The 72089-nt window shown below is 37.3% G+C and overlaps 6 protein-coding genes across 6 annotated transcripts; 4 read left to right on the top strand and 2 right to left on the bottom strand.

Annotated features, from left to right (window-relative positions):
• Positions 1-8599: 8599 nt before the first annotated feature.
• Positions 8600-10989, bottom strand: LOC113352770 (leucine zipper protein 1-like). Its single transcript, XM_026596547.1, has 7 exons — positions 10978-10989; positions 10816-10890; positions 10401-10550; positions 10120-10290; positions 9398-10042; positions 9137-9227; positions 8600-9057 (listed from the first exon to the last, which is right to left on the bottom strand). Exons 1-7 carry the CDS (start codon positions 10987-10989, stop codon positions 8600-8602), a joined length of 1602 nt encoding a protein of 533 aa, XP_026452332.1.
• A 2627-nt stretch (positions 10990-13616) lies between these two features.
• LOC113352772 (trans-resveratrol di-O-methyltransferase-like) lies at positions 13617-14788 on the top strand. The gene is made up of 2 exons (XM_026596548.1): positions 13617-14387; positions 14471-14788. Exons 1-2 carry the CDS (start codon positions 13617-13619, stop codon positions 14786-14788), a joined length of 1089 nt encoding a protein of 362 aa, XP_026452333.1.
• Positions 14789-18183: 3395 nt separating this feature from the next.
• On the top strand, positions 18184-20591 carry LOC113350441. Its single transcript, XM_026594576.1, has 2 exons — positions 18184-18344; positions 19537-20591. The coding sequence occupies exons 1-2, from the start codon at positions 18309-18311 to the stop codon at positions 20101-20103; spliced, it is 603 nt and encodes a 200-aa protein (XP_026450361.1). The 5' UTR covers positions 18184-18308; the 3' UTR covers positions 20104-20591.
• Positions 20103-22379, top strand: LOC113352773 (protein CROWDED NUCLEI 2-like). Its single transcript, XM_026596549.1, has 4 exons — positions 20103-20547; positions 20588-21369; positions 21472-21641; positions 21935-22379. Exons 1-3 carry the CDS (start codon positions 20103-20105, stop codon positions 21514-21516), a joined length of 1272 nt encoding a protein of 423 aa, XP_026452334.1. The 3' UTR covers positions 21517-21641; positions 21935-22379.
• An 8493-nt stretch (positions 22380-30872) lies between these two features.
• Positions 30873-32250, bottom strand: LOC113354506. The gene is made up of 2 exons (XM_026597820.1): positions 31945-32250; positions 30873-31323 (listed from the first exon to the last, which is right to left on the bottom strand). The coding sequence occupies exons 1-2, from the start codon at positions 32192-32194 to the stop codon at positions 30974-30976; spliced, it is 600 nt and encodes a 199-aa protein (XP_026453605.1). The 5' UTR covers positions 32195-32250; the 3' UTR covers positions 30873-30973.
• A 4349-nt stretch (positions 32251-36599) lies between these two features.
• Positions 36600-40284, top strand: LOC113354507 (L-ascorbate oxidase homolog). Its single transcript, XM_026597821.1, has 6 exons — positions 36600-36924; positions 37646-37916; positions 38121-38232; positions 38335-38689; positions 38789-39154; positions 39299-40284. The coding sequence occupies exons 1-6, from the start codon at positions 36680-36682 to the stop codon at positions 39987-39989; spliced, it is 2040 nt and encodes a 679-aa protein (XP_026453606.1). The 5' UTR covers positions 36600-36679; the 3' UTR covers positions 39990-40284.
• Positions 40285-72089: the final 31805 nt, after the last annotated feature.

Below are 72089 nucleotides of genomic sequence, written 5' to 3' on the forward strand. Positions count from 1 at the left end.
GGTTTTGATGAGTATGCATCTTACGCATTATCTGTTTTTGAGGATGAGCCGTTTACCTTTGAGGAGGAAATGAGTAATACTCATGCGATTGGATGGAAAACATCCATGGATGAGGAGATGAAGTCTCTTCACAAGAATCACACTTGGGAACTTGTTAAGTTTCCTAAAGGTCGAAAGAAGGTTGGGTGCAAGTGGGTCTATACGGTTAAAGATGGAATTCCAGATTCCAAGGGTATTTTTAGTGGTGTACGATACAAAGTAAGGTTAGTGGCTAAGGGATATGCACAAAGGGAAGGTGTGGATTATAATGAAGTTTTCTCTCCGGTTGTTAAACATACTTCTATCCGAGTCCTTTTAGCATTTGTGGCGCAGTTTGACTTAGAGCTCGAGCAATTAGATGTCAAAACAACATTCTTGCATGGGAATCTGGAGGAATACATTTGTATGTCACAGCCCATTGGTTATGAAGTTGTTGGTAAGGAAGATTATGTGTGTCGACTTGAGAAATCATTTTGTGGTTTGAAGCAATCGTCAAGACAATGGTACAAGAGGTTTGATACATTTATGTTGCAGCAAAAGTATACTCGTAGTAAATACGATCAGTGTGTGTACTTTAAGAAATTTCCGGATGGAAGTTTTGTTTATCTTTTACTCTACGTGGATGACATTCTCATAGCTGCAAAGAGAAAGTCAGAAATTGATGTTTTAAAGAAACAATTGAGTTTAAAGTTTGAGATGAAGGATTTGGGTCCAGCTAAGAAGATTTTGGGTATGGAGATTACTCGAGATAGATCTAAGGGGAAGTTATCTCTTACTCAGAAATCCTATCTTGAGAAGGTTCTTCGTCGCTTTGGAATGCATAACTCCAAAGCTATTAGTGTTCCAATACCGCATACAGTTAAGTTATCAAAACAGTTGTGTCCTACTACAACTAAGGAGAAGGAGTTTATGTCAAAGGTTCCATATGCTAATGCGGTAGGTTCTTTAATGTATGCTATGGTTTTTCCTCGTCCGGATATTGCACAAGATGTTGGTTTAGTTAGTCGTTATATGGCTAATCCTAGGAGAACACATTGGTATGCTGTGAAGGGAATTTTGGGATATCTTAATGGGACCTTGGATATTGGTTTAGTGTTTGAAAAAGAGCATAATTTGAAGGTCTGTGGATTTGTTGATTCTGATTATGCAGGTGATAGAGATAAGTGTCGTTCTACTTCGGGGTATTATTTTACATTGAGTGGGGGACCTACCAGTGGAGGTCTATGTTACAATCAATCGTAGCTTTGTCTACTACGGAGGCAGAGTATATTGCTGTGACATAGGATGTTAAGGAAGCATTATGGCTTCGTAGTTTAGTTAAAGACTTGGGGATTATACAACGTAGTTTTGTTGTGAACTGTGATAGTCAAATTGTTATTCATTTAGCTAAGAACCAAGTTTATCATGCACGCACCAAGCATATTGATGTTCGTTATCATAAGGTTCGAGAAGTGGTTGATAACGGATTAATACAACTATTGATGGTTGATACTGAAGATAATCCAGCATATATGTTGACGAAAGTCGTTCCGAAGGTCAAGTTTGAGAAGTTCCTCAGCTTGATCAATGTTGCTCATTGTTAAGGCCCTAGGGGCATTGGACGCTACGGTTAACTTGTGAAGATCAAGCTCAGTTTGGTGGAAACATCAGCAAGGTGGAGAATTGTTATGTTTTCGATGTTTTAGGAAGGTTCCAGAATTTTCTAGAATCGTCTAGGTGTTTCCTTATTTGGGTATAACTAGTGGTTTCCTGTTTTAGTTAAACTCAAGGTTTCCTTTCTTAGTTATGTTTAGGTTTCCTAGTATAACTCATATACTTGGAAGACAAGTTTGTAACCTCTATATAAATAGGTGTACAGGTCTTAAGGAAAATACACAACACAATTTAGAGAAGAATTCTCATAACTAGAGAATTTTAGGGTTTAGAGCGTTTTGTTCTAGAGAATCATTTTGGTGTTTGTGAACAACAATATGCTGCTCATAGTTTGGGATTTAATTTTCTGTAATTCATTCTAATAATAAGAGTTGATCGTAGCTTTTTGTGGACGTAGGCATATTTCCGAACCAAGTTAAATCTTATGTCTTTGTTTTCTGTTTTCTGTTTTCTTTAGTTCTACGTGATCCAAAGAACTAGTATCTTGTGAAGAGGTTAATTATAGGTATCAATCCCAATAGATGATAGGAGAAGAGAAGATGAAAGACGGCGCGAATTCAACCACATGGAGGAGGAAGCAAGGAGACATGGTGAAGGAAGGCTCAATGTGATAAGGGGAGGCCGTCGGGGAGAAAGTGAAGGGAAACTGAACCAGGAAGTTTTTGACGAGCCGTGAGATATGAGGGAACTGATCAATAATTCTCGAAGAGACAGCAGAGTGCAGCTGGCAGAAGAAATAGAAGAGGCGATAAATCTCCATTTACCTATGAGATCATGTATGCTGATTGATAGACGCATTTATGTGTCTATTTTGTTCTCAATATTCTGTATTGTTAGACTTGATTAAGTACTTATTGTGTTATTTTGTGTTTTTGTAGATGTTTTTAGAGAAATAAGCCTTTGCGGCGAAATGAGCTCAAAAAAGTGATGATTTACACCCCGGAGAAAAGTACTAAAGGCACCCCAGAAATGCACCGGAAGCGTCCCAGAAATGTACCGGAGGAACCCAGAAAAATTACTATTTCCACCCCAAAATTACTATTTCCACCCCAATTGCTAAAGGGACACCCGTACAGGATTAGGGGGAGGACACTTTTCTTCTCATAATTCAAATTTCATTTTTGGCGGGAAAATATATTCTCTCTCTGGCAGATTTTCAATCAACAAAATGAAGGTGTTGTGGTGCGATTCAATGGCTAAAAATTGGTAGGAAGATGTGATATAGCTTAAGGAATACAGTATGGGTGTCAGAATCGATCGAATTTGGCTAGAATCGGCTAAACAAGTCATCATCAGAGAACATGGCAGTCACGGGTTTGAGAGGATTTTTTGAGGGATTCGGACGTGTTATGATGATGCATGGAGGACTCTAGCACACTTTTGGACCGTGTAGAAGCTAAATAAGGGAGTATCAGAGGCTGTTTACGCGTGGAGAATCATTTCAGGGAAGAAAATATTCGGAAAATATTTTCTTTAAACACCGAGTAATGAAGATTATATGGAGTAATTGAGGGAGATTCAACGAGCTGTAGGTGTATAAATATGTTCCCTGGGAGTACTAGAGAGGCTGTCGAGAGTTGGGAGAAGAGAGGAGAGCCACAGACGCAGAAATCAAGAGTTGATCAAACTCTGCTACTGCTGCTGCTGCTGATGAAGAACACCAAGAACACGAAGAACGGACTCGCAGCAGCAGTCGTTTCTCTACAGTAACAACGACTCAGACTGTGGGTCGTACATAGGGCAGTCTATGCGACAGAGAAGCAGCAGTCTTATTTGGTTACTGTGGGTCGCAGGATCTGTTTTATACTATTTACTTATCTTTCTCTTTATTGTAAACATCAATTGAGCTTAATAAAATATTTTGAGAGGTTTTCCAACATGATGAGTTAATTCCCTCGTAACCAAGGCAATGGAGGAAGCTATTCACGCAACATAAATGGGTAACTATTTCATTTAATTATATAATTCACCTAATTGCTGCTTTTGCAGAGTTTTAAATTGTTTGAATGATTGTCTTAATTATTTGTTATTCAGTTTGATAGGTTATGCTTGGTTTAATCTCTTGATAATCTATGCTTAAGGTTTACAAATAATGTTTGAGAATTTGTATGATTGATAGTGAATTAAAGATAAAAGAGGACTTAAGAATTGAATAGAGTTTTGAAATATTTATCATTCAATCTTGCGTAGTAGTGGAATCTAGTGTCTTGGTTACCTCTCGCCCAAAATTGTTAATATTTTGTATATATATTTTTATAAGTCTAAAAAAATCCTTTACCTTCACAAGTCTTAGAGTTCGAACCTTTATTACTACAACCCATGAAAAATCTTTAATCACTGATATCCCAGAGAAATATGTGCTTCCAACGCTCCCGAGCATATTTAGCGGATCTGAAAGTGTTGTGCATCACTTGAAGCAATACACCCTTTCATTGATGCAATGGGGAAGAAATGATGCGGTACTTTGTCGACACTTCCCCGCGAGCTTGGCCGGGGAAGCATTGGCTTGGTTTGACGGGCTACCAGAGAGATCGATTTCGTCCTTCAAAGACTTACAGAGTATATTTCTGACCACTTATATAACCAACAACATGTTAAGAACGGGGATTGAGACTTTATTTAACCTGCGAAGGAGACCTTCGGAAAGCCTGCGAGGATTAATAACGAGATGGATAACGGTATGCAGAGAGCTTGCAGGGAGGGTTGACGAGAAGAATTTCATCTTAGCTTTTGTGAACGCATTGATCCAAACAGACTTGTTGTACACCCAAATATTCATCATCCGAAATTCTTTGACGATGAATGAATTAAGGGAGTACCAAGAGGAGTACATAGCGTTGGAAAAAAAACAAAGGCAAGTCAGCGAAGTAGCAACAATTCCAGCAAAGGAAGGGAATTCAAGATTACTATCAAGCACAATGCATGTCGTGGAAAACGAACCTATATGTGAAAAAAGAAAGCCTTCGACCCCGGTAACGGCAAAGCTTGTAGCTGTGTTAAGTGGAGATCTAGAGTGGATTGATCAACAAAGGTATGAACAATCAAGACGGAGGAATTATGAGACACGAAATTAGAACTCCGGGTACCAACAAAGTAATAACCAAGGGCCCAGATTTGGAGAGCGGAGACGGAAAGCACCAGTGTTTGAAGATTTAAAGATCCCTAGACTTAACACAACTGTGGAGAAGGTATGGGAGGTAATCGTTTTAACAGAAGAGATTCCACCACCATCCAATTTGGGAAGGGATCCACCTCCGGGTACTAGGAGTCATGAGTTTTGCAGGTATCATCGCTTTCACGGGCATCATACGAATGATTGTCGGAACATCCGACAAATTATACTTCGCCTGATAGAGCAGGGAAAACTCGCACATTTCCTAGGGGATTATGTGCCACCGCAACCACCTCGTGACAACCAGCCGATATATCGAATTGAGATAGATCCGGGAGCACAAAGACCGAATTGCAATACGATAATACATGCAACAAAGAGCATCCAAAATTTTCATGATAACATACTTAAGAGGGTGCATAAGAGGGACTTTGAAGGAAATGAAATATTCAGCGTCACCACGAAAGAACCATTAGAAGAATGGCAGAGAAGGGAAATAACATTCTCGGCAAAGGATGCACCTGAAGGAGGAAATTCTCACACAAAACCGTTGGTTGTAACCCTGAATTTTGGGAAATACTCAAGATGGGAAGAAGACCAAGCCGAAAAAAGGAAAATCTGGGCAATTGACAGGATCCTGGTAGATACGGGGATCTCGGTCGATATATTCTTTTACCATACATTTAGAACTATCGGATACAAGGAATCGGATCTCGTGCCGTCAATATACAACATATACGGGTTCAATGGGGTTGCATCAAGGCCAAAGGGAGAACTGGATGTAAATATTTTCGCCGGCGAGCTGTAAATGAAGGTCACAGTATGTGTAATAGACATAAATTCACCCTACAATGCCCTCATATGGAGACCATGGATACATGGGATAAAAGGGTTTGCATCCACATATAACCAGGCCATACGGTTTCCTATGCCAAGTGCAATTGGCGAGATAAGGGGAGATTTCAGGGACGCACAAGAGTGCATTATAAAAGATGTCCACAACTACGAGGAGAAGTTAAGAAGGAAAATCGGTCAAAAGAAGAAATCCTGCAAGGAAAGAAGAGCAGAGAAATTGATGGTATTCACAATTGAGATAGGCGAAGAGCTAGTCGTGACACCGAAATACATAGAAGAGGCAGACAAAACATCGACTGATGAAGAGAAGGAACGTGAAATAACTTTATAAAAGGGAATCCAAGTTGAAATAAAGCAGAGCGGAAAAGCAAAGAGGGGGAGGACGACTGAAAAAGGCGAGGTATCCAGAAGCGAAAAAAAAACTCTTATTATCAAAGAAAAACGAACCCCGCAAAAAGAAGTAAAGACGAACACTTATAAACGTAAAGGTGCGGTGGCAAAAGACCCGGAAGAAGGCATTGAACTGCGTAATTCATGAGCTAAAGGGAAAAGGGCTTGTGAAGAAGAAGAGATGGAACAATTAAAAAAGGAAATTTATCAAGAAAGACAAAAGAAAGAAGACTTGGTGAAAGAGTGCATAAGGTTGGAAAGGCAAAATGAGAAACTGGTAATTAAAAACAATAATTTAAAGAGAAAACAAGCAGAGAACGACGTACGAAGAGAAAAGTATGTTCCAGAAATGACATTAATATCCGAAGAACATCGCAAATTCCGGTGAGAAATCAAGGGACGAGGAGAACAGAATGAACGGGAAGACTTGAAGAGAGCCATAGAGAATAACAGGAGGGAATTCAGAGAAAGAAAGTATCTAATGCAGCAATCTATGATGGTCGACAGGAGGGGAAACAATACCCAAACCACAGAAAATAAAATTGGGCTACGACCCAGACTGCTGAACAAATGTGCGAGAGACGAACCATGCAAGCCAGAAATAACAACATTGTTCTCATTAAGGCAAAGGGAAAATGAAAATATGTCGAAGTCTAGTGGAGATATGGGATGCGATCTGCAGAGAACTAAAGGGAAGGATATCAGAGGAAGATTTAGTACGATCATTCATTTATGCGCTATCAACTGGGCATCCTTATTCATGACGTTGTTCAAGATCAAGAACGAAGTGAAAATGAAGGAATTGAAAATATATCAGTCAGAGAACATTCGTTTGGAAGAAGAACACTGATAATCAAGGAATATTAATAGAAATAAGGAGAATGTAATGAATTCAATCTATCAATTGATAATGTATCAAATCTTAAAAGAACAACAATGCAAATTTGATGAATTTTGATGAATCATATTACAAGTATGAATTTTCAAAACTTACAAAGAATGATGAGACCTCGCATAGAAGGCAGATAAGATTCACGAAATAAACATTTTCTAGAGAAACTTAAAACCTTCTCCTAGAGAGGCTGAGAATCCACGGCATGCACCCTAGTTCGCATGAAAATACAAGAGGCAAGGCCTAACGCATGTCGTGAACAACTCTCAGAGGGATCCGCTGAGGGTCCCTTTTATGATGGCCTTCAGTAAGGGGTGCAGAAATATGACCAAGGTGCTGACGTATTCGGTTGAGCTGCGGGTGCCTGGGACGTCTGGAGCGTTACTGGCCATGTCCGTTTGGAAAGTCTTGGCTATGATGCATCCGATCCCAAAGAAACCTAACTTAGGGTGTGATTTCTTAATCCCATGCCACATCGGCGAAGGAGATAAGAATTCATGAAAACAACTGACTGTCGTAATAACCGGATGGGAGGAGACCAACATGCATGTTAGGGTTAACCTCCTTGAAGGGGCAATCAGGAGGAATATAAAGGGATGGAACCCTCCAGAGTAGGGAGCTGTGTGACCACAAAGACGACAATGTCATGGGGCTAATATTCATGGGAATAATTAGGCCTGTCGCATTGTCTCGGAGGAGAATAAAATAAATGTTAAGACGAGGTTGATGGATTAGTATTTGAAAGGGTAATAAGCGCCTGAGACTTCGTCGAATTAAAATCCTTCAGAAAGGACGAGGCAAAATAAGACCTTAACTAGGAGGCACAATAAAACCTTGTAAATCCACAAACAAATTCTCTCATAATAATTCGCGACCAAACCTGGCAAGGAAGTTAACGAGTACTAAGGAAACAAAGTAGATATAAAATATATCGACTTATGCAACACTGGCTTGATCATCTAATGGTCAACGAGAACAAGAGGCAAAGGAACGAGAAAGAGGCAAAGGCGAAGACACGAGACAAAGGCAAAAAAAAAAGGGTGAACATCGTATAAAGAAGCAGATATGCAACGAAACAATTCGTAGATTTCATAAGAAAAGAAGATATAGGAGACGAGGTGACGAAGATAAGTCTGTAAGAGGAGAATAATATATTTACGTTTTTTTCTTCTTTAGCATAATAATAAGGCTTAGCGTTCCGACTTAACGAAAAAGCAAAGGAAGAGGCAAAAGCCAACAAAATATGAAGATTAAAGATAAAGAAAACGTGAAAGACATGAACGAAATACAAAATAAGATGCGGCGAGATGTTTCGCGAATCAAAGGGAAGTGAAGGATTTGCCAAGGTCAATTCACCCTACAACCAACCTCGAAAACATACAAAAGAACAAGAGGCAAGTATATACTTTAAGTTTCGTTATTATTTTGAGTGTTTCCTCGGTAAGTATATAGTTGGCGAAATAAAAGTCATAATGTTGAGTAAATAATAAAAGATCATTGAATAAATATGTACCAAAGCAAAATAGAAAACTGCTAACCAAAATATTATCCAAGGAAGTTAAGATGTTTGCCCCTCAAGATTGGGAGCGCCCAGAAAGATAAAATGTTTTTAAATTAGCCAAGTTGTACGATCAAAATAGGAAAGAAGAAAACTAAGGCTATTGCTGAGGAGAGGCGTCATCAGTAACGGTTGTTTCAGGGATCTTATCACGCGCTCCACCAAGACCAGCATCAGTACTAGAAGAAGCTTCCTTGGAATCTTCTTCCATGGCCTTCGTGTCAACAACCTTCTGTTCCTCGCCATCTTCAGAAAACCCATCTTCTTCGCCTGGGACGATTTCGTCATCCTTTGGTTGCTCGTCATCAGAGAACACCTCCAAAGGAAAAAAAGGATGAAGAATGCCGTGCTCATCACAGTAAGCGTCGAAAAGAGGAACCAGGTAGTTCTGAGTATTCTTGCGAGATAGCTTGGTTACCTTCGCGGAAGTTTCCATCATCTCGTCCAAATCGGCATTCAAGTCACCCACCTCATTTTGTAGACGGGAAGCCTCTAAGCGAGATTCATCCCTTTCGTTGGAAAGGCGAAGGACTTGGCTCTTGTGGCGCTCTTCGGACTCTGCAAAATAGGACAAAATCTTATCAGAAATTTGTAAATCGGCATAACTAATGATGTATTGCATTACACCTAAAGCTACCTTCCAAATGCAAAAGGGTGGTATTCAAAGTCTCTTGAATATAGGTATACAAATGATCCAGCTCGGAGATTTTTAGATCTGAATCTTGGAGCTGAACACATAACTCGTGATATGCATTGTCCCAGCCTTTACCATGGCCAGACTTTGAAATATCTTTATCAGATTGGATGATGAGGGCACCCTTGTTTTTACGAGAACCCGGGGGCTTGGCTTGAGAGGAAGGATTAACGGGCTTCGGGAAAGAGAAGTTGTCTAGCTGACCGGAAGGAGTTCCATTTTCGTCTTCAAACGGTCAACCTCCTCGTTCAAATCAGTCACTTTATTGCGAGATCTGCGAAGATTAGATACAACCTTGATTTTACTGTTGATGTCACGCTCGTAATCTTCTTCCAACCTCTTGAAAGTAGCTATCGACGAAAGGTGGAGATTACTTGAAGTAAAGAGGGAGTTGTTGACTCGCTCAAGCTCCAACTTCAGGCGCTCATTATCATCATGCGAACAGTCAATTGACAAACAATCTACTTGAGAGAAATGAGTTTCGACCTTCTCATTCAAAATTGTGTTTTCGGACACATAACAATCATTCTGGGTCATGAGGTTCAGGTTCTCAGCACGCATATCTTCTAGCGAGGCAGCTGATTCGGAAGCATTCGCTTGGCGTTGCATGCATCGAGCTTGACGAAATATGACATAAGAAAATAAAAAAAGTAGAGACAAAGGCAAAGAAATAATCTGCGAGGGAAGTGACTTACTCAAAAGCTTTTCCATTTTCTGTCTTTGCTTGCTAGAGTGCTCCTTTTCTTCTTTGAGCTCCTTTGCCAAAGACTTGATCAGAGCCTCGTCATTCTTAGCTTTCTCGCGAACAAGCCTAGTATCCACAAGGTTGGCCATGTGGCGATTGACTTCCTGCGAATTGGAGAGATAAAACTTAGGAGATAAATCTTGGACAGAGAAAGACACAACGAAAAGGAAAAAGGGGTCACCTGAGTCATCAATGCCGCGTACTGCTGGAGACTCAAATCCATAGAAGCACTTAGCATTACAGATGATTCCAGAAAGAGAAAGTCATCCGCACTAAGGGTCACCAACGATTCTAAGGCACGAGACCTCATGGAAGGGTCTTCGCGAGCCTTGACATAGACGTTTTGGAGAAACTTCATGTCAGGGTTAAATTTAAAATAGGGTTGGAAATTTTCGACGAAGTTATCTGCTTCTTCTCCTCGCCAGTAGAAGGATCATTGGCGAGCTTCTCGGGGCGTTTAACCTTGAGATGAACAGGAGGGTCAGGTACTTTGGCAGAGGAGGTTGCACGATATTGGAGAGGTTGAGGCTTGTTAGGAGTGGAAGAACTCCTAAGTATAGTAGCCTTGCGAACTGCAGCTACAACATCCAGGTCTAAGACCTTACGTTGCCTCTTGGGCCACCAGAAGAAGGATCAACAGTCTGTGAGACGATAAGTTCAGCGAGAGAGTTAACCAAAAAGAACGAGGCATGCAAGCTGATAATAATAATGAAATAAATATCTGAGAAGGAGGAGGAGGAATAGGATGTTCACGCCTTTTCCGCCCCTTAGTTGACTCAACAGCGGGCTGATTAACAAAGGAAGTATTACACTAGGAAGAATAGAAGATCAAATTTTTAGAATGTTACGAGAAGACAAAAATGAGCAAGATGGGTACCTGTTTAGGAGCGGGAGACCCAGTGACACCCGTTTCCTTATGATATTTGAGTAGACAAACAACATGCAACTCGTACTAAAGAAAGGAACAACAAAGATATGAGAGCCTATGAAATCAAAAGCGGGACAAAATTTTTTTTAAAAAAAAAAAAAAAGATGATACCTCGTCAGGCATGGACCAGTGAAGCTTCCAAGGGTCGCAGTCAGAAAGATGACGATATTGAGGAAGAGGACCCTTCCTAGGGTTTCCATTCTCGTCAAAACCTCAGACCAAAGGGCCTCTCACCACTAAGGGAAATGTCGCCCAATCTTCATCTTGCTCTATATTAAGAGGGCCCACGCCGGAAGAAACAGTTTTCGGCGAAGTAGTCTTATGGAAAAGTTCAATACCCCATTCTTAGAACTTCTTGGCACTGGTAAACCTCGCCGAATAACTAGCTGCGAAAGTGTCAGCGCTATAATCACGGGGATTGAACTCGTCAGTCGAAGATGGGATCTGTGAAGCATCACCCACCGAGCGAATAACGAACTCGCTAGAGATGCGAATTGTATTACCCGAAAGTTGAAAAACCCCGGCACTGGATCTTATTCAGAATCTCAAAGAAAGTGGGGTTGAAAGGATTGTAGATATGAAAGGTTAATCCGTCCCTTAACTGACCAAGGGAGATAATCATCTTCTCCGAAGACCAGGAGTCCGAGAGAATCCATCTAGAGTTCAACTCCATGTCAGGAGTCGCGCAAACGGCAGGAGACACAGAGAAATCAGTCGCTGGGAAAAAAGATATAGACCCATCTTCTGGAAATCAGATTGAAGATCCTCAAGGGATTTGAGTGAGGAAGTTGTGGAAGTTTTCTTAGAAGCCATAATAATGAAAAGGAAGTCGAGGGTGAAGGAAGGGTACAATAATGGCGAAGAAAAGAGAAAGCACGAAAACCAGAGAGACACAAAAGGGAGGAAGAGGAAAAGAAACCCCAAACTTAAGTCAAGCTGGATGTAAATAACGTAAAGGGATGGCTGGTTTAGAAGGTCGACGACACGTTCGAAGTATAAATAACCGGTAATAAACGGTTACCCCAAAAGCGTGGAGACGTGGAGACAGGAAAGTGGAGAACGTGTCAGCAAGGGATTCTGGAGCGATTCTTATTCCATTCTCGTATGACTCGAATGGAATAAGAAAAGGCAAAATGTAGGTACACGAAATAGGTTTTCCACGTGTCGGACGTAAAGAGGTAGAAAATCTCACTCTAAGATCCCAGTCAGGGACTTGTCAAATCAGATGTCAGAGATTATCTCACTGATATCCAATCACACGAAGACAAAGAGAAGATATGAGAAAAGGCAGGAATACTCACACGAAGATACGAAAGACCAGATTGAAGTGTCCAGAAAGTCACCAAGGACGAAGTCAGGAAAAGCGAAGTAGGATTACTTGGTTGAAAGCCAGGTCACGAAGTAGATAAATTATGGAGCAAGAAAAGAGACAGGTGTCCCGACAAGTCCATGTGAGAATAGTGAAACAAAGGGAAAAACTTTATAGAAAATGATCCGGGCGAAGTAAAAGGCACCTCCGCGAGAATGTAGCGAAGTAAAATGAGTTGTACTCCATTAGGGTTAGTTGGCCTATAAGTAGAGGTCCTTGGGAAAGATATGAGAGATCGGATTGGGGTTGAGTGGGAGAGCTTTGTTGAGAGGAGATTAGAATTTCCTTGTGTTTAAGAACTTGTACTTTGATTTCTTTGTATGATTCATCAATAAAGATTTTGGATTCATATTATTAAACATGTCTTAGATCATGGTTACTTTCCTTTTGGGTGTAGTACTGGATTCCAGTAGTTACACTTGGCTAGCCAGCGCCCTTTGCCATGTAATATCTTTGTTTTGTTAATAAATTCGGATTTAACCAAAAAAAAAAAGACAAACCCTAAAACAGCAAGCGCAAAACCTTGGTTGACCTATAGAATGATGTCCGGGATGATGATGATTAGCGTGGCTTATCATTATGTTTTCAAGACACGCAACACAAAGATACCTTTAAACTCCAAAAGACTATAACCAACTACGGAACTATCATGCTCATTCATTCATTGATATTGTCGTCGGGGTCGAGTCAAACTACACATTCAGCTGGGACTCGAATGAACTGAATATTCTCGTTGTATATGTCAAATAAAAGGAACATTTTGATCCTCTCACTACTATTAACTATCCGGTTACATAATAGGGGTGTGTTTCAGGTTATATCTGTAGATCAATTTTCTATTAGTTGGAGGGAAGTTTCGTTCCAACCATGAAAATCTCTTGGAGTGAATGCACAACCAATTATTATTGTTAACCAGGGCGTTTTTCTAGTGATCTTGCTATAGAGTTTGATTACATCATGCGCGACTGAGTTGCAACGAATTTAGGAGTATATAAAAGCTGCCATTTTAGAACTGGACTTCGTTCAAATCTTATGACAGAAGTATCTTGTTAGTTACTGATTTCAAAACCCGGTCATTGCAAAACAAAAACAAAAAAGACAGAGACGGCAGTCATTGTTTACTATATAACATTAACATGCACCAACAGGTGACATGTAGGGGTGTACTTGTCATGACGCATGCCCAATGTCCATGCATATTGACATATGAGAAATGGTGATTGCACGTAGCAGTGGGCATCCAGATGACATGACTCCTTCGTTACAGTATCTGTTTTTTTCTTATTAATAGAGCTTTTCTTATTAATAGATAGAGCGGCACCAATATGCAAATCGTAGCTCCACACTGAAGGCTTAGTAAACCTAAGAATACTTGAAAAAAATGGATTCAACCAGTCAAGAGCTGAAAACTAATGAATTGATGCAAGCTCAGACTCAACTTTATATGCATGCGTTAAGTTTTGCAAAAAGCATGGCTATCAAGTGTGTTGTTGAATTAGGCATTCCCAACATAATCCACAGCCATGGAAAACCCATGCCTCTCTATAGCCTCGTTGATGCTCTTTCTCTACCACCAACCAAAACGGAATATTTGAATCGCCTAATGCGTTTAATGGTTTATTCGGGAATATTTTCTACAGAAAGCCTTGAAAAAAATCAAGAAGACAAGGGATATATACTGACAGCAACTTCAAAGCTTTTGATAAATACCACCAAGACGACGTCATCTGCTGTTATCTTTTTGATCGATCCTTTCACGATGTCACCTTTTTATTTCTTAAGCGCATGGTTTCGAGGGAGTGGCTCCACACCATTTGAGGCTGCTCATGGTATGACCATATGGAATGCGTTGGAGCAAAACCCTGAGATACGAAAGACGTTCCATGATGCCATGGCTGGTGACTCCGGCTTGTTGATGAGTGTAATTGTCAATGAGGGTAAGAGGGTCTTTGAAAATTTGAAGTCATTGGTTGATGTAGGAGGTGGGACTGGAGCTACAGCTCAAGCCCTTGTTGAAGCTTTCCCAAATCTGGAATGCATGGTTTTGGATCTCCCAAATGTGATTGCAGACTTACCAGGGGCTACCAACATAGTCTTCATCGGCGGCGACATGTTCGATTCCATCCCTCGTGCAGATGCAGTTCTAATGAAGGTACGTAATAACATGGATATACACTAATACTAATTTACATTTGTTTATATACGCTATCTTACTCTCGTGGTTATTCTTGGCAGACTATTCTTCATGACTGGAATGATATGGACTGTGTTAAAATACTTCAGAAATGCAGAGAAGCTATTCCATCAAGACAAGAGGGAGGAAAGGTGATAATAATAGACGCCGTGATGAATGAAGATTACATTGAAAATAAACAAAAACAAGATTCGATTACTGAGACACAACTACTTCTGGACATTGCAGTGATGGGTGGACCTGGTGGTAAAGAGAGAACTGAGAAAGAATGGGAAAAGCTATTTCTTGAGTCAGATTTTTCCGGCTATAAGATAATATGCACTTTAGGATTTAGGTCTCTCATTGAGGTTTATCCCTAATATCTTCTCCAAAGAAGCATGTACGTGATAGACGTTCTTGAGCACAAAACAACACCAGTTTCTTTGGCGAACAAACAAAATAATCCATCAATAACTGATAATAAGTGTTTTGGTATTGTAAATTACTGTGTTGAATAAAGTGTGTAAAAGAGCTGCAGACTACTCTAATTATGTACACTCGTTGTGTCTGGTGGGAGTATGAGAATCCTCCTCCTTTCATATATCATCCAGATTTACAACTCTAGTTTGAACTAAAGAAGTTTACATTCTTAGACTATCCGACTCTAGTTGACGAGGAAGGATAAGCACTTTGGCATACATACAGATCTTGTATGCCAAAACGAATAATATTTTTTCTTAAAGTTTTCTTTGAACGGTCACTTGTCACTTCTAGCTAATGTTCTAGGCATGCATGTCAAACAGTAGTATATGGAAGAATATATATACCATACGGACATGACTGAAGAGAACATGTTTCATCTGAAATACCATCCAGGTGACAGCACTACTCAAAGCTCATTTAGATTCGTTGTACAATAAAGCAAATCAAAGTTACCCTAGCTTGTTGGTAAATACGTGTGTATCAACGTATCATATTGCCATACTGGACACCAGTTTGGCACAAATTGGTAGCCGTTTACAAAGAACTGGGCCTCGCTTTTGCCTTAGGTGATAGATCTGAATTACTAAGATCAAATTTTCGAAGATTAACCTTATAAACACTAGCAAAGATATAGAGATCTTTTTACCACATTTTCAATGTCTTTTTCACCCGTTGTCACCATTTATCGCCACTGGAAACTCTTTATTCATCATCATCTTTGTCCAGATTAATTCCCGGAAAATGGTGTTTTACTTTTATTTTTGGACACCAAATTGCTTTAAGGCCAAACATTATGGTGTGCCATTTCCCTTAGCTATAGCTTGTTTGAAGCTAAGGAAAATGGGTCTCAGGACAACATCATTATAGTGTTGTGCCATCCTTAGCTATACTGCACAAAAATTTTAAATAGTGCAAATCGGAAATTGAGTTTCCGTCCGTGTTTTTTTTTCCTGCTTCTTCTTTTTTTTTTTTTTGCCTTCTTCTTCTTTTCGATAGGAGTATTATGTGGGTTAAAAGATAATTGTTAATATATATATAATCGATAAAAAAGAGTTGTAGTAAAAAAAAGATTGGAAAAAGAAAGTTTTAATTAAAATTTGGGAAACTAGAAATGGATATTTTGTTTCCGTGTAAAAAGTCACGGAAAACGGGAACAGTTTCCGTAAAGTAATTCCATACTCTACTATCCGGATTAGATGTGATCAACTTTAAGCTACACGGAAGGCCATAATGATTGGTTTTCGTTACAATTAAGCTATAATCATTAAAAAAAATTATGGTGTATATATTCTCCCGTCTCTCAAAAAAATAAATCTTTAACTACTCTTTACGGGATGAAACAATAATATTTTCTCACAAAATTCTCCTCTAGCCTCAAAATCAATTGTGTGTGCATACCAATATGAGTAGTAATGTGTATGAAATCTCAAAAATATAAAAAGCAGAAGTAGTTATTTCTAAGGAAAGTTCTAGACAGAAACAGTGGAACTACAGTTTCCTAGATGTTTAAAAGGAAATGAGGTTGCAGATGTGGTGAACTTATTGCAAGTAACTGGTGATCCTAATAGTTCTCGTGTTTTGGAAGGTACGGCAGATGATGACAGACACTGGAACTATGGTATGGGTAAAGGTTTCTCAGTAGCAAATGCTTACTCTTCTATACAAACGGATGGTTTTCTTATCTTTTCTAACAAACAACTTTGGAATCCAAAAATTCCTCTAAAAATTGTTTTTTTTTGTTTGGACCATGTGTTATGATGGTGCTCCAACATTAGATTATCTTCATAATGCTGGTCCAGTACAAGATGTTAATTTCTTATTTTGTGATAATCATATTGAGACGTATTCCCACCTCTTTCTACATTGCAAGATGGCTTACGAGGTATGGTTCTATTTCTTGAATGGTTTTGGCATTGAATGAGTACATTCTTGTGATGTCAAAAGACTTAAAAAGATTTTGGGGTTATTTGCCGTTTGCTATATGGTGGAGTTTGTGGAAAGAACGAAATAACAGGCTTTACAACAATAGGGCACAAGGTGCGAATCAAATTATCATCGATGTAAAATATTTGTTGTTCAAGTGGACTATAAACACAAATGTATTTTATGACTCTAATTTATCCACACTTATTTGTAATTGGGATGTTGTGATTCACACATCCACGTAATCTGTTTTAGTTTTTTTGTCACCATTTTGGTGACTTAGAACATTTTATAAAATTTTGCCCTTTGCCAGTAAAACAAAAATAAATGTTCTAGACAGACCTTTCAGTTGAATTATCTAAAACCATGTAGATAAATGAAAGATGAGCCCGCCGCACCTAGAAAACACGGGATCCCATTTTTGATTTTGGTTGGATATCTACACGATTTTGGTGTGGTCATCCAGACGATTCACCAAGAATTTTCTAAATACAAAAACTTAGGAGGTGGGTCCCACTCCAACGTGAGTGAGACGCTTTGTGTGTTGTTCCGGGGTGTCGTGTGTTTAGCGCAAGCATTATGGTGTACTATTTCACTTAGCTATATATTATTCATAGGAAAAGATAAGTATTATGGGACGTCATTTGGGTCAAAATCTCTTTGTTTCACTAAAAAGCGACGAGACACAAATACTAAGTTATCATTTAAAAAACTGATTTACTAAAATAAGCTTTTGTGACACACAACTAAAACCTCTATTTGGCATGACGGTTTTCATGCTCTCTTCTTTGGAGGAAGTAAGAGTTCAACCCTAAATCTTGTAACTATTAGTAGTATTTAGGGACCACAACTAACCACTGTGCTGACTCGTAAAAATTAAATCGGTAAATAATTGGCCTTAGAATTTTGGTTTAATGAATACTGGAGCAGTGGTTTTCTACCGACAATGAAAATAAATCATGTTAAAATCGTTTCTCACACTTTTTTTTTATTATTTGTGGGACTCATTCCTCGGAAGACGTGCAGTGGGCTGTGTGTGGCGGTTTGTTTTCTTAGTTCTTTTCCCACTCTATTGATACTTTTCATTTCGATATTCGAGTTGCTGTTTCGATATTCGAGTTGCTGGATACCGGAGTTGTGAGGCTGTAGTAATCACTTTACACGTCGGACCACACCAAGAAATTGTCTTCATTTTATATTCCATCACACCACCCTAAAACTTAACTCATGATCGGGACGTGTCACATACTCAATGGATAAAGCACATATAAATCATTATTAAATGTACTACTGAATCATACACCATTCAATTAGATGAACTGTCTAGATTCAATCAAAATTTCTACAAATAAAAATCAGAAAATGATTCTTTCAGCTCTCAGAATTCTGAGTCTCTTACTTTCAGTCATTCACTCTAAACCCTAGAAATCCAACATCTCCCTTACAAAGAATCACAAACCCAACACACAGATTTCCCAGAGAGGGAGTATTGGTATGGAGAAATCTGAAGAGGAGATGCCATCTACAGAGGTCAGTTTTTGTTTCTTTGATTTTTCTTTGAGTTCATCATTTTTATGTTTTACAAAATTTCATATAACTAGGGATGGATGGAGCTGTTCAGATTTTTATAATGTTAGACCATTTGGTTTCTTGTTTTTAGTTTTTAGCATGCCTGACTTAGGGGGTGTTGAAATCAGACCTTAATGTTCATCACTGGGGTTTGATTTACAAACAAAATTTTGTTTTGGAAATTCTGACTTGAGGGGTCTGAGTAAGACACTTATGTGAGTAGAAGTCAGAGCTTAAGACATTTGGGTTTGGATTGAAAAAGAGCTGAAGGTTTTAGCATGCCTGACTTGGGAGTGTAGAAGTCAGAGCTTAATGTTCATCAATGGGGTTTGATTAGAAAACAAAATTTGTTTGTGTCACTTCTGACTGGAGGGATCTGAGTAAGACACTCATATGAATTAGATTTGGCTTTTTACATTGAAAAAATTGAAGTTTTGTTTTTAGGATGTCTGAGTCGGTGGGGTCTGAGTCAGACGCTCATTTGTCTTTTCGGGTCTGTCAAAAACGAAGTTTTAGCTTTGGCAAACTTGGAGGTGGTTTGCGAGTCAGACTTCCAAAGGGACATTCGAGTCTAATTGAAAAAGTTTAGTGGTTTTTGTTCCTGATACTTGTCTGTGACTCTGGAAGGAGATTTATGTACGGTTGTTTGAATTGTCAATTGTATGTTACTAGAGCTTGAGTCAGACCTTATGTTGAACTGGGAGGGTCCAAGCCAGTCACTCAATTCTCAATGTAGAAAAGATGTTTTAGTTAGTTTTCACGTTTATGTCACATTTAGGTCTGATGAAAGTAATAAAGTTTTAGCTATGGCAGGTCTGGCTTGGTCTGGCTTGGTGGTTTGAGTTAAACATCTAAGGAAACTTTGTTTCTAGTTGAAAAACATAGTTTCTATAAGCCTGATCGCGCGCGGCTCTGGTCCAGATTTTTCGAAGAACTGTTGTTTTCTTCCTGGTTTAAAGTTTTTGGATGGTTGACCCCTGGGTCTGAGACAGATCCTCGGGGATCCGTAGGTCGCATATAGAATTGTTATCATCAAATGTTCAGGAAAATGTATCATGATTTTTTTGAAAACTGTAAATTATGTTCTGTTAGGTGTCAGGATTTTTAATGTGAGATTGTAACTTACCTTATTGTATGTTTGTCATATGATCAGGCAGAAATGAAGAATCTGCAAGAAAAAGTGAGTGAATTACAAACAAAGCTTTTAGTTGCTACAAAACCCTTAACCGATGATTATATTAAGGGTATAGAAGTGTTTGCAATGAAAATGAGGCAGTTTTGGAAGGAAACATTAGATGAGATAAGGACAAAACTGAAAGCAAAGCAACATGAATTTGTGCTGCTAGAAAATGTTTCTCCTAAAGCTAAATTGGACTACTGTGTTGAATTACTTGCCGTAAGAGTAAGTGAAACAGTAATTAGTGATATTTGTAGCGGTTATAAGGAATTTGCTAGTGATGAAATTACTGAGCTGAGTATAAAATTGGTACAAAAGCAACTTGATTATGATTGCTTGGTAATGATATTAAAGTTCTTTCCGAAGAAAGAAAGAAATTCAGGGATTCAGCGGAAAAGGAAAACGAAGAACTGTTCAAATTTTTCAAGGAGAAGAAAGAAGAAATTAAGAGGCTTGAAGAAGAAAGGGAGAAACTCACGGAGTCGGCAAATAAAGAAAATGAAGAAATTTTTAAGTTTTTTTGTGAGAAGAAAGCTGAAGTGATGAAGCTTGCAAGTTTATGTCAATTTCTTAGCACAAAAGCTAAGGATCTTGCACGGGAACATGTGGAAAAACTATCTAAATCAGATGAAGAGAGGGAACTTAAGCTGAAGAAACTAGAAAGTGATACGGAATTGCTTATCAAAGAGAAGGCTGCCTTAGCTAGTGAAATTGATTTACTTAACAATGAGAAGGTTATATTGGTAAGTGTTTTTGAAAAACTCAACAAAGAGAAGGCTATGTTAGAAAGAGATATCGAATTACACAAGAAAGACAAGGGTATCTTAGCAACAGATGTTGAATTTCTCAAAGGGGAAAAGACTATCTTAGTAAGTGATGTCGAAGTGCTCAAAGAAGAGAAGCTTGTCTTAGCAAGTGCTGCTGAATTGCTCAAGAAAGAGAAGGCCAACTTAACAAGCGATATCGAACTGCACAAGAAAGAGAAAGGTATCTTGGCAAGTGATATCGAATTACACAAGAAATTAAGATAAGGGTGTCTTGGCAAGTAATGTTGAATTTCTCAAGAAAGAAAAGGCTATCTTAACAAGTGCTGCTGAATCGCTTAAGAAAGAGAAGTCTATCTTATCAAACCATATCGAATTACACAACAAAGAGAAGAGTGTCTTGGTAAGTGATGTCAAAGCGCTCAAACAAGAGAAGATCCTCCTGGAAAGTGCTGCTGAATTGCTTAAGAAAGAGAAGGCCATCTTAGCAAGCGATATCAAATCCCACAAAAAAGAGAAAGGTATCTTGGCGAGCGAAGTTGGATTTCTCAACAAAGAGAAGGGTCTCTTGGCAAGTGATGTCAAAGTGCTCAAAGAAGAAAAGATCGTCTTAGCAGGTGCTAATGAATTGTTTAAGAAAGAAAAGGCCATCTTAGCAAGTGATATCGAGTTACACAAGAACGAGAAAGTTATCTTGGCAAGTGATGTGGATATCCTCAACAAGGACAAGTCTATCTTGGTAAGCAATGCCGAAGTTCTCAAAAACGAAATCTCCATCTTGTCAAATGATGTTCAAGTACTCAGGGAGGAGAAGGTTATCTTGTCAAATGATGCAGAATTACTCGCCAGAGAAAAGGAAAAACTGCAAGGCGATTTTGAATTTCTTAATGAAGAGAAGAATGAGTTTGTTAGGTCTGAACGAGAGAAAGCACTAGCCGATAATGAAAAAGCATTGGAGGTTCTCAGAGCGCTATACCAAACTCAGCTTCTCAGGGAACGCTGGTACCAAAACGAACTTCAAGAAATTCGGCAAGCATTGATCAAGGTATTAGTACCAACTGTGTTTTTGTTTATTTTTACTTTTAATCTACTACGATCTGGTAAGAATGCAAGTTTGTCGTTTGTTTGTGCACACATTTTCTGTAAGTGTTGGGGTCTGAAACGAAAAGCAGAAAGACAGTGTTTGGAGTAAAGATAACAAGAGCAGGAAACCAAGAAATTTGGAACTATAGAGAGAATAAGACAGCCACAATGAAAGAAGTAATTAATCATCTAACCAAAAGGTGCTAAACCCAATTTTTAAAGAACTGGTTGCGAGTAAGTTTATTAACATATTCTGGCTCTCCACTCTTTTTGACTAGTTAGTTACTGGATTTGCTTAGGGTGCTCAGTCATATAAGGCTATAGCTCTATATATAGCCATTTTCTGGGTACAGGATATGTATAATCAAATGTTCTCAGTACTTCAGTTTGTCGGAGATGTCATGACATCCTATTCGCTTGTAAATACTTATCATCAGACTTGATCAGCTGGTTTCTTTTTCTGATGATTGCTGAATGTTTGTTATTATGTGTTCCGTCATTATAATAGCTTGAGGTTTGTATGACAGAATTTAAGGAAAGGCATTACAACACAGCATGAGATAGTAAAGAAGTTGCACTTAAAGGGTGAAGTCATTGGGTGATAAAAAAAAATGCATAAATCAATACTTCGAGGATGTTTATGCTGACGTGGCGCAACCAAATTGAATTTGAAGTTTTCTGAAACAGTGATTCTGCTCGGCCCACCAGTCAATCCCATTATCAAACCCACTACTGACTTGGGTTGACTTTTACATTTTCTTCGGTCCATAGCTAAAGGTTTTCTTCTCCGTCGTTTTGTTCAAGTTCTGGTTAAAAAATCAAAAACAAGTACTATCATTCAAAATTCACATCGAACATTAGTACTTGAACAGATCACCGTTCTTTCATGTGCGGATGATTATCTGATTATTACGTACATGTTAATGATTGTATTATTCAGAATGGGATTAAGTAGGTGTCTTTAGAACTTCACAATCAGTTGCCAATATGCAGCTTCTTAGCCATGAGAGGAAAATATCATTTTTCTTCTTACGTTTCTGATTCATGTGACAGAGAAAATGATAGTGTTATGTGCACCTTACCCTTCAGTTAATGATTCATGGAATCATGGTACCTACTGCAAATGTCCATGAATACTTGTCTAAACTTCCATTAGGCATAAATCATGTACAAGCAACATAGATGACCAATTTAATCAGTTTCAGAAATAAATTTTCGCAAATATTCTTTCAACCTTTGTTTGATTTCTTCGAAATCCGTTAATTGCAACTTCAGTATTCGATTTCCGCAATGTTTTTTTTTGTTGTTGTTGTAAACTTTACCAAATCCACCAAACCCAAGTAGATCTGTATCTGTATAGGCTTTCGTTGTGCGCTTCAGAGAGTATCCACGGGTACCAATATATATCTAATTCCAATGATCAATCACATCTCTATTCCTAGATTTCTCGTAACCCCCAAAACTTACACAACTAGATTTTCAGTCCCAATGAAATAAGTTTTATTTTTTTATTTTCAGATTTATAAGCTAAACCTTGAACGAGTTTTTGGTTGATATATTTGTAAGCTAAAATCTGTTCAGCTGCTAATGTTCGATGCGAGTTTTTGGATGATAGATCGAAGATTTTTTGATTGCCTATTTTGCGACCAGAACTTGAATGAAACGAAGAACGAGAAATAAAAGTCTAGCCACGTCACGGCCTGAGGGTGGGATTGACCGGTGGGATGAAAAGAATTATTGTTTCTGAAAATATAGCGGGCCACGTGGCAGCATAGTCCGAAACGTTCTGAATCTCTTCTGAAACGTAGAGGCAGCATCGTCTGAAACGGTGTGACTCTTATCTATGTAGAGGCAGCATTGTCTGAATTGGAATGGGATAACGGGATCCACCTTTTATTTGAAACGCAATGACTCCTTTTAAGTAACTGCTTGAAAGAAAAACATGAAACAACCCAAATTTTCAAGGGATACTCATAATTTGTTAGGGAAAACAGTTCTTTCAGATTTAATTCTGAGTTTTCCTTACAGATCCGTTCCACCGGCCAAGTGAACAAAAAACTTCTTTCTTAAGAACGTGAATCATAATAATGGACGAGAAGATGTTGGAACTTGGAAGATTCCAAAGGAGTATTCCTTGGCAAATCTTTATAGCCATGTAAGTCGCAGTAAATAATTGCAGTATTAATGTAGATGTTCGATAAAATGACATAGAGGGGACGGCTATTTTTAGCCATGATACCGTGCAAGAATCAAAAATAGATGAAGGTTAACATCTGATTCGATGGAACTAAGCGAGGCTCGAAGGGTATTTAAATTGTGTACTCTCTTCATGCAATAAAAAATTCTTAGTTACATGATGATGACGACATGTTAATGAAAAAAGCAGAAGACATATTCAGTTCAGTATTCAATTAGGGTAAATTTTAGTAAGAATCATATTGAAAAAAAATTCATCGAAAGTTGTTCTCAAGAATTTAGATGTCATGTTCTGTTTTCTTTTTGTCTTTAAAATGTAGATGTTATGTTATCAATTAGTGTTTTAGAACGGTATCATCATTTACTGTTTTAGAACGGTATCAACATCAAAGGAGAATATACGAAGGGAGGTTTTGTTGAATAAGTAGAAAAACGCAGGAACGGTACGTATGTTGTGGGAAACAAAACCAATAATGGAGGTAAAAGCAAATAAATGGAGAAAGATAACAGATACCGTACATCTTCAAAAAGGTAGAAGAAATAGGAAGATCAATTATGGAATTATCTTTTTTGGTTGATAACATTAATAAGTCTTTGTTAATCTAATCTTTTTCACAACAGAGCGACTGCCTAGAGTATCTGTGAAAATGTACTTTCTTCACAGCAAATCCCTCGAGGACTAACCCCGTGTAGTTATTTCGAATCAAACTCGAGGTATGTATAAATTTCATTTTAGTTCACAATTCTCTATAAAAGAATCATACTAATTCATTTTGTCTAATTAGATGTCATCTGCGGAGTCCAGGACAGGCAAATTAGAAAAAACCATGGTACTTGGGAGTTGGCATACACATTTCATTTTGTGATCATGCTCTGAGTGAGTGATATCCAGTGGGTCTAAGAAAACACTGTTATCTAGGGTTACGATGATACCTTTCTTGGTTTTGAAACCGACATATAATTGTGTAAAAAGTATCATGCAGTTCACAATCATATTGGTTACGATGATACCTTTTCAGGCAAGCATTCTGGTGGTGCAGCTTCGACGGTGTCAAGTATAATTTTTCATGACTGAGCAGCTTCTCCATGTCCTTTTTACTTATGTCTCCACTTCATTGCCTCCGACTCCGTATCTCAACAATCTGAACACCTTCATATTGGTTACAACAAGAACTTACTATTAAGTTTGAGGTTTATAACTCTTCTTCTTTTGGATATTTGGTTCTTTGTTATGATACATTCTTCAGTCCCTTTAAACAATTTGTGGTTCATAATCTTATTTTCACATGATCTGTTTGTGGTCTTAAGCCACTCCGCATGCCTTTTGGCTTTAACAAGTTGCAAATATCGGGTACACGCCTTCAATCTTTATTGACAGGACTCTTCACTTGCATAAATAAGGTACGTGAACCGATACTATTAGGAAATAATATAGGAGACTATAATTAGGAATATAATTTAGGTTAGTTGGAGTTATACTTCAAGAGAGTTCTAAAAGAGTTCTATTTTAGAGTTTGGTTTATGTTAGGAAAGTGTCTGTGTTTAGAGTTTGATTTTATTAGGTAAGTACCTTGAGTGGTCGTCAAGTTTGTGAACAATATAAATAGGCTATTAAGCCATGAAAATTAACACACCGAATTATTATCAATGTAGTCTTTTACGCTTCCGCGTTTATGCTCTCCTCTCTCTTGCTCGATCCTTAACATGGTATCAGAGCGAGGTGAGAGGAAGAGAGAGGAGAAGAAGAAAGAGTTAGAGAAGTTCTATTGTTTTTCGTTTTAGGGTAAAAAAAAAAAAAAAAAAAAAAAGTTGCTGCCGTTCGTAGTTGAGTTTTTTCCTGAACGAGAAGGCTGCAAAAGAAGACTTGTTAAAGTCGTGTTGGTGTACGTAATTGAGCCGAAGAGATGCATCTCAGATGGTGAAACAGGGACCGAAAACAGCTTGCAGATACAACAAGTTATGAAGGGGCGATGCTGGCTGCTGTTATTTGAAGATTAATTGGACAAAAGTTTGGTCCGAGAAAAAAAAAACGTGAAGTTTCAACTGAGAAGAACTCTAACGAGATGGTGAGTTGTTGCGAAGGATTGATCAAGGGCTTGTGAGAAAAAAAAAAAAGTGCTAAGCTGTTGATGCTTGGTGATAGTCCTGCAATATTGAGCAGGAAAGATATGATGGCTTGCTGCTGCCATTTTCGTAAGAACAGAGATGAGTAGCTTTAGCCGAGAAAACAGAGTTTGGAAGGTGTTGATATGGATTAGGAAACAGCAAGAAGACGGTATTGCTGTGATGATAAGAAGAAGATGTTGGAGCTCGAGAAGTCGTGGTGATAACGAGGGTTCTATAGAAGAAAGACCTATGTTGCTGCTCCAAGACCTGGTGCAAGCTTTATCCGTGTGAGTCTACACGGAGGGACGAAACGAGAGTTTCAAAAGAAAAAGAAAAAAAAAAGTTAGGGTTCTGACGTGAATCGAAGTTAACAAGGAAACATGGGTTGATTGAACTATTTTTAGAAGTCAACATAAAAAGGAAGTTCGGTACGTGAGATTCAAACTCGTGAAGGAGCTTGGCAGTGAATGGCTGATGAAGGTTCGCTGTAATCGGCCATGGAGTTGGTACTCATTAGACGAGATATAGAAGTTCGAGTAGCAAAACAGGGAAGCTTGAGTTCAAGTTTGGACAAAGAAGCAGTTGGTTGATTCTGCTGATGATACAGAAGCGTGACTGCATAATTCTCACAGTTGGACAGAAGTGTTACTGGGAAATAGTAACAGAATGGGTGTTACAAATATTAGTGTTACAGTTGCAGAAGAACTGTTGCTGTCGAACTGTTACAGAAGTGTTACAGATTGTGAGTAAGTGTGACAATGGTGATATAACAGTAAAGAAGTGTGATAGTTTCTGTTAGAGGTGTTGCAGAAAGCTGTTCAACATGTTGGAAGAAGTGAAATGTGGTTGAAGAGTTTGTGGCAGAAACTTAGAGATCCTACAAAGTGTGGCAGGCTTTGTAAAGACGACAAGATTGTGAGAGAATCTTGAAGAACAAAGAAGTGTGAAGGTTTCGTGAGAAGTGCGTGACTGGAACAAGAGAGAAGAAGAAACAACATTCATGTTGTGAAAAAAAAAAAAAAACCAATCACCAAGAGGTGATAAGAAAAAGAACAACAATAGTAGGTTAAAATCCTATGAGTTGTTGAGAGAGTACAAAAAGTATTCTATCGAAGAAACCAAGAAAACAAGAGTACAAGAAGTATTCTTTCGAAGATGGGACCGAAATGTCCTTAAACTACGAAGATGGGACCGTAATGTCCTTAAACTACGAAGAGGACCGAATTGTCCTTAAACTACGAAGATGGGACCGTAATATCCTTAAACTACGAAGGGGACCGAAATGTCCTTAAACTACGAAGAGGACCGAAACGTCCTTAAACTATGATCTGAAGATTTTTTTTTTCCGCAAAAGCGTTGAAAAAAAAGAAGAAAGAATAAAACCGAAGTTAAATTTATTTTGTCCAAGATGGGCATTCGTGGTCTACATGCTCCATCTTGAGGGAGGGTATTAGGAAATAATATAGGAGACTATAATTAGGAATATAATTTAGGTTAGTTGGAGTTATACTTCAAGAGAGTTCTAAAAGAGTTCTATTTTAGAGTTTGGTTTATGTTAGGAAAGTGTCTGTGTTTAGAGTTTGATTTTATTAGGTAAGTACCTTGAGTGGTCGTCAAGTTTGTGAACAATATAAATAGGCTATTAAGCCATGAAAATTAACACACCGAATTATTATCAATGTAGTCTTTTACGCTTCCGCGTTTATGCTCTCCTCTCTCTTGCTCGATCCTTAACAGATACCATTACAGCAAACCCCTCTTTTTCATCCCCTTTACTCAATCAAAAAGGTAAGACCCATTATGGAACGCATTATGTATGTACATACTCTTTGAAATACAGTGTAGCCTCGAAAATTATCATTTCTGAGTTCGATTACTACCATTATGTTTACTTCCTACAAATGTCTTGAATGGTAATGGAAAGATGGATTTTTGGGTTATTACTTATTAACTTGCCCGTGCATTTGCACGGGCTTACAGAACTTGTTAGATATATAGTCGGTATAGACGTAATCAAAAGTTTAATCAATAAATTAAAAAAATACTAATAACAAGATGTACAATTTGCTACCATGCATGAGAGTGTTAAACCAAGTGATCCAATAAAAAACCGATATAAGAACTAAGACCTCAACTTAGTTTTTCTCTTAGAAGATTGTCGTTGTTGTAGAAATCGTGTAATTGTTGTCGGCCTTGGTGTCAACACAAGTGGTAAGTCGCTTCTAAGCCAAGGGTAGGCATCTAGTACTTCTGTAGGAGGTCTCTTTAGCACATCAAATCTGTTAGTCAGGGCGTTTAAGGCCAATATGTATGCATTACTGTATGCCAGTAACACAACATGTCTACTGACAGGATGAAAAGCTAATGGGAAAGTACTGTTGTCAAGACATAAGTAGTCCTCATTAAACCATCTATCATTATCACATGCCAACATATTCTGTAACTCAATCTTGTGAACCAGCTCCCATACTGGTGTATGCGATGTTTGATCATTCACCAAAATAAACAATGTCATCGATTTTCGCTGAAGTTGGTTGTAACATATGAGCTCTCCTGATTCTCCAAGACACTGATGTAGATAATCTTCTTCGTCTCTTCCCTTGGGAAAATCAATTAACTTGCATTGACGTTGCTTAACATCTTGTTCTTCCTTTTTGTTCAGATCATAAGCTATGATTCTATTTCGACGTTCTCCTTCAAACCTCTCGTATTGGTAATCAGAATATTTTCACTGCAGTATCTATGTCTATCATCGGAAGATAGGTTGCCGTAAGTAGAAACCATCACGTACAGTAGTCTTGTAACACATTTCCCAAGTGACTTCAGGAGGACTTGAGATTTCATAGACGCACCATTCACCCAAATCAGAACAGAATACTTGAATTTTGCATTCGGTTGGTGGATTTCCACCATAACAGTTTTCTAATGTGTTGTCGAATTCTTTAATTCGCACGACCATGAAAGTACTTCTATTACTAGTGGAACTGAATGATGATCTGTCGGATGATTGACAAATAAAACCATGTAAAAATACCGTACCCCTGTCGTATTCTTCCCCAGGATTTGGAATCATATCCGATATTCTTTTTGTGCGTGGATTATAAACATAGCAACTGTAAGTCCACCAACTTTTTATTACAAAAAGAACCAAACCGTTACTAGAACCAACAAGACATAATTTATTTCGAATTTTGGAGTGAATGGATTTGAAAGAGAAGCCATCATATGCAAAATTGGACGAGAGAAGATCAGTTGATGCAACTGCAAGATGTCCGTCATAAAAGGCATAATGGGTTGCACACAAAGTTTCGAGTGTTTTAGTCAGAAGAGAAAACCATACCTTAGAGACGCACATGAACTTGTACACGGGTTCTAATGGAAGATATCGGAAAATTTCTAGCAACACTAACTCTGGTATGAACAAGTCTGGGTTGACGATTTCTCTATCATAGTTGACGATTTTCATGTTAGGTAAAGGGGATGTGAATGTGTTTGCAGTATTGCGTTGAATTTTCTTCTTTTATATCTACTTTGGTCCGGCCATATATAGATGTTTATTACTAGAATATGTTCTCTAATCAAATTCTGGAAAACTTTGCTGTCCTAGGAAGAGTTTTACTGTAAATCAAGTTTACAGTAATCCTAAAATCTTATCTTCCAAACATACTTGTAATCCTGCCTTATAAATCTTCCAAACATACTGCAAAATCTTAAAATCTTCCAAACATACTTGGATTCAAATACTTCAACAACATAGAAAATCCAAACAGTTTGTACCAACAAGGTAAGGCTTGGCAATTAACATAGCCGGAGGTTTGTTAAACCAGTTGTTGGAGCCAGTAGACAGTGAGTGAAGAATGCTTCCATATAGGTGATTAGAGAACAAGGTTGTTCCCGCAACTGTTTCTGTTCTCAAATAGGTGATTTCCTATTTCGACTTCTCAAAATTAGTAAGAATGCTTCCATATCTAGCTAGGTTGCATATTGAGAAGGAAAAAAAAGAAGAAGAAAAGGAAACTCAAGGCCGGTAGGGATTTGAAACTTTAATGTGCTAAAACTAAACCAAAGTCATCTGGACATGTGGATGGGCAAAACGGATTCAATGAAAAATGAAAAACCTGAATTGAACTCCATCGGCCAGGCAAAAGAACCATGAACCGAACTTGGACATTCTTACAAGACTGTTCGACGTAAATCAGTTCCCTGACACATCTGAGTCATTGACACCCAAGTAATTTTGACAAATTAGTAACAGAAATTATAGGACAAACCAACCAGATGTTCGTTGTGGTTGAGTTACATTATGGGAGAATTGGAAAAATGCCCCAAAACCCGGTGCAATGTTGGAAATCTGCCCCAACATTTAAAAAGTTGGAAAAATGCCCCATTCCGTTAGAAATCCAGTTAAGTCACATGTGTGAGCTTATACATGCGAAAAAAAAGCCAAATATATCCTTCAGAATTCAGGGTTTGGGGTTCAAAATTCAGGATTCAAGGTTTAGGGTTCAAGGTTTAAGGTTCGGGTGGTGGTGGCGTCGGTTTAGTGGTGGTTCTGGTGGTGATGGTTGTCATACACATGTGACTTAACTGGGTTGGATGGCAATTTTAACGGAATGGGGCATTTTTCCAACTATTTTTGACGTTGGGGCAGATTTCCAACATTGCACCCCATATTGGGGCATTTTCCCAATTTTCCCTTACATTAATTGGATCGGATTGTTATACAGGTGAGCAACTAGTCTCTCTTTTATATACATAGATATACAGGAATCTCCCAACTTTTGATTTTTTTCTTTAAGTAAAGCGGGAAGCTGATCAGTGAGTGATGGCTGATGCAACAGATGATTATCAAGTCGATGAGGGAACTGTTGCCGACTATATGGGAGGTAGACCTGAGTATCCAGGAGAATGGTATGATCCGAATTTGGAAGTGAAGGCTCTGTTAGTTTTGGTTTTTGTTGAAGCCCAGATCTTTAACAAAGCCCAGATCTTTCACACTATCATGTCTACAGATTTTGGTACATCCCAATACCAAACATTTTACTACTAAAGAACCAATGTAATGCAAGTGCAAAATTCAACCAATCTTTAACTTGATCTTTACAATAACACTCACCAACAAGGATTTTTAACATTTGTCTGTGTGAATAACAGTAATAATCAACCACCAAGAAGGCAGTATGTTAACATATAAACCTTTTAGAGAATACATAAACAAGCAAGTACACCAGTTTGTTAGCAAATAGGTTCCCGTTTTTTAGAATTTAGCATTTGATAGAGCGGCCAATTTCTTTGCTAGACTTATGAGTGAGGAGGAAGTCTTTAGAATTGTCAACACAACGCCCTGCCCTGGACAACAAGACATCACTTTGGTGCACAATGCGCTTCACGATTTCAGGGTGCCCAATTGCCTCTTCACGTCCAACACCATGAACTTCAGCTTCAGGTTGATTGACATTGATGGCTTCATCATCCTCCTGTTCAACTAAATTCTCTGGATGATGATCATCACCTATTGCTTGGTGGTGTCCCTGGTCGCTCACTTGTTGATCTTTCTCTGTCGTTGGTCTGGTTAGGATTTTTGAGGTGACTCGTTTGATGTAATCAAGAGGTCCTGCAACAAGGATGAAGCATCACTAGATTTAAAGCCAAAGGTATACCCAGCCATGTTTTAGTAAAAAGACCTTGTCTGTAGTACTTCCTAGGCGAGAAATTTTCAGGCTGCTTGATTTTAACTATTTACATCAATCATTTTATTGCGAATGCAAGAAAACAAAATGGTACCAAAGTAAAGCTTCGTAGCCTCTTATACTCCAGTTCAATATCGTAAAACATTATTTTGATTTTTGGGTCCTATAATGACCATCTTTACCACAGGGCAGGGTTCTAGAAGTCTCCAATTCCACTTATGAGCCGTGATCAAACATTTGACTTGTCTACCCGCCGTTGACTGTAATTATCATCCAAAGTTTTTTTTTTATTTTTTTTACAACCAATGTTCTTGCTGATTATCGTATTACAAATAGCAAATTAATGTTCTGATTCAGAGCCCAGCCAGAACCAAATCTAAATCCCAAGAGCCACATGCATATATGCACAAAAACTATGTTTTAAAGCTAAGCTAGCAAATAGAAAAACAAGTACATAAACAACACAAGTATAAACAAGTACATAAAACCCCCAACAAAAATATCATCAAAAGAAGAAATTAAATTAGAAAGGTTGAAAGATATACCTGTATTGGGCAGCAAAGAATTATGGGAACCAGCATTAGCAGGATGATGCAACAAAGGAGCATACAAATAAGAATCAGAAGTTAAATAATCAAAAACCCTTTTTATCAACAACTTCTTCTTCCTCCTATTCCCGAGCACTGATGCTGATGATTTGACTATTCCTTTTCCTTTCTGTTTAATTACATGATTCTTCTTCTTCTCTGTTTCATTCTTTCGACCGATGATATGTACACATCCCCTATTCTCCATTAACACTGTTAAATGTTTGTAAATTGTTTACTTCTCTTCAGTGATACAAACTTCTAAATTTCACAATGGTTTTCCTTCGGACACCGGATACATCTTTCTTTTATCAATGTTTATTATTCTTTCTTACTATACGTGTCATTCTTACACTATAGGTGTCATCTTGTCATTTCGTCACGTGTCACTGCTTTTTGGGTAGATGAAAAAAAATTATTTTAACACATCAGTTGGTCAAACACTTTTTTTTCGGGAAAATGGGTCATTGGCCAAAACCCATAAAGCTTGGTAGTAATGGACATGTAAATTATAGGTAAAAAAGACACATAAAAATTTAGTCATATATATACCATTTGTTTTGAATTATATCCTTTATCATATCATTTTTCTCTCTCCTATTTATTCCATATAAGTCTAATTTTAATAAAATTTATAGTATTGGAAACGGCTCGAAAATCTCTACAAAACAAGATCCATTGTGATATGAAATTCAAAATATTTAAAACCAGGCCGAGTATACATTATGCACCAGGTGCAACCTGGCCAAAATTTATTTCTTGTAAAAATATGTATTATGCACCCAGGTGCAACTTGGCCAAAATTTATTTTCTATAAGAATATGCATTATGCACCCAGGTGCAACCTGCCAGAACATTTTTCCTATAAAAATCAAAAAAATAAAAATACATTATGCACTCGAGTGCAACCAGCTAAAACCTATTTCCAGTCAGAATTAAATTATGCACTCAGGTGCATCTTGTCCAATTCAGGGATAAATCTAGATTTAACATTACCAAAATCACTAGTTCATGATCTCGAGCAATAAATCCACCACCATTACCATCATATACTCCGCCATCAAAACATCCACCAAAATAGGTATTAAAGAAGCAAAACAAGCGAAACTACAAAAATATCAAAAAAAATATATAATATATACTCGGATGCAACCTGACCAAAATATATTTCCTATCAAAATATTCATTATGCACTCGGGTGCATTTTGTGTATTTTGTAGAAAAATTTAGGTTTATCCTAAAACTCACGTGCAAAAATAGTATAAACTATTCGTGATCTTAAGTGATAAATCCATCACACTCACCATCAAAACATCCATAAAACAAGTAAATTAATCAAAATTAAGGAATCAAACACATTTGCTTATCCATGATGCCATTGGATTTCAAATAAGACCCAAAACAAGGGATCAAACACTCAACCACATATCAACTGAATTATTCATACTTGGATTGGACAAAAATCAATAAGTTAGTGGTACATTTCGCTTAAAGGTGTATGATTAATCAAACGATAAGGAATACCTGAATTGCATCAATTAATACAAGGAACAAACTGTTCGAATGCAAGAAACACTTAAAAATTACATCTTTGAGATGGAAAAGGCCAACATCACTGAGATATTCAATTGTACCAAGCGCACTAGCCTTCTCCCATACTTTGGCGGATTTGGTCCTGTTGATGGATTTGGAACTCCTCTTGGTGCAGGTCTGCCTGTAGATGACGAGGAAGAACTGACATAGTTGGCAACTGGTTCTTGCATCTGAGATATCTGATGTTCTAGCCTCATCTGAAATGCCAGAAGATGAGTGACGAAGGTTGATATGTCCATTGTTTCAGCAGTACTCAATGTTGTAACAATTGGGTCATATGTATGATTTGATCCATTGCAAATGGATTGCTTTTTCTCATGAGCAGGTACGGTGTATCCTGTGGCTGCAAGCTGATCAAATAAACGCTTAGCATCATTTAAATACACCTTCAAAGTCTTATTACCTTTGTGCAGATTATGGAGTTGTCTCTTTAAATTCATCTGGTGAGCAAATTTTTTCGGAGCAAACTCAGACTCCAAGGTATCCCATATCTCTTGGTGCAGTATCAAGTTCTGCAACTACACTGAGAACTTCAGGAGTCAAGGTAGAATTCAACCAACCAACGATCAAAGAGTCTTGGTGCTCATATACTGTAAACGCAGGATTAACATCCTCACTTTCTGGTAGATTTCTTGGTGGTTTTTCTTTTGATCCATTGATAAAACCTGTTAGGTCATAGCCTTTCAGTATAGGCTTGAACTGAGCCTTCCACAATACATGATCAGTGCCAGTATGTTTCAAAGTAACAAGGTGATGGATTTAAACCTGGCGTAGATTAGTTGTAACCTCTGACATTGTTTGGATTTGTTTTTTTTTTGTATAGATTTTAGGATAGGTGCGGAAGCCGGATTTTGAATCGAGAGCCTGATACCAAGCTAGAAGATGATATTTGGGTGAAATACTTCCACACTTGAAAGGCCTAAAACTGTCTTTTAGACCAAGCTAGAAGATGTTAGTTTTCTTACTAACAATTTACTTGTCTTTTAAACACAAGAATCCAAATTCAAGGCCTAATTAACCAAAAAACTGCTTCTTTTTTATCTTGTGAATATTTTGTGGGTCGATTAATATGAACGAGTGCCCACCCGAATGGATAGCTTAGGGCATTGCCAATTGAGATTTAATGCCACCATGTTGATTGATTTGAATTAATTTTACATAATTCTATGTTCACCGGAGAAGTTCGAGAAAACCACTATTATAATGGATGAAAACAACGTACTATATCGTGCTGGCATGACTATAAATGTGGCCAACAGAGAATATCTCACAGATTTGTTCAAATATGTCATCGTAACCCATATCTTTTAGGACTGAAATCTACATTTCGAACCAGAGTTGATATCGTAGGTGCTAAGTGACCAACAATCCATGACTACTAGACTATTACTAAAAATCTATCAGGTGACCCAAGTTTTTTTAATGATCCAACTCGGTACCTAAAATTTACATACTGACCCATAATTTGTCATGTGAGCTAAAATCTGCAAGTTAAATCATCAAGACCAATTATTGTAAACCAAAATATGATCTTTCTGTATCATGACCCGAAGTCTCTCATTGTAATCTACAATTTACCGTTTTCAGCCAAAAACTGCTATGAACCCCACGTTAAGTAAATACACTATTCCACTGAATCTTGGGTTTCCCAGTAATTAACCATGTGACTCAAAACATTTATAGTGAGTGCACAGTGTGGTAAAAGCTATTGCATGTCCCAGAGTGTGCTATGTATGTGACAGAAGACCATGTTATCTCTGTTTGCTATAACTCTAGTTCGCTCTAATTACCAGTGTAGTATTTTAGTATCAAGCCTGGTACAAGCATCGGCAAACTCGAGTAGTGAGACTTAAACTATTGCAACTTGTGCTGGCTAAAAGCATAATAAACTCACCGGCGCTGCTAATACAAATTAATTCTTCTAGTATATTTATAAATCTTAGTTGAACTTCATATAGCGCGATCCATAGTTTCAGGGAATTAATGGTAACATGTTAACAGTGGACTAAGCTGCATTGGTCCATACACTCTGCAGTATGTACAGTTCTATAGTGTGTTGACGTATATGTGTGCAACAATGTGAAATGCGTGATTTTATTAATATTTAGAATGTTCTCCATTTATCGATGCTCATATATAAAAGATATGAAGAATCTTGCGAATTGATCTTAATTTAGTTTCAGTTTTATCATTTTTTTAATGACTTTCTTAAGCCAAGTATTCAATTGTGAGCTGGATCGATAAATGTTTATATTACAATCAAAATGTCAATGATTTCCTTTTCAGACTACAAACTTGTGTATGCCAAAAACATTAAGAATCATATAAGTTCCGGCTTTCTCTGTCCAGCTTCGGTCATGTACCGACACTAGCTAATACTTGACAACTTTTAACACGGTTCTATCATTCACAAAATTGGTTAAAAAGACCAAAATCAACAATTCTTAAGTGAAATGGTAAGTTAGATTTTGATACCGTTTAAATGGACAAAAATGTAAAAATAGGCAGAATGTAACCAGTTTCGTCGTGCCCATTTTCAGATATTTTTTCTTATTTTTAATTGCACAGGATGTATCCAGTTTCATCCTTGCTATTTTTTTTTTTGCCATTTCATCCAAACTATTTTCACAAAATTGGTTAAAAAGACCAAAATCAACAATTCCTGGTTGAAATGGACAGTTAGATTTTGATACTGTTTAACTGGACAAAAATGTAAAAATAGATAGGACGTAACCAATTTCATCTTGCCCATTTTCAAATATTTTTTCTTATTTTTAATTTACACAGGATGTATCCAGTTTTATCCTTGCTATTTTTTAAATTTAAGCTATCCTTACTATATTTTTTTGCCATTTTACCCAAACTATTTTTTACTCGTCCATTTGAACCATGATTTAAAAATATTTGGACAAATGACCCATTTTCCGTCTATCATTATCACCAATCCACTATCACCTCCTATCTTCTCTCTATAAATATACGAGTTTAACTTCATTGTAGAGGAAACCATTTAGAAAGAATTATCTGTCTCTCTTTGCATACCTCTCACTTTTTTCCCCTCTCTGTTCCACTGTTTGATCACGCTAGAGAGATAAGAATTATGTCTGCGCTTAGATTAGTGACGATTTTGTTATCAGTTGTTGTTCTTTTTGCATTTGTAAATGCCGAAGATCCTTACAGATTCTTTGAATGGAATGTTACTTACGGTGTGATTAGTATTGATTCTCCTCAACAAGTTATATTGGTTAATGGCCAATTTCCTGGCCCTGATATTCATGCTGTCACAAATGATAATCTGATCATCAACGTTTTCAACAACTTAGACGAACCATTCCTTTTCTCATGGTAAGACCTCTATCTCCCTCTCTAGAGTCTTAAGTGTTTGTTAAATTTTTATGCAAGATTTTCACATAATATTTGATTTAGATATTATGTGATTTTCATAATATTTAGTGTTTGTTAAATTATCACGCAAGATTTTCGCATGATATTTGATTTAGATAAATCTATTTGTTTCAGATATATCATGAATGTTTTAAGGTATATCGTGAAAATTATCGACCCTAGATTAGCTAAACCCTCCTACTCCTTTTTTTTTTTTTTCTTTTTTCTTCTTTTCTTTGTTTTTGCTACAACTTGATGTCTGTGATTTGTCATTTCTTCATTTTGACTATCATTATTATATTCAAGATGAGTAGTATCCACGACTCCACGACTATCAACACAAATCGTGTAAAATAGCATATTCAAAGCACGTTCTAAAGTCATCCAATTAATAAGGTGCAGTATGCACATAGTTCATTTAGTCAGGCTAATATTTAACTATACATTGTCAATAAACTATTCAAACGCCTCCTGTTCGAGCTTATAAGAAATGAATTCCTGCTAGAGTGATCGTCGGTTAGACTGAAGAGATGTTAACTCTGTTTATCATTGCGTTGATCTTTTTTTCACGCTGGGGAAAATAGTCTGCTTCTTGAGTAGTACAGCATGTCACCGGAAACTAATGTGCGGATCTGGAGGGTTTTTTTGGTTGTACACTACAAATTGACTTGCCTGCATACAGGAATGGAGTACAACAGAGGAGGAGTTCATGGCAAGATGGAGTTTATGGAACAAATTGTCCAATTCCACCAGGCCAAAATTGGACATACACTCTACAAGTAAAAGATCAAATCGGTAGTTTCTTCTACTATCCTTCACTTTCTTTCCACAAAGCTGCTGGTGGGTTTGGTGGGATTAGGATTCTCAGCAGACCAAGAATTCCAGTTCCTTTCCCTAATCCAGCTGGTGATCACACCGTTCTCATTGGTGATTGGTACGATCTTAACCACAAGGTAAACCTTCTTTTTAGCTTTCACACCTAGTGCCCTTCTTATTTTCAATTTGCAAAAGAACCAAACTGAAATTTGCAAGACAATTACCAAAGCGATCACCTTACATACGCTTCATTTACTGCACTAGTCGTAATATATCATTGATTATGGTTGTACACTTGTACATTACTTGATGAAACTGCACTCTTCGGTTTTTTTTTACAGAGATTGAGAACCATTCTTGAAAACCAAAGAGCCCCTTTCCCAGGTGCTCTCCTCATTAATGGTAAAAAACCCACTCCTGGGAGCAATGCTGTCACCTACACCGTCCAACAAGGTACAATACATTGCCTTAGAATACAACTAAACTCACTGTACTTGTTTAAAATACACATTTTAAAGAAATACTAACAAGGATCCATATCAATTCCGTTTTCAGGCAAAACATACAGGTTCAGGATTTCCAATGTGGGTTTACATAATTCTCTCAATATCAGGATCCAAAATCACAACATGACATTAGTTGAAGTGGAAGGAACACACACACTCCAGACAAACTACACATCGCTAGACATTCATGTTGGCCAATCTTATTCAGTTCTAGTGACCGCCGACCAACTTCCACAAGACTATTTTATGGTTGTGACTACACGATTTTCAACCATCCGCCTTGAAGCCACAGCTCTTTTTAGTTATAGCAATTCCAATGGGAAAATAGCTGGACCAGTAGATCCCAATGGCGGTCCTGCTAACTCGGATATCAGTTTTTCCCTCAAACAAGCCCTCTCTATCAGGTATATTACATTTATATTTACATTGATTTCATACTGTGTCGTGTGAACGTACACCTTTAATTATTTTCTTACCCATTTCCATTAATCGTATTTGTTTAGGACTAACTTGACTGCAAGTGGACCAAGGCCAAACCCACAAGGTTCTTACCATTACGGACTGATCAACATAACCAGAACTATTAGACTTTCTAATTCAGCAGCTCTAGTAGATAATAAACAGAGGTATGCAATAAATAGTGTCTCCTTCGTCGCAGCTGATACTCCTCTCAAAATTGCGGACCACTTCAAGATTCCAGGTGTTTTCCGTCTTGGTAGCATCCTAGACAGCCCTCCTGCTACAGCAATGTACCTTGACACATCTGTAATGGCTGCCGATTTTAGAGCCTTTGTTGAAATCATATTCGAAAACAACGAAAACACTGTGCAAAGTTATCACATTGATGGATATTCGTTCTTCGTAGTCGGGTAAGTATTTAACTTTTTCCGGTATATATCTTGTATATGTAGAATTATTGAGATTCAGCATTCATGATTAGAAATTTAAAATTTGCAATACATCAGTCCGTATTTATCTAATTATCTTTGTTACATTGGTTTATGTGAATGCAGTATGGATGCAGGAGTTTGGTCAGAATCAAAGAGAGAACGCTATAATCTGATAGATGCAATTGCGCGTTGCACTGTTCAGGTATATCCCCAATCATGGACGGCAATCTATGTGCCACTTGATAATGTGGGCATGTGGAATATAAGGTCTGAGTTCTGGGCACGTCAATACCTTGGACAACAATTTTATCTTCGTGTTTACTCACCCGTCGAATCAGTTAGGGATGAAAAAGTTATCCCACCAAATGCTCTTCTTTGTGGTAGGGCAACAGCGTTTGCCCCTCCAACAGTTTCACCTGTAGCCCCGCCTACAATTGCACCAACAGCAGCGCCGGTAGTTCCACCAACAGCTGCACCCGTAATTTCACCCATAGGCGCGCCACCCACTGCTCCACCAACAGCTGCACCGGAAGTTTCACCCATAGTTGCGCCACCAGTTGAACCGGTAGTGCCACCAACAGCAGCACCCATAGTTTCACCCATAGGTGCGCCACCAGTTGAAGCAATAGATCCACCAACAGCTGCACCGGCAGTTTCACCCATAGTTGCGCCACCAGTTGAACCGGTAGTACCACCAACAGCTGCACCTGTAGTCTCAACCACAGTTGCACCAACAGACGCACCGGAAGTTCCACCAACAGCTGCACAGGTGGTTTCACCAATAGTTGCACCGGTAGGTTCACCGCTTCCTTAAGCTGCCATTACAAGATAGATTATGCACTATCAATAGTTGAAGGACATAAGTATAAGCCGATTTATAAAGGGAATCTCACAAATTATGGAAATCGGGTTTGTCAAAAATATTTATTGACGAATTTTATGTAGTTGGTTTGCTTTTGGTGCTCCCTCGGCACCAATAAGCCAAAACGTATATTAACCTTATATTGGGGTCACCATTCTTTTCTTTGTTATATAGCAGTCATTGTAGCTTTCAGATTATCTTATTTGTAACTGTTTATTCAAATAATTCATCAAAAATTTCATGCTTATATAGACAAGTTTTTCATTCTTCCCAAGTGCCGCCTGGGATGGAACATCTTCGGAGTTCTTCTATGTATCATGCATGCGTCTTACCTAATTTCAATAATTTTTTGATGAAGTAGCAGTAGTCCTTTTTCTGTATAGATTATCTGGTATTCTTCAGTAACTGTTTCAGCAATCTAACTAAGAACATCAATTGGAGAGGTTAGGGAATACTTTCTTCTCAACCATAATAAGATTTGTTCCGCTATACCCATGCGATGAGACTTGGCAGTTGGCACTGACTGACTCGTGGTCTGGAATGGCAACTTAAGGCTCAAGAAACGGGAAACATTTCATGGCCCTAAATGGGCTTTACGAAACCGAATTTCTTCGACGGATTACTCTCTCATCATGACTCTCATTTCTCAAATGTGAGATTTGGTTTCGGCTCATTAGGCAACATCAGTGTGCAGAACCATATATAACTTCATGTTTGTGAACCCATGAGGAGTCCATTGTGAGTGTGAAATGATTTCAAATGTCTTCTGTTTTCTTTCTTTTTTAGAAAAATTTGTCACCCAGGTTATGTTGCAGTCTAGAAACCTCCACATAAAATCTGCCGTATTTCGCTCTGATGGATACACAATAAAGTACACTAACAAGAAATGGCTTTGTTGAAAATGCAGTGAGGACTATAACTGAATCAAAAGCCACCTTCACCTGGTTTATATGTCCATCGACCAGTGGATCAAAAGCCACATTCATAAGTAGATTATGCAAAAAAGATTACTCCTTGCGTTCCTTTTTAATAGGCTGGTTTTGTTTTTAGAGAAATTTAAGGAAATTAAGAGAACAATCATTGAAAGTGATCTTCATGACACTTATCAATAAAAGAAATGAAGTGAAATGGTCCCCATGACACTTGTCAGCAAAAGAAGTAAAGTGAAATGGTCTCCATGACACTTGTCATCAAAAGAAGTTAAGAGAAAAGTGGTCCCAGAAAATTAAGTAACATTTGACTTTCCTAATTAAGAAACCATCCTATTTTTTTGAAACATTTATGCATAGAAACCAGTCTATTAAAAAAGAACAAAGAAAGTATTTAACAAATCAAGCAAAGAAAATTAGCATATGTACAAACTAAATATTGTTAGAAACCTTAAAACCTCAAACTCTTTTATAGACTATAGTTCAAGATCTTTATTTTATGTTAGAATATAATCCTGTGAAGATGTTGCCACCCAAGGAGGTGATCTTCACAGGACTATATTCTAACACTTTAAGTTATTGATGTTTTGAACTCACTTGAACATGCTGCCACCAAATGCTGACAATCACTATATGAACACCGAAGGAGGTGATTAAGCTATTTTATCCATTCCATTGCAGAATGTAAGGCCACCAACGTATCAAAGGCACATGTGGCATGATTTGAGGCTTCTCTTCAATCTCGTGTAGTTGCAGGAAATCCTACAACCACACCCTTAGTAAAATTTATAGGACAACCTAAGTGAACTCCATGACAATCGTATGAACATTCATTAAGATCTTCAAATTAGATATAAAGTAATGAGAAAACCCTAACTTGGGAAGCAAATAATCTTTCTCTCTCCTAAATAACTTCTCTAAACTCTCAAAAAGCTCGCTCTCAATACAAGATCGCTCGGCTCCTTATATAGGGGTTTACATAGTGGAGGACAGCTAATAATGCCCCTAATGTCGGATCTGACGTGCATCAATGTCGCATGGACTTTAATATTGACGCATGGGTTCTTTACTATCGCACGACTCTTCTCACTTTACTCGTGGTTAAGCTGACGTCATTTGATGCGTCATTCTGGATAAGTTGTACGCGATCGTCTTCGCTCGGTCTTGATGATAGTCATTTCGCATATCTGATAGGTGTTCGGTATTTTGTACCCACATTTTTCCTCTTCTCATACCGTTCCTTTGGAAAAAGAGCGATATGAGAAACTCCAATTTATTCTGCCGCAACCATTCATCTTTTCGTATTCTTATCTGCGGACATGTTTCCGTGATTTCAGTTTAACCGTCTACACGTGTTGACTTCCTTCCCCTTTTACCGGCACGTCCGAGTCTAACCAGTCATCTTTTTACCTATTTATTAACTGGGTTGAGGAGAGATAATCTTTTTTCTCTTCTTCTTCTTCTTCCCACCTTGTCTCTGTGAATCTTCAGCAGATCTTCATCTTCTTCAGCTCCTCAAAATTTTGATTTTCTTCATCCTCTCGAAGTCTTAGTTTTGATTTTGCTGCTATTGTTATGGATTCTCTCCCCAAGTTAGTATATCTTATCACCATTGTTCTTCTTTTGTTTTCCCTTTCTCCATTATTGTTCTTCTAATTCCCATACTGGTTATTTTGCAGAAAAAGTTCTTCCTCTGGTAATACCAAGATTACGACTTCTAACCCTAGACCTTCTTCAAGCTTGAAAGACAGTGAATCTCTCAAGAGGAAGCCTTCGCATAACAAAGGAGTAAGAAATACTTTCTTTTTTGTAAAACAATATTGTTGCCTCTATTTCTTATCTACGTTGTTCTTCGCAGGATTCTGAATGTGAGATTGATGGCGGGAAAAAGACAAAGATTAAAAAGGTTCTCAAAGCCCCATCACTCAACACTAGTCTTGTCATTCCTGATTTTGATGGTAAGGAAAATGAGATCGATGTTCATTCTCACGTCAACGTTGACGTTCCCACACAAGGCTTGATTGCCTCATCTCCTTTTAATGTTTCTGCTTCATCACAGGAAATTTTCGCTACAAAAGATGATGCCCTAATTGATCATGCGGTAAAGGAAATCTCCGCCTCTTCGAATGTAACCGCACCAATGGTGGATCAGACCGTTTCTACCTTTGTAAATGTTCCTTTGTTTGTGAATATTCCCGCATCTGTGAACATTGCTTCTTCTACATCCGCTTCTTCTTCTTCTAAAATCGTTTCTTTCCCTTTGGAGGTCGTCTCTGTTGACAACAGGTTCTTGGAGGGAGTAAACTCTTCTGCTCAAGCTTTGTCTGATATCATCAGTGCTTCTCACTCGTCCATGAATGACCCTTTTAAGCTTCATATTTGTGACGCTCTGAACAAGCTGTTGTGTAATTCTCCACCGAACAAGCCAACAAGGAGCGAGATCTTCTCTTAGATTGATCCAAGCGTCCATATCGCTCTTGATCTCTTTGTAAGCACTCTTTCGCTTGCATTTTTCTATTCAAACTGTCTTACTGCATATTTTTTCTTATCTTATTTCTCTTTTAGGAATCTCGTCGCCGCATGGTTCTGGCTGAAGGATTTTATGAATCTAGTAATACCATACTAGAACTCTCTAGTCAGAATGCCGCATTAAAAGGGGAACTTATCAAGTTGAAGGGGGAACTCCAGACTGCGACTCTTGAGTCCGAAAGTCTTCGCAACAAGAATCAAGATCTCAGAGGTACTTATCTCTTCATCCTTATGACTCATTTAGAAGCAATTTACTTTTGTATCCATGTTTTAAATTTCTTCATGCATATGTTTAAGATTTAAAACAGAAATGCGTTACGGAGAGATATAGCTTTCAATTTTCCGCTGAAGATGCTCGCTTGGATAATGAGAAATTGCAGAGTCAAGTAAATCAGTTAACTAATGCTAATTAGTACTCGCTTTATCAGATTAAAAATCTAAAAAATTAAAATATTTGTTTAGCTAGTCAAAATGAGCTAGCCCGATTTAAGTTTCTCATCTATCTGGATTGTTGTATAGCCTGATTTAAGACATCAAACTTCAGATGAGAATCAGGGTCTGTCCGCAAAAAAACAGCCTTTCTTAAATATTTACGCGTCAATATCTTATTCTCCAAAAGATTTGTGATGATCAAGAGGAATCTCTTCGCACACTAAGGAATCAACATGATGAGTCGTCGAGGAATTTAACATGGAAAATGAAAAGATTATCCAGAGTAAAATAAATTTGACTGTGAGTATGAACCAACTTCGAGAACAACACACGCAGCTGAAAGAGTCTCATGTTTCCCTTATGAAAGAGAAGGCCTCTGTTTGTTTGGATGAAAAGAAGATTCGGTCTCGTCTTAAGGGTTTGGTTGGTGATGATTTTGATAAGGCTATGGAGAATATGAAGAATAGTGGTTTCGCTTTATCTCAATATCTCCTTTCTCAGAGGGAAGGTAGTCACATGGAGCCGACTGCCTCAATTTACTTGTCTCTTTTGATTACTTATATCTTGCTGCTGCAAAAGTTTCGCTCTGGTTATAATTCTATATTTCTTTTGAAGAATCTAAGAAATTACATCAGTCCACCATCTCTCAGTTAAGATCCGATCTGGATAGGGTCCGTAAAGAACGTGCAAAATTCTCAGTTGCACTTACCTCATCTCGAGACCGAGCAAATAGGAGATGTTCATATCTTGAAAGCTTCATGGAGGTTGACTTAAGGAATGCTGAGAAAGGCGTCGCTCGTGGAGCTCATGTTAAGGCTCAAGCTTTCGTAAACAAAGTTCTCTTACAACTCACTTCCTTTGGTAAATCTGGCGCCTCTTTATATAAGCGAAGACGAGAAGATTCTTGAGCCTGACAGTGATTATGAACATGTATGCGATGATGAAGAAGATTTTGAAGTTCCCCTTCAAGAAAATCATCCTGAAAAAGACGAATCTGGTGATGGCTTCTCCAAAGATCCAACCTCTGATATCAATCCTGGCAACAAAGTTGACGCTGAACCTTCTGCAATTAACCAAGACGCGCCTTCTAATGACGCTTAACTTTTCCGTTTCTTTGGTCTTTTGTGTCTGCCTATGAGTCTTTGCAAATGTATTTTTGAAGCATACTCTTGTTTCTGCCATTCTTTTCTTGACAATGAAGATAATATCTCTTTTGTTTTAATTCCCATACTTGCCTCTTATTATTTTCCTTGTAAGAAATATACGGGTATGTCTGTGCGACATTTTCTCTTTCAATATCTCTTGCAAAACAATGTTAGCGTGAATTTTATTTTTCTCATGAGGTTTTATTGGGCCTCCCTAAGTAAAGGTCTTACCCACCCTAAAATATATTTTTGTTTCTGTGCGGCGAAATCGCAGGCGGTCTTTACATTTTCATGTAATGACCCATTGATTTCACCTTATCATCTTCTCGTGTTGTTGCCTCTACAGGTTGTATTGACGCGCAAATACAACAAGTCTTAATACTCCCATGAGTAAAAAGCCTCATGATATTTGCGTCTTTTGACACAATTCAGCTCCCTAATGGAGGGTGTCGTCCTTATATTCCCCATGATTGCCCCTTCAAGGAAGCTTACCCCTACCGAGTTAGGGTGGGCTCTTCCCATCCAGTGATGCAACAATCAGTTGTTTTCGTGACTCCTAATCCCTCCACCGATATGGCTTGTGGTAACGAGACCGCACCCTAAATAAGGTTTCTTTGGACCGAGTGCATCATAGTCAAGACTTGTCAAGAATGGCCAGGTACGCTCCAGACGCACCAGGCACTCTTGACTCAACCATGTACCTCGGCGCCCTGATCGAGTTTCCGCACTCCTTAGGAGAGACCTTGTCACCTTAATCTTTCGATTTAGGCGCCTCTCCTGGATGGGCTTTCTTTGCTGGCCTTATTATTCCCCGCTTCAAGCATCTTCTATATCTCTTCTTCTATTTGAGGATGGTATGTCGTTGCTATCTTCCTTATCTTTGCTTGAATGGTCGTGCGTTCTTGTTAATATACAACTTATGACATGCGACAGAAGAATCTATTCCTGGCATTTCTTGCATGCTCCATGCGAAAATGTCGTTATATTCGCGTAAGATGTTGATCGTTCTTTCTTCTTCTTCTTCTTTTCCCATCTTAGTCCCAATTTTTAATATCTTGGTTCTTCCTTTGTTCCAACATTTATTTCTTTTGTAGGCTCTGCTGCGGTGAAATTTGCTTTTGGTTCTCCTAGCAATGTTGGTTCTTTTATTTTGTGCGTCGGTTCGCCCTCTTTTTCTTGAATTTCGCTTGGTATTCCTCTTCCTTCTTGTGCTCTTATCATGTATACTCTTAATTCTTCTTCCTTCCTTAGTTCTTTTGCTTTTCTCCACCGATCTTTTCGCTTCCGTGTGTGCCCTTCATAGTTTGTTACATCTATCTGACTGTAGATATTCGCACTCCTAGTATCTCCTTTGATTTCGCCTATTCCACTTGGTATTGGTAACTTCACACACTGGTGGAGAGTTGATACTACGGCTTTTATCGCATGTACCCATGGTCGTCCCAAGAGCATGTTGTATGGTGATTCTACATCAACCACGCATAATGTTACCTGCGTTTCTATTTCTCCCAATAGTATTCGCATGGTTATCTCTCCTTTTGGCTTTGTTATCGTTTTATTAAAACCATGAATGTTGTATGTGGAGCGGGTCATATTCGTATCCTTGTATCCCATACCTTTGAACGCGCGATGGAATAAGATATCTACCGAACTTCCCATATCTACCAAGGTTCTATCTATCGCCCACTCATCTGATATTTTCGCTCCGGCATTTATTTCTTTTCGCTATGCATTTACTGCTGGAACCACCAAAGGATATGTTCGCCTTAAGTTCTCTTCCGGTATCTCTTCTGATGTGAATGTTATCTTCTGCTTTTCTCACTCCTTCAAGGGAGATATTTTTTCTACCGTCATAATTTTCTTTCCTTCAAAGTCGCGCTTGTGTATTTTTCCTGTGGTTCCTGCATGGAAACCATTGATAATTTTTTTGGTTATTAGGTTACACTGTAATCTCCTGCTGCCTTCTTTTGCTTCGATGATTTTGATCGTTTCCGCTTGTCCGTTTTGTGTTTTGGCACTTGTTTGGTTTCTGTATTTGTTCTTTTGTCGGATCTGCTCTTGGATTTGCTGTCGGTTGTTCTTTCAATTTTATCTTTCTTTCTTGTTAAAATAAAATCTTTTCTTGGTAATAAAATTCTTCTTAATGAAGTTATACCCAGAAAAGTTATTTTTTAGATCTGAAGAGCCACGAACATCTTCAAACTTGTTTTTCAAGTAGATTCACCAACCGGGTATATCATTTCGAGCTGAACTCTAGCGCCAAAATGTAGTTGCAGGAAATCCTACAACCACACCCTTAGTAAAATCTATATGACAATCTAAGTGAACACCATGAGAATCACAAGAACATTCATTAAGATCTTCAAATTAGATACAAAGTTAATAGAAACCCTAACTTGGGAATCAAATAATCTTTTTCTCTCCTAAATGTCTTCTCTAAACTCTCTCTCAATACAAGGTCGCTCGGCTCCTTATATAAGGGTTTACATAGTGGAGGACAGCTAATAAATCCCCTAATTTTGGATCTGACGTGCGTCAATGTCGCGTGGACTTTAATATTGACACACGACTTCTTTATTATCGCACGGCTCTTCATACTTTACTCGTGGTTAAGCTGACGTCATTTGATGCGTCATTCTGGATAAGTCGTACGCGGTCATCTTCGCTCGGTCTAGATGATCGTCATTTCGCATATTTGATAGGTGTGCGGTATTTTGTACCCACATCTCGAGTGCCACCTATGGGATCAATCTACATAAACGAAATTTCAATTGTGTGGCACGGTCCATATGATATAATTTAGTTTTCTTTGATAATAATTTTGCACACAATCGGCTAAAAAAGCTAGAGTTGAAGCAATTTTTTTTTTTATTCCATCAGAAAAAAAAAAAGAAGCAAATACCTTTTTGCTATTATGATCATTATTAAATGGACGGAGGAAGACTATGTAATCCTTTAAAATTTTAATTTATAAATTATCTTTTAGTATATATATATATACTAGGTATCATCCCGGTCTACGGCCGGGCTCAACCTTTTAGAGTTCTGTTTATTGTTTGGTCGGTCGGCCAGTGTCATCCCATATTTTAGTCCATCTATAATAGTAGGGAGTATATTTAGTTAGTCCGGTCAATACCACAATGGTCCTGATATTTAGTTGGTCGTGTCATATTATACCGTGTTAGTTAGTCGGTCACAATAGTGTGTTCAATTAGGCGGGTCATAGTAGCCGGATGGGGTCGGGGCCGTGGATTAGAAAAGTTAAAGGCAAATATGATATCCGCATTAAAATTAGCCGTGATTAGGTAAAATCTATAGAGTCTTCAAATTAATATTTGTTTTTTTTTTTGGTAAAATCAGAAAGGATATTTATATTTAGTGCATGAAAACTTTTAAGGAAACCGACACGCATTAGGAAATGTTGATTCGAGTCATATAAGGAAATGTTGAGCCTCGTTTTGCACCGGGCCGGGGCATAATCCCTTCCGTATAAAATAAAATATTAAAAGAAGATCATCTCACGAACCGACGAACATAAATATCTCTCAAAATTATATGTTTAAAATGGACGGATGGATAGAAATCTCGCCAACTATCTTTCCCAGCCGTCAGATTGCCGAAATCAGGACCGTCTATTATCCAAGACACACCTCACTTCTTTTTATAACAGCCTTATTATTATTTCAAAGTCATATATTCTTATATCGTGACATCAATTCCGAATGTCCAAAATAATAAAATCCCCGTCATATATACAACGGACGGATGTACATTTCGCGAACCAACGGTCCAAGCGGCAGAATGGCCAAAGTCAATGTTTGGATCTGTCCCAAGGCTAATTTGTAATATGCGTGAATCTAATATCTCTATACATGGTTCTAAAATTGTACATAGAATATTAGTAAACTACACCGAGTTTGTTTGTGCATTTTGTTGTACAACTTTGTCTCCATTCAGCAATTTGTACATTTGCATCCTCAAAGGTCTGATTGACCGAGTCAAACTTTTAGGCTGTTCATTTTTTTATGTTTTTGGGCAAGGTTTTATACTTGCTCCTCGTGCTTTCTTTAAATTGTAAATTAAATTATGTCATTGGATATTTAATTTGCAAGAGATGATTTCATGGGGTGCTATTCGTGTTTTTGAGTTCGTGTCTATTTGGTAACATTTTCTTTTTGCTTTGTGTTAATTTGCTGCGAAAGGAAGAGAATGAAGCACCAGGTTGCACCTGGGTGAAGCTTCCTGCCCAACAACTTTCTCCAATTCCTTACTTTACCTTACCATAACTTAGTTAGTTTAACTTGATACCTAGTACATATATAGATACTGTGATATTTTGCTAATGTCCTATGGTTGTCTACATTTTTTTTTGAAAAAAAATTTGCGAAATTTTTTGCATTGGTTTCCTTTCCCTTGTAGATAAAACGTAAGTATCTCTCAAAACGTAGTCAGATAAGGAAATTTGAATATATCCCTCTTCCATATTTTTATTAGGAAACGTAGTTAACGTGGTATTTTTTTCCCGATATATAATGGTCAAGACATCTTATTATGGAAGCATAGTCAAATCAGGAAACCCAACAATCCGACGGACGTTTATATAAAACATATAACGAATCGATCCACGCCGTGGGATGACGAAATCGATGGTCGGACTTATCAGGCTACATACACCACTTCTTTTTATAATATAGATAAAAATCGTTTATTTATCCTTTCACCCGAACTTGCTAAAGAAATCACCTTGATAGGGTGAGAGCCAGAGGGACAAACATTATGTCAAACAACATATATATCCAGACGGTAGATGGCTGGCCCATCTACCATTGGATCATTGTTAGGGAATTGCGAAGGTCCAATAAGGAATGATTTTTTAGTGATCATGGGTTTTTTTTGAGGGGAACATGGTTTTATTAGGCCACCTTCCCTATAGTTATATGGGGTGTCCTAAAGTGTTGAAATGTCTAACCTATCATTAACCTAATTTAAGTTAAAACCAACCTAATAACCACCTATATATATATATATATATATATATATATATATATATATATATAACCACCACCTCCTCCCACCACTACCGCCGATTACCACCACCACCACCTCCGATTATCACCACTATCAACCACCGATTACCACCTCCTCCCACCACCACCGCCGATTACCATCACCACCTCCTCCGATTATCACCACCACCAACCACCGATTACCACCACCACCACTAACCACCACAACCTCTATATATATAGCTTAATTTAAAACATTAACAAAGATATTCTCACAAACCCATTACTTATCATTCGTTTTTGGTTGAATAAATGAGAAGAAATCATCAAAATGAATTGAAAATGGAAGTTGCCGAGAGGTTTGATGGAGGTTTTTTCAGAGAAAAGTTCGGTTACGTCGCAAAAAACAAGTCTCAGCCGAACTTTTATTTCGGTTACGTCGCAAAATGTTCGGTTTCGTCGCAAAAAATTTGGTTATCACGAATTAATTTTTTCTTCACCGAACTCAGAGTTCGGTTGATTCGCAAAAAATACTTTTAACCGAGCTCCTTGTATTAGAACAACACAAGTCCATAAGTTCGGTTCCTTCGAAAAATAAGGATATCACCGAACTTTAAGTTCGGTTGGTAGAGCAATTTGATATGTAACCGAACACACAAGATGTACCCAAATAAATTGTTAAGTTCAAAGTTTGGTTACCTACCATTTTATACTAGGTAACTGAATATAGCACTGTAACTTTGGTTTTTTTTTTATCGATGAGTTCGGTTAGATACGCTTTTGGATAAAAGTTTGCGAACCAACCGAACTTCTTACACTTGGAATAATTTTTTTAACGTAAAGTTCGGTTGGATAGTTGGTTGGTATGAAATTTGCGTACCAACCGAACTATGTACAGTTGGTAAAATTTTATTTTCACGTAAAGTTCGGTTAGTTATTGTTTGTAAAGCAACCGAACTTCTTGACCCTAAAGTTCGGTTACATTGCGGGAAAACCGAACATTACACCGTACGACCAAAACCTCTATTAACGAGCGAGTTCGGTAACCTGCGTGTTTGGAAAACGTAATTGAACCGACCTAAATCTACATAAAAAATTTATTTTTTTGAAAGTTTGGAGCAATTAAACCAACATTATCTAAGTTTGAAGCATACCTGATAACCCAAATGTTCTTCCTCCGGTTGTGGGTGGTAAAATCCATCGTTTTCATATTCAGATTGAGTTTGGGGAAGAATACAATCACCATCTAACAAGTAACTCATATCCGGATCATTGTGAAGGTTAACAAATACTCTAGGAGAGGAAAGAGATGAAGATTCAGATGTGCTATCATCAATTGAATACTCAAGATTAGTGAACTCAAAAAAAATATTATTTTCCATGTTTATCTTCTTCATCTTCTCTAACTTTACTCTCTCAATAATTCTACTTCTTTAGCTTAATCATTTCACTAATGATTTCACTAATCATTACCCAAAATTAATCAGGAGGGTAGTTTAGGTATTAATATAAATATCTAGATAAGGGGTGACCTAGATTTATTTTTAAATGTCTTACTAAAAATAGAACCATGGTTCCCAAAAAAAAACCATGGTCCCCAAAAAATCGTTCTCAATAAGAACCTAGTATAATGTCCATTGTGTTGAGATTGGTGCATAAGGTCGGTCAAGAAAATTCTAGAAATTTTAGGGTTTTGTAAACTTAAACTATGATATATAAGCAGTTGGCTCTATGTTCACCAAGAGAGCATAAAAGCAGAAAAAGAAAACACGTTTTACAAATTAAAACAATGGTGGTTGGATGTTCTTCATCTTCAAAGATAAAGTCGAAACCAAAAGCTGGAAAGCGTACAAAGAAGAACCGCATCATAGATGATGTTCCAAAGGATACAAAGAAAATCAATGTTATAGATTATCTTTAGGAGGACAACTGGTTTGAGATATTTACCCATCTTCCTCTAAAACTAATCTTTCAGATGAAACTTGTTTCTAAACAATGTTATTTTCTAATTTCTAGCCCTAGTTTTATGGCTAGGAAATTGAACCTATTCACTTTTTATTACAAATTTCGCCCTGCTAATCAACCTCTTTTTAGTTACCAATCTATTTCAATCGTATTTTCCTTAGATACTGATCCTTCCGATTATTTCACAGCAGATCAAGAGTATATCCATTATGGGTTATCTTTCAAGTTCCTTCCAGAATCCACCAAAACTATGTATTTTAGGTTCGAGTAATGGTTTGCATGGTGAGTTGGGTGCAGGGAAATATTGGTGCTTTTTATAGAGCATTAGGTATATTCTTTTTGTGATTCCTTTGCCTTTGTCTTATGTACTTCAGTGGCCATCTTGACTAAATTTACATCTTCGTCTAGTCAATATGTTGTACTGCAAGCCATTGCAAGAACCTACAACACTTGGTACTTTTTTATTGGATAGCCGAAGAAACTTAAGACAAACCCCATAATGTACATATTCTTGATCGGTAATGTAGTAATCTGAAGAACAATATTAAAGTAACATACGATTGGAATTGACTGGCAATTAATAAGAGGTTGATTAACAAACTCTATAGAAGAAAGTACAGATATTCAACTTCCTGGTCATAAAATTAGTGCTAGAGATTAGAAAATACCATTGTTTAGAAAGAAGTTTGAACTGAAAGATTAGTTTTAGAGGAACATGAGTAAATATCTCAAACCAGATATCTTCTGAGAGATAATCAATGACATTGATTTCCTTCGTATCCCCGAGAACATCATCTATGATATTGTTTTTCTTTTTAGTACGTTGTCTAGCTTTTGGTTTCAGCTTTCTATTTGATGAAATAGCAAGAACATAATAGATGAATTGATGCAAACAAGAACACACAAATATTAGCAGGTTATGACTGGAACAACACCAGAATAATGAACATGAAACCTTTAAGCCTTAGTCCGATGGACAGTAACATTGTGTTCTTGCAGAGTGACGAATACATTTTACAGTACAACATATTGACTAGAGGATCCCAATTACTCTCGCTTAGTTCTCATTAATTACATGGTCCCATATCAACTTACGAATTTGGGGTGTTACCATTTCTTACGACAACAGAGCCAACAAAAATTCCATTAATAAGATACAGAGAACCTTGGTTGCTGCATAAACTTTAATGGGTATGTGTGTATATTTACGTTTTCTGTCAACTACATAGTTGCTTCTGTTATCTTTTTCTTTTTATTCATTCTGGATGTTTGTTTGCGAAAAACAAGAAAGATTTTAGTTTTGATTTGATTGAAGGTGTTTAACTTAGTTACAATTTTAGACCTTGTAAACTGGTGAATGTATCTTATATCTTCTATTCCCAAAAGAGGATACGAAGCTTGTGCTTGGTTCTGAATGTACACTAGAGAAGAACAAAACATATTATGCTTTTAATTTGGTTTTCCTTAAAGTATGTTTAACTCAGGAACAATATTAGGCCCCGTAAACATGTGAATGTATTTCGTATCCTCTATACCCAAAAGACCTAAATGTGACTTCCATCAGTATTTCAAATCATTTTGGCTCCCGTACCCATATAGCTTGAATTGTGTTGGAATATGGAATGTGAATATTCACTGGTAGATTGATTGCTGTTTCAACCGTACCTATCAGGCCTCTCCACTCATTGCCAATTGATTTTGAGTTGGATGCCCGCAGACTTTAATAGTTTTCCTTCTTCTCTTCTTGTCTATTATGTTCATTAATGGAAACCCATCTTATCTTCGTAGTTTTGTTCTTTATTTTCTTGCTCGCAAACTTGCAATTCCGAAGTCAAACCAACGACTGTACCTTACTTTGATTTCCCAATTTTTGCCGGTTTGGAAAGACAAAAAGAAACCAAGGGAAAAATAATGTGGCGGGCCTTAACGATTTAGTTAACGGTGGGTGTAGTTTGGCAATTTTGTAAAAAAACGGGTGTAGTTTTGTAAACACATTATGACATGGGTGTATATTAGAAAAATTTCCTATTTCTAACGTCGACGTTGCAAAATATTCATGCTACATCCAAGTAGGCCTGTCAATGGAAATCCGTTAACCGTTAGCCGAATCCGATTACCCGGTTGCCGTTACATTTAGTTCCGTTATATCCGTTATCCGTTATCCGTTACCGATAATGTAGCGGTTAATTTTATCCGACGGTGACGGCAACGAAAGACCTATTTCCGTTAGCATTAGTTCCGTTAACCGCTAACGTGTGCCTAGCACGTGTAAAATTCATCTATACCTAGGTTACTATACTCGAATCAACATCATTTTCATCTTCTTCTGTTCTTCAACTGAATCAACTCACAAACGAGAGAAGAAAATTGAAATTAGGGTTTTCAATTCGTGAAATTAATCATGACCCAAAGCGAAAGAGGAGCATCTAATTGCGTTGGTTCATCAAAAAGAAGTCATCCCTCTCAATCACTTTCAGTTGCATCTGAATTACCTTCTGCATCTCAAGTTCAACAATCAGGAATTCAATCAACACCTGCTGCTGTTGCAACAGAAGAAGAAGTAGAAGAAATAGAAGTATATGAAGATCCAATTATAGCTGAAGCAAAGAAGAAATTGCGTGCAGTAAGGTCTGATGTTTGGGATGATTTTGAAAGGTTAACTGAAAACAAGATGGTAAAAGGTAAGGAGATTGGGATACTTGTAGCTAAATGCAAACATTGTAATAAGAGAATGACTGCACCCAGTAGCCAAGGAACCAGCAAATTGCATTGCCATGCCAAAACTTGCCAAAACAAGCCTGCAAACAAGAAAGGACAAACAAAGATTACTACAGTCAGAACAGGTAATGCACAAACTAAGCTTGCTAATTGTAAGTATGATGCTGATGCTACTAGGATACTAGTTGCCAAAATGATTGCTAAACATGGTTATCCAATCACTATAGTTGAGCATCCATATTTTGTTGAGTTTGTGAAGTCTTTAAATCCTGCTGCTAAACTTTACACTAGGAATACAGTTAGGGAAGATATCATGAAACTAAGAACTGAGTTCAAAAGAGAATTACAAGACCAATTTGAGACAATTACATCTAAGTGTAGTTTTACAACAGATATGTGGTCATGTAAGCATACAAAGGATGGTTATTGCTGTGTGACAATGCATTACATAGATGATGATTGAAAACTGATTAAGAAAACACTTGCATACACTTTAGTGCCATCACCACATTCTGGAGAAGTTCTAGCATCTGTAGTGAAATCAGTATGTCTAGATTGGAACATAGATACTAAGCTTTTTGCTGTTGCTGCTGACAATGCTAGCTCCAACAATGTTATGATGGACCATATGAAGAAATGGCTTGATAGCAAAGACTGTTTAGTTCTTAATGGGGATATGTTCCAAATGAGGTGTAGTAATCATGTATTACACTTGATTGTAGGGTGTGGAATGAGAGTGGCTGCTCCATTTATAGATGCAGTTAGAGAGTGTGTAAAATATGTCAAAGCAAGTCAGGCTAGAAAAGAGAGATTTGAATTTTCTATTGCTCAAGTTAAGCTTCCTTCTTAAAGGTCTGTGGGTTTAGATGTCGATACCAGGTGGAACTCCACCTATAAGATGTTAAAGGATGCAATCTTTCTGAGACAAGCTTTTGTTAGGCTAGCTGATTTAGATAATGACTTCAAGATACTACCAACCTCTAAGGAGTGGGAACAAGGAGTACACATATGTGAATGTTTGGAATTGTTTGATGTCATTTCAACCAAATTTGCTGGGATTAAGTATCCCACAGCAAATTTATATTATAATGGGGTGCAAGAAGTTAATAGATGCATTAAGATATGGGAATCAAGTCAGCATGAGTACATCAGAGACATGGCCAATAATATGAGGATGAAATTTGATAGCTACTGGAAAGAAAGTAACACTTTGATGGGCATTGGGGTTGTTTTAGATCCTAGGTACAAAGCTAAATGGGTGGAGTTTGTTATGAAGAGAGTATATGGTGTGGATCACTATAAAAAATTTGAGCTTGCACTCAATGCTCTTTTCTGTGCTTATGAAACAAACACTACAGTTCCAGATTATTTTGATACTGCAATGCATTCAACTGCATTTGAGAGCTGTGCAGGTACAAGTACAACAATATCATATGGATTTGGTTATGATGATTTCATTATGGAAAACAATATGTTTGAGGTTGAGAAGTCAGAATTGGAGACATACTTAGCAGAACCAGTTCTTCCTAAAGGCACGGATGCTGAAGAAATGAGGTTTGATATCTTAAGTTGGTGGAAGAATCATTCTGCTAATTACCCAATTCTCTCAAGGATTGCAAGAGATGTATTGGCTGTTCCAGTGACAAGTGTAGCATCAGAATCCATGTTTAGTATTGGTGGCAGAGTTCTCACATCTCACAGGAGTTCATTAGCTCCAGATCTTGTTGAAGCTTTGCTTTGTTTGGGTGATTGGCTGCCAGATCTCACTCTCAGTGAGAGCAATAGTTGTGTTACTGGTAAGTTTCCTTATATCTTAATATTTTACTAGCTTTTACTGATAGTTGTGACTGCACTGACATTGCCACTTTTATTGGCTTATTGCACTGACATTGCTACTTTTATTGGCTTATTGCACTGACATTGCCACTTTGCCAACTTAAGTTGCTTCACTGACATCACTGTCTAACACTTTTTATTTTCCTTTCAAAATGCAGAAGTTGAGGACTAAGGAGGAATGCAGTTGGCATTGTCAGTGGAGAATTTGGAGATGGAGGAATGCATTTGCAGTTGCAGATGCAGTTGGCATCCCTTTGTCTTTTATTTTGCAAAAACTTGGTTTTTTTCTTTTGATAGAACATGTGATGATCTGAACATGTAATTTGGTTTAGAACATGAACATTTGTATGTTTTTTTTTCTGTGTGTCATGGATTTAGAACTTGTTTGCTTGGATTTAGAACTATTCTATGTAATTGGTTTGTATTTTAAACCTGCTTTTGTGTTGTCCTGTGATATACCGGTTAATACCGGAAAATTAACCGTTAGCCGATAAGTCCGACGTAACGGCAATGGTTTTGGATTTTACAATTCCGTCGGCATTTAACGGATAACGGTTAACCGCTAATTTAAACGGCAACGGTAGCGGCAGAGCCATTATTTGTTACGTTAAGTGCCGTTGACAGGCCTACATCCAAGTTTAAAAGATATGGAACATTTATATTTAAGCCGTGTTGACCACCAACACGACCATAACATCCATAACCACCAAGGTGTTGGCGATGACAACACCACCTTGGTGGTTGTCATTGCCAAGAAGCATCCACAGGGTTTAGGATCGAGTATAGGTACCGGTAATGTTATGATCAAAAAAGGGCTTGAACATTCATATATCGTTTACATACGTGCATATATTTAGAACAAATTAAGAACAGCATAAACTTACCTCCTGAAAGTTCACAGCTGCTTTCATGCACTGTGTACCCCAAAAATTTGTGTTCGCTGCTTTGCATCAGGTAAACCGACGTACAAATGTCGATCAATACGCCCAGGTCGGACAAATTCTAGGTCCAGCTCATCAGATCTATTTGTTGCACAAATGAATATAACAGCTTCCCTCAATGAAAACCGATCAACACCAGTTCTCTCTTTCCTGCAAATTACAAAGCAACACATTTGGGAGTGAATGTCATGAAAAAAATATATCTTTCAAGAAAGGACGCAGTTTAACAGAAAACATATATAACTTTTCAGAAGGTTATTCTTCCTGGTTATCACCAATATTTGATTTAAAACCTATAACTGATATTCCCCTCTTCTGAAGAAGATCTACTTCAACCCCAAAATTCGAGTTAAACTCACAGATATGGATCCAGGGGAATATCAACCTACAAAAGTATATTAGAGAGCATCAGATTCAAAGAGGTCTTTCGTATGTTCTTATTTTTTAATTTTCTTTTGTACCTATTTTTCTTTCATGGGTTTTCCGGGATGGCTGATTGAGGGATGACACAGGCATTATAACAACGGCGGCAACCTGTTAACAACGACATTTGCCTTACATGTATTGAACTTCTTTGCGGCATGAATTATACGAAACGATGCACTTGCGTCATAATTGGAGACCCTAAAATATATAACGAACGCGTATATACGTTCAAATGCAAAAATGTAACTCACCGCAGGACTAGTACACTTATCACCCCATTTGAACCCCAAATGTACTAGTCACAGGCTTTGCAATATCTACATAAACCAACCTACCCTCAATATACTGCACAAGAGATACAAAAACATCAGAGTTGTTCAAACATGTATGTACTATTTTCTACGAGAAAGAAGAAAAAAAATACGAAGGAAATGTAAAGAGTCAAAGTTTAACCTTGCGATCCATACTTTCTAAGGCAAGCACAGCGTCGTCTTGGGAAGTATATTGTATAAAAGCAAACCCTTTTGACCTCTTTCCTGATTCATCTGTCACTAGCATAACTTCCATAAGCAGTTTAATCGTCAGTTACAAAAGCAATAAAATCTTTGACAAGGTCCAGTAGATAACGTGATATACAAACAATCAACTGAAAGCATGAAGTGGGATAATCGTCCAGAATTTCTCTAGCACCATTTTTAATAACTGGAATGCTCTCTTCATGTAATTTAGTTGTTTTTACTTTCTGTTTTTCTACTGCTGGTAGATCTTCATTGTACTTCCTTTTCTCTTAATACATCTTCTCTTCTTATAAAAAAAAAAACTGAAAGCATGAAGTGTTTACAGAACACCTGATAACCAAACTAAGAAAAGAAGTTGCCGTCTTCTGTTTTAGCAACAGAGATACTGTGTTCACACCCTCTACCACTTGACCAAAGTTTGAGAATTTCTTTTTCAGGACCGCATCACTGGTTGAGTGAGACAAATTGGACTTATCCAAATTGAAACACCAAAATGAGTTGAGCAGTAATTTGACACCGTGAAAAATAAGTATGAAATTGGAGTTATCCAAATTGTCAGGTGTTTGATACACCCTGCATAGAAGTTACAGATTAACTCATTAAGAAACTCCTATCTTCATTACCTATAACTACTTGTCTAAGCCTTATGGATGAAGACATGGAATAGCTAGGACGAGTAATTGCAAGCACCGGTAGCAGATGAATTCACAATAATAAGTGTAAGAATTAGTGATACTCCTCCTCCTCCTAGTCAAGGTCAAATTTACTGTTGAATTCGAATAGGATACTAGTAGGAGTGAACTCATTATAGACCTTCTCTTTTGAACATACAAGCATTTTACACAGACCCATTTTTCAACACAAAGCCAAGCATACATTGCATCAAGATTTCAATTCACTACCAAGTTACTAAAAAGAACTTAGTTGCAATTGAGTACATCAAAGTAAGATAACTGAATCCTAGATATCAAATTTTCTCCTGAAATAAGTTGGGGTGCAATTGTTCTACATATGAAGAGAGTGGATAATATTTATATTAATGTATAAATATTTAAAATGGTATTAATTGGTCCTCTTTAATATTTATATTAATGTGATTAATTTATTTACTGGATAGAGGGATACTAGAGAAACAAAAGAAAATCATGGCATGATCTGCGTGCGAAGGAGAATCATCGCATATAATAAAATCAACTCCTGATTAATAACTTTTGACAATATACTTGATGCAGCAACACCTGTAACATCAATATTACATAAACTAGGAATAAAACTCGGAATTCTGACAATTCAAACACCTTCACGAACTCTAGATGTCCGATCTTTGTCAAACTTATCAACAACATTGTTGGTTTCCCTGCATATCTGAATTTTTTAAACTTGGCTTAAAAAATTCATAAGAAAGCGCTATCTACTTCCACAAATCCAAGATTAATGTGAAGGGTCGGAATAGAATGAGTTCAACTACAAAAATCCCTATAATAAAATGTCGTCATAAGCAAGCGCTATCTACTTCCACAAATCGAAGATTAATGTGAAGTGTCAAAATTGTTGAGAGTTAATGTAATGTTCCAGTAATGTCATGACCCAGAGACTTATTGTCATGATACTGGATCGCATCTAAAATATCCAGGAGCCATTCTCTCTCCTCATGCTACAGTAGTGTCATGCCCCAGAAGCTTTTTTTGTCATGACACTAGATCGAGTCTGTTTTAGTAGAAGTTGTATGGACAATATTAATCCACATGTAACTCTTCTCTTGGGTCTTATATTGACCAAGTGAAGAAAGAGAATGTAACAAGACATTATTATCATCTTCTAAGTTAATGAAAACACCGAGTGAGAAGAACTTATCAAGTTCCCACTTCTCCATTAACAAAATCATCATAAACATATCAAAAATCACCCCAAAACAAACAACAGTTGGTATCAGAGCCAAGATCAATCGAATCTGATCTTGGTAGTAGGAAAAAATTCAATCAATACCCAATCAATCAAAAATCAGAAACCAAAGAAAATTTCAAAAACTAGATCTAGAAAATAAAAAACCCTAATTTCTTCAATCAATCAATAACCCAATCAATCGAAAGTTTTAGCAACTCAAACCTTTATATTCAACAACCTTCAATCCCAATTTTCAAGGAGAAAATTATGATGTTTGGTCCATCAAGATGAAGACCTTATTCATGTCTCAAGATGTTTGGGAGATTGTTCAAAACGGGTATGATGAAATTGAAGATACATCAACTCTAGAACAAGCAAAAAAAGGATACACTCAGGGAGAGTAGGAAGAAGAATGCTAAAGCATTCATGTACATTCAACAAGGAGTTGGAGACACTATTCTACCAAGAGTAATTCACTTTCCTAAAGCTAAAGAAGCTTGGGATATTCTTCAAAAGGAGTATGGTGGAAACAAGAAGGTAAGAGAGTTGAAACTTCAATCATATAGAAGAGATTTGAAAATCTACATATGAAAGATAATGAAACATTGAATGAGTTTTCTTCTAGAGTTATTGAAATTCTTAATCAAATATTGATGTGTGGTGAAAAGATAGAAGAAAAAAGAATTTGTGAGAAGATCTTAAATTGCTTACCGGAAAAATTTGAACCCATTGTGGCGGTTTTGGAAGCAACAAAAGATCTTTCTACATTGGAGTCACAAGACTTATGGGCTCAATTGAAAGTTTATGAACCAAGAGTGTCACGACACGCCGAGAAGTCGATTGAAAGTGCATTTCAATCAAAGATGTAATGAGTTCAAGGGTGATGCTTCATCTAACTTCAAAGGAAAGGGAAAATGGAAGAAAGGAGGAGAAAGCTCCAACAACTACCAGAATATTCTCATCAAGTACCAAAATACAATTTTTGCAAGAAGAATGGTCATTTGGAGAAGAATTGTTGGAACAAAGGGAAACCTCAATGTCATCATTGCAAGAAGTATGGACATTTGGAGGAGGATTGTAGATACAAAGGAGATGAACATGCCGGTAGAGCGTAAGAAAAAGAAGAAAAAGGAAAACAAAACTTGTTTATGCTTGTCAAAGTGTCGTAGAGACTTCCAAGAGTGAAGTGTGGTTTGTGGATAGTGGTTGTACAACTCATATGTCCGGTGTGAAGAGCTTGTTTGTTGATATGGATACATCCATAAATTCTTTAGTGAAGATGGGTGATGGAAACATGGTTCAAGCTAACGGAAGAGGTACAATTTGCGTGCAAACTATCAATGGAGCAAAATACATTAGCGATGTGTTATATGTTCCGGATTTGGCACAAAATTTGCTTAGTGTTGGGAAACTTGTGGAGCTTGAGTACGCGGTCCATTTTGAAGATGGATATTGTACCATTTATGACAAGAAGCACAAGAACAAGAGACAAGTCCTGTAGAGTATCAAGATGGAGAAGAATAGAAGCTTTCCAATTGTGTTTGAAAAGCAAACAAATGTTGCAACGAGGATGGAAACCATTGATGAAACATGGTTATGGCATAAAAGACTTGAGCATTTGAATTTCAATAGTCTCAAGGTGCTTTCCAACAAGAACATGGTGCAAGGTCTTCCACAACATATCAACCACAAGGATGGAGTATGCGAAGATTGTGCACTTGGGAAAAAACATCGCCAACCATTCCCAAAAGGTGTGGCATGAATAGAAAAAGAACTTCTTGGTTTGGTACATACCGATGTGTGTGTACCAATGAAGGAACCAACTCATGGAGGTAATAGATACTTTATGTTATTCATTGATGATTTTAGTCGTATAACTTGGGTGTACTTCATGAGGAAAAAGTCCGAAGTTTTTAACATCTTCAAGAAGTTCAAGAGCCTTGTTGAAAATAAAAGTGATCACTACATCAAAGTTTTGAGAAGTGATAGAGGAAAAGAATACAACAACAAAGAGTTTGTTAAATTTTGTGAAGATGAAGGCTTGGAAAGGCAACTAACTGTGGGTTATACTCTTCAACAAAATGGCGTTTCCAAGAGAAAGAACCAAACCGTGATAGAGATGGCGAAGTCCATGCAAGGGTATGCCTAAAGTGTTTTGGGCCTAAGCCGTCAACACCACCGTCTACTTTATGAATAGGTTTCCAACAAAAGACGTATGGGATAAAACTCCAATTGAAGCATGGGGTGGAAGAAAACCATCGGTAAGGCATCTCAAAGTTTTTGGTAGTGTGTGTTATTCTCAAATTCCAAAGGTAAAGAGAACAAACCTTGATGAATCAAGTGAGAAGTGTATATTCATTGTCTACAGCCTCCAATCAAAAGGTTATAGGTTGTATAGCTTGAGCAAAAACACAATGATCACAAGCCGTGATGGCTTGTTTGATGAAGGAGCTTCATGGAATTGGGAACAAGGTAAAATTGAGAAGAGAACCATTATTGTTGATGAAGAGCAAGAAAATTCAGCAACAAATGAAGTTGAAGAAGGTGAAGAAAGTGAGGAAGAACTACCTCAAACACCTCCAAATACAAGACAATGAGCATCTCCAAGTATGTCTCCAAGTACTAGTGCATAAACATCACCACCATCGGCACCAAAGAAGTTGCGAAGATTGAGTGAAGTTTATGAAAGATATAAATTTTGTATGGTGGAACCGGAAAATTTTAAAGAAGAATCAAAAGAACCGTTTTGGATAAAGGCTATGGAAGAAGAATAATTTGTGATCGACGAGAACGATACATGGGAGAAGGTAGCAAGGCCAAGTGACAAAGAAGTTATTGTTGTGAAATGGATCTACAAGGTGAAGTACAACGTGGATGGATCGGTTCAAATATACAAAGCAAGGTTGGTGGCAAAAGGCTACTCACAACAACCCGGTATCGAATACAATGAAACGTTTGCACCGGTTGCTCGTCTTGACACCATTAGATCCTTGATTGCTATGGCTTCCCAAAAAGGTTGGTTACTTTATCAACTTGATGTCAAATCGGAATTTTTGAATGGAGAACTCCATGAAGAGGTCTATGTAGATCAACCACAAGGATTTGTGGTGGAAGGAGAAGAATACAAGGTGTACAAGTTGAAGAAAGTTTTGTATGGCCTCAAGCAAGCACCGAGAGCTTGGTATAGGGAGATAGATGGATACTTCAAGAGGCAAAACTTCAACAAAAGCAAGAGTAATCCTACACTATATGTGAAAACAAAAGGTACGTCTATTCTCATTGTAGCCTTGTATGTTGATGATCTTATCTTTACGGGTAATGATGCTCATATGATTGAGAAATTCAAGAGAGAAATGATGATGAAATACGAGATGAGTGACATGGGTTTTCTCAAGTACTTCCTTGGTATAGAAGTTCATCAAAGTGAAGATGGAGTGTTCATTTCTCAAAGCAAGTATGCCGAAAAGGTGTTGAAGAAATTTGGTATGCTTGGTTGTAACCCCACATCTACACCACTTGTAGTGAATGAGAAATCCAAGAAAGATGATGGAGGAAGAAAGGTTGATGAGACTTACTATAGAGGTCTCATTGGAAACTTGTTATACCTCACACATACAAGACCGGATATTATATTTTCTTCAAGTATGCTTTCTAGGTTCATGAGTTCACTTAGTCACTTACATCTTGGCGCGGCAAAGAGGTTGTTAAGGTATATTCAAGGAACAATGAAATTTGGAGTCAAGTATTCAAGAAATTCGGATGTCAAATTAGTTGGCTATTGTGATAGCGACTTGGGAGGATGTATTGATGACATGAAGAGTACATCGGGGTATGTTTTTTCTCTTTGTTCGGGTATATTCACATGGGCATCAAAGAAGCAAGAAATCGTTGCTCAATCCACGACGGAACCGGAGTACATTTCGGCATCAATAGCTACATCTCATGTTGTATGGCTAAGAAAAATCATGAAAGACATTCAAGAGAAGCAAGAAGACAGCACCGTAATCTTTTGTGACAACAAATCAACAATAGTTATGTCCAAGAATTCAATGGAGCATTGTAGAGAAAGGCACATTAAGCTCAAGTACCATTTCATTTTAGAAGCGGTTGAAGATGATGAGATAGAACTCAAGTATTGCAAGACGGAAGACCAGTTGGCGGACATATTCACCAAGGCACGTCCCAAAGATAAATTTCAACATTTCTGTGAACTACTAGGACTAGAAGAACATCACATTAAGGAGGAGATTGTTGAGAGTTAATGTAATGTTCCAGTAATATCATGACCCAGAGACTTATTGTCATGACACTGGATCCCATCTAAAACATCCAGGAGCTATTCTCTCTCCTCATGCTACAATAGTGTCATGCCCCAGAAGCTTTATTGTCATGACACTAGATCGACTCTGTTTTAGTAGAAGTTGTATGGACAAGAATAGTCCACATGTAACCAAGTGAAGAAAGAGAATGTAACAAGACATTATTATCATCTTCTAAGTTAATGAAAACAGAGAGTGAGAAGAACTTATCAAGTTACCACTTCTCCATTAACAAAATCATCATAAACATATCAAAAATCACCCCAAAACAAACAACAAGAATAGAATGAGTTCAATTCAACTACAAAAATCCCTATAATAAAATGTCATAAGAATGGGTCCTTGGCCGAGTACAATGAAGCGTCATCATGGTGTCGTTTTTGCAAGACTAGCTGTTAACCATGGCCGAGATCGATGAAGCACCATCATGGTATCGTTTTGGCAAACCGATATAAACAAAACAGGAATACGGGTGACAATGCCGGTGAAAGTAAACACATTCTCCAAACAAGATATCGTGTAAGACTAAAAAAGGATGCCCATCCGACATCAATGATATCGTGTAAGACTAAAAAAGCCAATACACATCTTCAATCACGCACTAGACGACCAAATATGTGTAATCAGCATGTGATTTTAATTACTAATGGTACTACAACATTTCTCCCTGCTCTACTCAATGCTCATATGTTGTGGTAATAACTGGATTTTAGTAAAATGGGTGATAGTGTTAATCACCAATAAGCAACAATCCAAACTAGAGGGTTAGGATAGAATAAGAAAAGCTAATACAAGTTTAGTTATTTCACGACACCAATTTCCTTATTTTGAGTTGGTATGGATTTAGGAAAGCTAATACAGGTTTTGTTATTCCAGGACACCAATTTCCTTATTTGGAGTTGGTATGGATTTAGGAAAAGCTATTACATGTTTAGTTATCCCAGGACACCGATTTCTTTATTTTGAGTTGCGATGGATTTAGGAAAGTTAAAAAGTTATTCTACAATTATGCGGTCCGCGAGTTATAACCCCAAAGATGTCACTATCCATATGCAAAAACTCCAACAAAACAAATTGTTCACAAAAACACCATTTAACATAAATTGTCTTTATTAACCTTCTAGTTTAAATCACCCCAACAAAAATAAAAAACAACCATATCAACTGCTAAACACATTTACCCTAAATTAAAAACGTATTATTTTATCTTAATTTTAGAAACCGGTATAACTATACTCCCGGATATATATTGACGCTGGATTTGGGGGAAAGAAAAATTCTCAAATACATAGACAAATTTTAACGGTTGGTAAATATAACAACCAAATCTGGACATAAGCAAATTTACGGTTGGTTTTTTTCTATTTCCAACCGTAATTTTTTTCTTTTTTTCTTTTTTAAATTTAGGCTTCCTTACAGTTAGGAATTCATCCTCATCTAACTGTAAGTTTGTCTGAAAAGCTAAAATATCCTGCCTTTTTAACTTATTTTAACGAACTTCATTTCTTTTTATAAGATTCACCTAAAGGTGAATCAAAATTTAAGGTTTTTCAAAAAAGAAAATAAAACTATTTTTTCTTCTACCTATCTTCTTTCAGATAATCAAAAACACTGAAACTAATTTTCTATCTCTAACTATAAATGAAAATCACTAATCTAATTCACTTAATAGGACAAAACAGGTCATCTATAAGTAATTTTAAAAACCCCTTATCTAATAAAATTAGCTAATTTAATTAAATGTTTCAAACTATTAAGTGAGGGTTGTTTAGTCATTACAAAATTATTTTAGATAAGAGGTTTTTAAAATTACTTATAAATGACTTGTTTTGTCCGATTAGGTGATGCCCCTCTGTTGAAATATGACGTTCCAATAATAGGCTTCATGCCAAAACTAAGAGGCGCTAGGGAAGAACTCATCACCATAATTAATTTGGTCTTCTGTACTGTTTATTCTTTTATCTCCTTTGACAATAAGGCTACTATTTTGTTGCTTGTGCCCAAATCACAGTTTAATAATGACTGAAAACTCCGGGTATCTTGGCCATGCCGGAGACATGTATTGGTGATGAAGAAGAAGGCGTCGTCAGTTGGCTGTTTAATAATTTCCTAAACTCGATGCGTATGTATTGTTTGTAATAATAAATTCCTATCAAACTGTGCTAGATGACTACTGTTAAGCTATTTGACATTAGGTTTGTAATAATAATTATCACCAAACAGAACTAGATGGATGGATCCGATGCATTCATCTGTTTCTTTCTACTGTTAACTTCTGAAATGTACTTGTGCCGAATCACTAGCATTCAGAAAAGAGAGCATTATCCATTGTTAGCTATTTGATAATTGGTTTGTAACGATAAGTCATCTCATCTACTACGTCATCATGACTAAGAGTGTGTTTGTTTTCTCTTGACTCACCTGACTCATCTGAATCTGATTGAAATCACCCAACTCATCTGAATCTGACTCAATATGTTTGTTTTTCGAGTCATACCTGACTCATCTGACTCAAAAATATGAGTAAGTGGTTTGTTCCCATGAGTAAGGAGTATTTTATTACCTGACTCAAACGGATCCGAGTCAGGAGTTTGGTCTGACTCAAATAGCGAGCCATATCAGACTCAAAATAAAAAACAAACAGTCTGACATCTGACTCGAACCGAGTCAGGGCCAGATCCCGAGTTAGCAAAAAACAAAGAGAAATTAGGTCACTTGCCCAAATATTTTTAAAGCATGGTTCTAATGGACGAGTAAAAATTAGTATGGGTGAAATGGACACTAAAAAGATAGCAAGAATGAATCTGGATTCATCCTGGTTAAACTTAAAAAATAGCGAGGGTGAAACCGGATGCATCCAGATGTAAATTAAAAATAAGAAAAAGTATTTGAAAATTGGTAGGATGAAACTGTTTACATCCTGACTGTTGTTACATTCTCGTCCATTCAAACAATATCAAATTTTACATGTCTATTTCACCTAGGAATTGTTGTTATTGGGTTAATTGACCAATTTTATGAAAAACAAACACACTCTAATATACAATTGTTGTTAAATAACTAATTGTCGACGTACTATACTCGTGCACTAGCTAATTGATTGTCAAGTGTCAACGTACTTTGCTGGGAAAAAATTGCTCTTTAAGGAACATATTTTTGATGTGAGAACAATATGCAACTGAAAATATAATGCAGCACGGATCAGGATTGATAGAGATGAAAGCAACATAGTTGTTGGGAATGAGAAGAGAATTTAAGTTCCGTTAGAAACATAATAAAATCTGATTCTAGGATCAAGACTTTAGGGTTTGATAATGATAATAATAATATTGACAACCGATTGATAAAAGATTGTATCTCTAAATAAGAAGGCTTAGTCTTTATATAGACTAGCATGACCGACTAAAAAGAAAAGAAAAAGGAATTCTACCTAAACTAGGAAAGTAAAGGACTTGCAATGCAGGTAAACTAAAACAGATGCTAGGGATCAACAATCATTGTTGATACAGTCGAATGGATCAACTATAATAGTTGACACAATGAAAATAGGTAGATGTCCTACATCGGTCCCCCCTTCTTGAAAAAAAACTCGCCCTCGAATTAGCTAATAAGAAGAACTTCACTCTCTCCATATATTGCTCTAGACTTCGAGTTGTCATCAAAGAATACGAGTTCTTTTCCTCCATGAAAAATATAGATATCACTTTGACCAGCTTACCACGATCAAAAATAAAACTCATAGCTCTAGAGATCATAAACCGAAACATATAAGAAATGTGTCTCAAAGCATGATAATAGTTGTGTTTAAGTTTCCCACGATCAAACATTAAAGTCGTGTCACTAGTGTTGGTAACAAAAATCATGTCATCAACGACTTTCATGAGTAAAACATGTATGTCTTCGAACTTCTGAACTACTTCTTTTAAAGCACAATCAATAGACTCGTTCCTCCGCTGGTCCAAAAATTTGAGTAGCTCGTTGAATCTAGTACCAACATTTCTGCTTTGGAACAGAATCCACCAACCAAGCCTTCTAACTTTGACATAACGTCTAGTATCAAAAGTAATATCTTCAAGTGTCTCAAATGATAATGTAGATAGTCCATCACTCCTCCTCCCATTGTGACTAATATGTTTATAAATAGCGAAACAGTTCACCAACCCAAACTTTAAAGAACAATGTACCAACATGTACTCAGGATTTCGAACTTCTCGTAGTTCAATAAAACTTTGGTTAGAACTTGGTGCAAATATGAATTGTATAGAACTCTTGTTGGTGATTTCCTTAAAGACAGATAACTGACTTAACTTGTGAATTGCAGTAGTCACCGACCGTTCTTTACTATTTATTACCTCTTTCATGTGGAGTGCACTTGTTGATGAGCTGAGATACCAAGCAAATAAGATTTCACATTTAACAGTGATTTTTGACATACCTTTTCCTCTCTCATAACCACCGGTATATAGCTTCTGTAGTACGCCAGGCAATATAAAAGAATCAAACATAACCAAACCAGGTGTTTTTGAAACAACAAATGATTTGTTGACGTCTCCTGCTGAATTAATTAACTGAAGAACAACTGGACAAAAGAATTTTTGCTTCCCCAGTGACTTTTAGCCACGCGCCTCCGTAGTAGTGAAAAGTATTTAAAACTACTAACCTCTGTGGTACAAAAATATCAACATCCTTGAACTCGGTATGACATTCAGCTCGGCACCATGGATCCATTACCAGTGCACCTCGGTACACACTAAAATTCAGAATTCTACTGCTAGCAATCATTGGATCATAAGTGATAAAGTTTGATCGAGAACCTTCGGCAGTCAATTCAGATAGTAAGGACTCAGTAAACTCTACTGTACCATTTTTGCAAAAGAAAACAGTCCATGAATTATACAGTAAAACATCATCTTTCATACGTGCCTTCTTCCATGAATATTCATTCATCAAAGTCCAGTACGTTAAGTCATTAGGAGTTAATTTAAATGACCTTATCTCGCTTAATACCTTTTGAACTTCACCAATATATGTCCAAAATGTAAAATAGAGTATTGAATGCATGTCCATTACCAAGTTTCCACGATCAACCTCGTCGTCTTCCACCGGTACATTCGTGTAACTTTTCCTCCAAGTTTGGTATGTACACAGTAACTCCAGTAAGATATACCATATTCCAATCACGAAGAAGAGTAGAATTTTTGCAGCGTGCACTAGGATTGACGAAGAGAACTCGAAGAACTTAAAAACTATCTGAAAGTATTCATTCATGTTACCACCTGTTCGAATATTCACACTCCCTTGATCAACACAGTGATTCTCCACAATACATGAGTTGGTTTTATCATGAAGCAAATCCATAATATCATCGGTTCGTCCCGTATGTGGAAAATATGGCGAAGCAAGACTCTTACTATTCTCTATCAATGGTGCATCATTCTGCACGAAATCAATTGCAAACATAATAACTCCAATCAAATCTAGAAGTAATAATGGAGTACCAGAAATTTCGGACAAGGGTTTACTCGATGTATCTCCTTCCTGTCTTGAACAAGTATCAGTCGGATGTAGTGACGGATATGAGTCGAAAAAACACAATTTCACTTGTTTGAAATTCGCCATAAACTCTTCAAAGAAATAATTTTGCAAGCTCAAGGAGGAATATAAATTATCCAAAGAAATCCTCCATGAAGTCTCAAAGAATAGATGTTGCAGTTGCCATGCCAATACTTCGGATCAAGTGGCACTATAGAGCCTGGGTTGTCAAAAGTAATCAACAGATAATCATAGGCACGCATAGAATGAATGACATGGGAGCATACTGGAGTAACTTCTAAATCTTCCTTTATCGTTTTTCTCCTCATGTTTGAGAAAAGACTTCCACGAGTTCTTCCAGCATAATTTTCAATAGTGATATCATACTCACAATTATTAACAGATTCACGAAACGATACTGAAGAATTACCAAATGATGAATCCATTGGTATATTCGATTGAAAAAAATCATAAAGAACAAAAGCATCACGAACATGAAATCCAATGTTATGTGTATTTTGTTGAACATCATACAACGACGCTGTCACTGTGGTAGAAGGAAGTTTAGGAAAACTCCATCCAATACCCATCTGTGTAGACCATTGCAAAAACGTCTTTTTAATGCAAAACTTATAATCCGAAAGCGCAGTGCACATGAGGCTTTTAAAATCCGACAATAACCTTTCAGCTGAAACTTGTCTACCAATAAAATCATCAATAAAAATATATTTCAGAGATAGTTGTTCACTCAGATAACATAAAAGAATTCTGCTGGGTTAATTCCATCAGTTGAACCTTGTTAGGGGTTGCATGCAATACCATTCGTGTATCCACTTGATCAAAAGCTTGAGTATTATCAACAATAGATAAAACATGTATATCATTAGTAGACTCAATGCAATCTTGACCAACATAAGGGACAGAAAAAATTCCATTGTCCTCAGATGACGTCGAATCCTTGTGAGTTGACGATGAATCATGTGAAACCTTGAGATGATATTCTTTAGGAAGAAAATGATCCTCTTGGTCTTCTTTGCTCTCTTCAGAAGTAACCTTTATAATAATAACTGGTTCAAACGGAACCTCATTCAACTGTCTAAAACATTCCACAAAATCTTCAAATTGTGCTCTTGTAATTGGTTTATCATTAATCTCTTGAGAAGCAAGCTAAGCTTTGTTAACTTGATTTTCTTCGGAAACCATGTTCTCTTCTTCACGAACAGGTGTAATAGAAACATCTTTAACACCCATAGATGACAACAAAACCTCTTGAGTTGAAGACGAAACTTGTTTATCCTGAATTTCATCTTTCTCTGCAGAAGTAGATTTTATCTCTTCCACGGGAACAACAACTTCCATCTCCTTTGTGTTAACTTAGTTAGCCGAAACAGTTACAGAAGCATTAGAAGACGATAAATTCTTTTGAACTTCTTTATCGGAAAGTTTGGCCAAATCCAGTGAACGTCTAACTTCATCCAAGGAAATCTTAAACCTTTCACGTTTTTTACGTTCAGTTTCAGCCCTTTCACGTTGAGCGATAGTAATCAGATAATCTTCAAGCTTCTCTAATTTTTGCTTTTCATATTCTCTGAGACAATAAAGCCTATTTAGTTTCCTTTCATCTTCTACACGAGGATAAATCAAACGACGAAGCTTTATTATTTCCTCCTTATATTCTCCAATTCTTGTTGATAATTCTAGTAGAAGCTGCAAAAGATCTTCCATATTTACTTTTTCCATGATCAAAAACCAGAATAAGAAAACTAGTTTTTTTTTTTTTTTTTTTTTTTTTTTTGAATAGGGTTTGAGTTTACGAAAGCTAAGGATCTGTTTTTAGATAAAAATCTAAAAACTTTGTATCAGATACCAACT

This window comes from Papaver somniferum, chromosome 2 (assembly GCF_003573695.1).
Source record: "Papaver somniferum cultivar HN1 chromosome 2, ASM357369v1, whole genome shotgun sequence".
In the NCBI taxonomy this organism is placed as follows: Eukaryota; Viridiplantae; Streptophyta; class Magnoliopsida; order Ranunculales; family Papaveraceae; genus Papaver; species Papaver somniferum.

Bases quoted from the DNA above. Each gene is read 5' to 3' on its own strand.
- LOC113352770 (XM_026596547.1), bottom strand. The intron at 10,291-10,400 runs GTTAAACGCCCC...CCTGACATGAAG, and splicing joins ACCCTCCTGTTCATCTCAAG to TTTCTCCAAAACGTCTATGT. The intron at 9,228-9,397 runs GTCAGCTAGACA...TTATGTGTTCAG, and splicing joins CGAAAATGGAACTCCTTCCG to CTCCAAGATTCAGATCTAAA.
- LOC113352772 (XM_026596548.1), top strand. From the start codon at position 13,617: ATGGATTCAACCAGTCAAGAGCTGAAAACTAATGAATTGATGCAAGCT. The intron at 14,388-14,470 runs GTACGTAATAAC...TATTCTTGGCAG, and splicing joins CAGATGCAGTTCTAATGAAG to ACTATTCTTCATGACTGGAA.
- LOC113350441 (XM_026594576.1), top strand. From the start codon at position 18,309: ATGGAGAAATCTGAAGAGGAGATGCCATCTACAGAG. The intron at 18,345-19,536 runs GTCAGTTTTTGT...TCATATGATCAG, and splicing joins AGGAGATGCCATCTACAGAG to GCAGAAATGAAGAATCTGCA.
- LOC113352773 (XM_026596549.1), top strand. From the start codon at position 20,103: ATGAAGCTTGCAAGTTTATGTCAATTTCTTAGCACAAAAGCTAAGGAT. The intron at 20,548-20,587 runs GTATCTTGGCAA...CAAGAAATTAAG, and splicing joins ACTGCACAAGAAAGAGAAAG to ATAAGGGTGTCTTGGCAAGT. The intron at 21,370-21,471 runs GTATTAGTACCA...ATTTTCTGTAAG, and splicing joins TTCGGCAAGCATTGATCAAG to TGTTGGGGTCTGAAACGAAA.
- LOC113354506 (XM_026597820.1), bottom strand. From the start codon at position 32,194: ATGGAGAATAGGGGATGTGTACATATCATCGGTCGAAAGAATGAAACA. The intron at 31,324-31,944 runs GTATATCTTTCA...TCCTTGTTGCAG, and splicing joins TTCTTTGCTGCCCAATACAG to GACCTCTTGATTACATCAAA.
- LOC113354507 (XM_026597821.1), top strand. From the start codon at position 36,680: ATGTCTGCGCTTAGATTAGTGACGATTTTGTTATCAGTTGTTGTTCTT. The intron at 38,233-38,334 runs GTACAATACATT...TTCCGTTTTCAG, and splicing joins CACCTACACCGTCCAACAAG to GCAAAACATACAGGTTCAGG. The intron at 39,155-39,298 runs GTAAGTATTTAA...ATGTGAATGCAG, and splicing joins TATTCGTTCTTCGTAGTCGG to TATGGATGCAGGAGTTTGGT.